Source organism: Callospermophilus lateralis, chromosome 6 (genome assembly GCF_048772815.1).
Source record: "Callospermophilus lateralis isolate mCalLat2 chromosome 6, mCalLat2.hap1, whole genome shotgun sequence".
Taxonomy (NCBI): domain Eukaryota; kingdom Metazoa; phylum Chordata; class Mammalia; order Rodentia; family Sciuridae; genus Callospermophilus; species Callospermophilus lateralis.
In genome coordinates this window covers 124,958,526-125,030,614 of record NC_135310.1, presented here as the reverse complement: position 1 = coordinate 125,030,614, position 72,089 = coordinate 124,958,526, and the positions used below count along the sequence as shown (strand labels likewise).

The 72,089-nt window shown below is 38.0% G+C and overlaps 2 pseudogenes; one reads left to right on the top strand and one right to left on the bottom strand.

The window, feature by feature from the left end:
- The first annotated feature begins 20,913 nt into the window (after nt 1–20,913).
- On the top strand, nt 20,914–47,543 carry LOC143402033 (ubiquitin carboxyl-terminal hydrolase 31-like; annotated as a pseudogene).
- Nucleotides 47,544–47,550: 7 nt separating this feature from the next.
- Nucleotides 47,551–48,926, bottom strand: LOC143402032 (C2 domain-containing protein 2 pseudogene; annotated as a pseudogene).
- Nucleotides 48,927–72,089: the final 23,163 nt, after the last annotated feature.

Sequence of the window (72,089 nt, the reverse complement as noted above, 5' to 3'; positions counted from 1 at the left end):
ATGTTGACCTGGTCAGCTGAGAAAAGAGAGTGACCTTGTGGATGATGATCCTGATGAATTCCAGCCCAGTGCTTCAGTCTGTCCTGACAGGAGCTCACCATAACCACGGAAGAAGGCCTGTGAAAGGATTTGCTGGAATGTCAGCACACAAGCAAATTTGACTGGATGGTCTTCTATGACATTGCGGAAGAGTGAGCCATTTTTTAGGGCCCAGAGCCTATTGGTGGGGGATCATTGTTTGCACATAAAGGTCTGGTACAGCCTGTCACCTACCTATGTGTTGGCTCTGAGGCATCTAACTCTCCAAATAGCGGCTCCTTCTAGCTTGAGGGCTAGGCATTCTCTCTGCAACAATCCCAGAAACTGCAGCCTCAGTACTCCTGATTCCAATTATGTCTTGAGGTTCAGGATCAGGATGGAGATAAGTAACCATCCAAGCCAGGGGGTCTCCTGCTTTGCTGGCTCTGCAGAGAGAAAAAAGTTGCATTAGATTCACTCAGGCCACCTGCCTGGGAACTGGCACCTCTTTACAAGGTGGGGTCAATCATAAATCATGAAAGTGACCACTATTTCAACCTGATGTTCCAGAAGAAGGTGCCAGTGCGGAGTGCATGGTCAGGGCCATCAAGCACCTCAGATGCCCCAAGGACATGTGTTGGTCTTTACTGCCTTTGCTCTATGTAATCCTTGTCATTCTAACAAGGGAAGGGAAGAACCAACCCTTGTTGGAAGAAGCCCACTCTTCTCAGTGTAGCTTCCACTTTCACATGACCCCTACTGTAACCTGGTCTCCAGGTGATCCTTCAAGGGCTCATGTCCCAACCTCATTACACCTGAATTGGGTCAGAACCCCTGGTGTTTCCTCAAAAAGTCACACCTCTGACCAGTTTCTGTAACTTATCTGATTTTGTGGTCTCCTGGCAGAAACAGGAGAGAGCCAGAACAAGGGTGAGCTACGGGACTTGCATGGGTCCCTCAGACCTGATGCCCTTCTGGTGCTATTTGATATACTGTTGCCTGAGAACTTCAGTTCTTCCTATGTAGCAGCTCCCTCCTGGGACTGGCCTGACCCACTCCAGGATGCAGCTCTAATTCCTGCCACCAGCTCCTGACTGGGAGCTTAGAATACTACATAGCTTAGAATCCCACACCAGCACCTTCCAAGTATGGCTAACCTGATTCTCACCTCAGCCTGTGCCTCCCTTACCAAAATCCCACCAAGATTCATGGAGTTTGAGGCTGCACATAAGATGGAGGATCCAAGAATAGAGCTGTCAGGAGTCTTCCAGTGCCAACCTCCTCTTGTAACTCCAAAGCTGGAACTTCCAAGGTGCCCAGTCCTGAGGCTGTCCAAAAGCCAGGTAAGGTTCCCACATTCCCATAGGATCCCATGATAGTGTGCAAGTGGTGACAGAGGCCAAGGCAAGTTGTTGTCCCAAATAAAACCTTTTCCTTCAGTATGGGGGATCTGGTCTTGCAAGAAGAACAGCCCCTAGCACCTGAGGTCCTGACCACCCCACTTTGAACTGCCTATTGACTGGGCCAAGTACAGAGATTCTTTCTCTCCTTGTCTGTCCAAATACACAACATACCATCTCTCTGGGAATTGGGTCCCAGGAGGGTAGAGTGCATGTAATATCAGTTACTCCAAATGCTCTCCCACTTGACTCTCCTAGATGTTGCATCTGGTGCACTGTTACCTCCCTTGGGTCCTCGGGTCATGTTGTCCTCATGCATGGCATACCATATTAGGTCCCCTGAACCCTGCCTACTACCAAGTCTTTGGGATGAACATGGGATTTCTCATTCACAGCCCATTCTGGCCCTCCCTGTCCTAGTGTGCACCTCCAGAAAGACCAATCCTAAGGCACGGCCTCTCCACTCATTAGCAGCCAAAACCAAGGCACCAGAGACCAAGATGTCTGAGACAAAGGCATGCAAGACCAAGGCACATGAGAAAAAGGTGGTTAAGACCAAAGAGCCTGAGACCAAGGAACCCAAGGAGATCCCAACTGAAGGCATCCAAGGTACATGGACATCATGGATGAGCTATTAGGGTCTACCAACTTTGCCATATGGGAGCCCTCCCACTTATTCACAGGAGAGCCTACTGCAAACTTGGTGGAGGAAAGACTGGAGCAACAACCAATATAGGATGATTTATACCCAGATCCAATTCTCCTGAGTTATGTGATGAGGACTTTGTCAACAAGGTGGGCTGGGCCTACAATCTTGGTGTATAAAAGGTTTCAGGACCCATGGAATTGAGCTTCATAGCTTAGAATATCATCAGTGTGTGTGAGTGTGTGTGTGTGTGTGTGTGTGTGTGTGTGTGTGTAGCTGGTAGTTGGCATATAATAGCCCCATGGTGCAGATGAGCATGGACTCATCATTGCTTCTTCTTTCTCCTAGAATTATTCCTGACTTGGGGCCATTTCCTCCCAAAGTCACTCTCTCTTTCTTCTAATCCCAGGCAGAGAATAAAATTCATACTCACTTCCTGAAAGAATTACTTTCCTCCAAAGAATATTTAAATATATTGGCCCTAACAAAAGAGCTTGAGCAGTAGGATCGGGTAGACAGAGAAAGAGGGTCTCCCAGTAGACCAGGTGTAGCAGGTACAGAAGAGAAGCAGGAACACCTGATAAACAAGTTCAGGGACAACAGGTGTTGGGGATAAATAAGAGGTAGACAAAGAGAAAGGGGCACCAGGTATAAGTAAGGAGGTAGGGACACCAGGTTTACTGGGGCTTGGGAACAGAAACCAAGTGGGTAAGGCAGATAGTGATACATGGCAGACTAGGAGACAAAGGGACACAAGTAGACAATAATGGGAGTGACCACAGGTGGAGAGGGAAGCAAGGGATAGCAGGTAGATGAGGAAGGCACAGGACCTTACTCATGTGGCCCACAGTATTTTGTTTATCCCTATCCTGTCTGTGGTGGCTCCATGAGTGAGTCTGTTCCAGGATATTGGATGTAGAAGGAGAAAAAAATAAGGAAGGAGACAGGAGAGTCATGGATGTGTTCATGGTATCAAGCAGAAAGGAAGCCCATGAGGGTGGCCAGCAGAGACTCAGTCTGTCTCTCTGAGAACAAAAAGAGTGACAGCTCCACTTCTCACCTCCCATTGATATATAATTGTCCTGGTCCCTGTGGCCCATTTCATGCATGAAGAAGAGTTGCCCAGTGCCCATATCCTCCTTCAGCATGTGAAGAAGCACCTTTGCTGGTGCCTCAAGGTCATGGTATGTTCCAACAGGCCACAAAAGCTTCCAAGGAAGCTGCCAACCAAGGTGCAGGGAAATGCAAATGTCTCACGGACCAAGGGGTCAGCATGGAGAACTGGTGCACAGAGGTGGCTTCCCAGATCATGAAGTGGCACTGGGGTGCAGAACCAGAGTTGCTGGGTTCAAAAAACATAGCTGTTCTCCAAGGCTGTAATGGGTCTTCCTCATTGTGGGTCATCCACTTCAACTAGCCTCTCCAGAACCACAGATTTTCCTTTTTAAACCTGGGAAACAGAGGCATAGTGGATCCCACTTCTTCTGGGGGGCCACATAAGACAGCCAATGGCTGCAGTGTGGATGATGACCTCCAAGACCTGGATTTTCTCCTAGCCTCCCAGCACCTCCTGCTGCTATAGAGACTGTCCCAAAACCAGGCCCCTCCAGTGGAAAACCTATGCTCTGGAGATAAAGCACTCCAGACCCCACCAACTCAGAGAGGACGCCTCAGCTCCTACCCCCCTCCAGGTGCCATGTCCAAAAAGAGCACTCTCTCTGAACGCTCATGCAATGTGGAAAAGATGCCCTACTCTGGGCCTCCCCTCCAGGCCACTGGAGGGCAAGACGTGGATCTGGAGCTGGTTCAAACCCCACAGCCTCAGAGGAGGAAGTGCAAGTCATCAGGCAACCAAAAGAAGAAGAAGAGGCCCTGAGGAAAGAGAGTAGTGTTGGCTGGTGGCCTCTGGGTGGATGCCCCTCAGGCAAGATCTCACCCTTGCTTTATTCTGCACAAGAAGGGCCAAAGGCTTTTCCTCTCACCAGACAGCTTCTGTGGGTTCTCAGGAAAGTGAAGGAATGGGAGGGTACAGGGAGTGCAGAAAGAGGGCAGTGGGAAGGTAGAGGGAGGGTACTGAAAGGGGAGGATGTTCAAGCCTGGGTGGGGAGCTGTGTCTTATTTTGACTAATGCCAGTGGAAATAAAGGCAGTTTGGTAGGAAAAAATCTCCTCTGGCTATTGCCTTCTGCCATGCTGTCTGTTCAATTCCATGCAGTGAGAACTGAGAGGGGAGAACTGGAGCTGCCATGACCCAGAACCCCCAAGTATCCACTTATTGGGTCTTGTTTTCAGATTTAAACTGGTCCTCTCCCTAATCCTGGGAGAAAACAGTCAAGATCCCAGAACCCTACTCATCACCTCATGGGAAAGGCCTCTCTTGCTTTAGGGGATCTCCTATGTGCACCCCTCCATGATCTGTGCCCCTTAAACATCTCTCTTACCAATCATCTGAGGGCCTGCTATTAAGAGAAATCACAAAGAGGCAAAGTGCATGTCCCTTGGTATTCACACTTTTGAGGTCTGAGGACTAACTTGTGGCTCTTATATCTTAGTGTTAATAGCCCTGAGATTGAATGTCAGGGCACCTCAGCTCCCAGTGATAGCAACTCGCATGTTGTCTTCTTGGGACCCATAGCCAGCCACTTCCAACAGTTCCCTGGGGATCTTCTGACAGCTGTACCTAGCTGCTCCTACAGTCCTCCACTGCTCTGGGGCACTCTCTGTGATCACAGCCTTCAGGCTCACCTGCCTGTTTTGCCAGTTTTCAGTGCAAACAAGTTGATCTCAATGCATCCTTATGTCACATAGTATACCAATCAGTTAACATTCATGATCACATCAAATTTCCACAAAAAACGAACTATGTTTATCCTACTTCTTAAGGAAATTGAGATTAAAAGATACCATAAATTATACTAGTATTCAATGGATAAAGGCAAGATTGAACTCAGGCTGTCCTGTCAAAAAGGACATATGTTTAGCACGTTTTAGAAAAAAGAGGAAGAAAAGAAGAAGGAAGAAAAGCACATACGATGATTGACACAAGCAAATATTTTAAGGTATGCACCATGGAGTAAAAACAGGAGAAGGGAGGATCTTTTATCAGCCAATGTTTGGGTAAATATGCTAATTCCTTCACCCTAGAAATTTGCTTGAGCTGCCATTGGGAAGTATGAATTTGCTGTGGAGATTGTCACTAGAGGCTCAAGGAGTATGAGCCTATGCCAAAAATGATTGATTAGAAACCAAAGTCTATCTACCCCAGGGATGGGTGGCTGGAGTGTGTCAGAAACTGAGAGGGCCAGAACACAGTTGCCTTTGTAAGGGTTAGCAGTTTTTAATTCCCGCCTCTTACCACCTTCACTTTCCTTTTGCAAACCCATGAATAAGGACATGTTGATTAATAGCTTTATTGAGATATAACTGATATAAAAATGTATATATTTAGTATATACATTATTATTTGTTCTGATTATTTACACATTTATACAATAGAATGCCTTTTGACATATCACACATAATTAGAGTCCAACTTCTCATTCTTCTTGTTTTACATGATGTAGAATCACATCAGTCATGTTGCCATATATGCACATAGTATAATAATGTCCAATTTATTCTACTATTTTTCCTACCCATGTTCTCCTCCCTTCCTGTCTCTCACCTATGCCTAATCCAAAGTGACTCTATTTTTCCCTAGCCACACCCCTTTTTATGAGTTAGCCTCTGTATATCAGAGAAAACATTTGTCCTTTGTTTTTTGGGGACTGGCTTATTTTACTTAGCATGATATTCAACATCTCCATCCATTTACAGGCAAAAAATCCCTTCATTTCATTCTTTCTTAAGGATGAGTAATATTACTTATGTATGTATGCCATATTTTGTTTATCCATTCATGTGTTGAAAACACCTAGACTGATTCTATTGTTTAGCTATTATGAGTTAATATATACATTTTGGTGAGTTTGAATGTACACATACCTATTTCTATCTCACTATCAAGGTAACAAGTGTATCCATAACCTCCAAAAGTTTCTTCCTGCCCCTATACAGTTGTTTTGGAATTTTTTTTCACTGTGGTAACCAGAACCAAACCATGAGATCTATCACCTTAACAAAATTTATAAGTTCAACATGCTGTATTGTTAAGAATAGATACAATGCTTTATAGAAATTTCTAGAATTTGGTCATCTTTACTGTTTGAAATTTTAGAGTCTTTGAACAAGTCCCCTTCTTCCCTTCCTGAAAACCTCTGGGAAACACCATTCTACTCATTGCTTGTATGAATTGAAATATTTTAAATATTGCATGTGAAATGTGATATATTCCTGCAAGCGGGTATTATTCAGTCTTAATAAAGCAGGAAAGTCTGCAATCAATAACAATATGGATAAACTTGGAAGATATTGTAGCGAAATAAGCAGGTAAAGTAGTACCACTCATTTTCTTGAACACCTGAAGAAAGTATAAACATGGGGAGAATACAACTGCACCTTGTGTGGACCAAAATAACTCTTGAGAATTCAGTTATCTATCCTGGTCAAGAAGAGCTAGATAAAATCGGCCTGAAGTTGCTAGAATGCAAGTTTGATGAGAAAGGAGAATTTCTTAGTCCTTTTCTCAATTTTATTTATAATATTAAATTGAGGCACATATGTAAAGTGTATATCTATAAATTAAGATGGAATAAAATATAAAATACTCCAGGACAGAGAAGAAAAAATAGACCAACAAGTGCTTATTATTCTGTATCTAGCCTTGATGCTAATATAACTTACAAAGAGGAGGTTTCTGTTGGTCTAGACTAATCCCAGCTAAGGGAAATCCAGCTCAGTGAGTCAGAGGAGAGTGCTTCAGGTCTGGCTTTTCCACTGTTTAGCTGAGTGACTGATCTTTCTTGGCCTCAGCTCATTCTTTGGAGTCAGATGTGCCTGATCCACTAATATTTGCTTTACAGAGTCCAAAACCTCTATACTAGTAATCATATTGCAGCTGCTCATCACGGTTTCGTAGAGCCAAAATATGCACAAGTCCGTTTAAGAATCTTCTGAGTACCGCATCATCTTTGTTTTGTGCCTGGCCTTGCCTGGACCTTAGTCATTGTGATTTCCTAGTTCTACTCTTCTCCTACCCAAATCCCACTATATCTGTTTGCATACCATGTCTTTTGATTCCAGAGAGACAAGGCTGGGGGTTGCACCTTAATGTTATACTTCTGTATTCTACATATTGGATATCTTTTATTCTTTTCAAACTTTCAGGATCTTTAAGGATCAAATTCTCTCTTTTACTTCCTTCTCATTTCTCTGTTTCTTCTCAATTATCTAATCTTATTCTAACTACCAGAAAATCACATTGCCACACTATGTTTTATTTTTGTTAGGTAGAAATTATCTCTTGCCAATTACACCCCTACCACATACATATACCCTACATTTTCTTTTTCAAGTATCTGTATTTGAACTGAGCTTACATAAGATATATTTTGTTTCCCAAGGGGCATATTTATTTATCAAGTGATTTATCAAAGATATGCTATTTATTACTAATTAATTGTATTATTACATCTCAGTGGCAGTACCAATGTTCTGTATACTTGACCCAAAGTTAATTTTTTTTCTTTCTTACTATATCCTGCCCCACAAATTATTAATAGGACATAATTCTTTATTGATGCCCAAAATGCAGCCAGGCTAATATGCAAGAACAAGAGACATTGTAGTCCCCTAAAAAAATCAAACATTTATTTAAAAAATCGTATGGATTATTAAAAGTAAAAGACATTGAAAAATTTTTAAAAGTGGATATTCCAAAAAGTATATATCATGTCTTTGATATATAATGTCTTCCTTTTTCCTATAGAAATATTGATACAATTGCAAAAGAAAGTGTGTCTATGAGCAAGGGAATTAAGCAAATATCCATCCTTTGGAAAATAACTAGGATCTATCTAAAGGGAGGGTATAGACATTGAATAGTATGAAGTAAATCTCCATGTACAATAGTGAAGAAAGGCTGTGTGACAATGTGGAAGTTTTTGAAGTAAGTTGCAAACATTGAGTGGAGACATAATCCCATTTTTATATAATTCATGCTTACATCCAGGAAAGTGGCTAAGATTTTAAATTATTCAAGAAGGATGAACATATTTTGTGAATTTAAAGGATTATTAAAATGCACTCTAGACTTAATGGCTTGAGAATTTATTCAACTGTCCATGTACTTGCACAGATTCTGAAGGCTTCTCTTAAAAAATTAATGGTGGTTATTCCAGGGAAGCGGATATTGAAGAAAACAGATAAAGAGTTGTGGTTTTTACTTATGTGTAGAGTTTTAAAGTGAAAACCACATCTTATTTATAACAGAATACCATACATCTCAAAAATAGAAGGGAGAAAAGGAGGAAAGGGGAAGTATTAGGGAGTAAAGTTTATTAAATTATGTACCTGTATGCCACAAGTCATCCCATGCATTCCTCTTGTGTATGAAACCCTGATGTATCTGTTAAAAATAAATAATTAAACAGAAGGAAGACCAAGAGTAGAGGAGGAGGATCAGGGGTGGGAGGAGGGTTTGACTGAAATGTACTGAGGATTGAAATGGAGCAAACGATGTTATATGTATTTATGAATATATTAAAATAAACTCCAATACTATTTATAACTATAATGCACTAATACAAACATTTTAAAAACATAACAATGTTGAACAGATTTATATTATCTCCTCCATTGATAACCCAGGTAATATATTCTGCTTTATCTCTTCCTACATCACAGACTCTTCCTTGGCCTATGCAAACATTTGTTATATGACAACTGCATAAAATATTGAATGGGTATTATTAGACTGAGATTTGAATTTTAACTGGACTTATGCATATGACAAATTATAGGAGGAGTAATGTATTTGAGTTCTTTGTATTTGACTTCCATATAGTAAACGGAAATGAGTAGAATATGTGAGATCATCAGATTTAAAGAGCCAATGATTTAGACCCAAGATTTGTTTGGCCTCAGAAAAGGTGATGTTATCCATATCAGTTAGAGTCTATCAACAGGATTTAAAACCCTGTGTTAAACCATCTCCATAAAGAGCACCTGTTTCTTCCAATTTGTCTCTTCCATATTGTCCCTAAATATATGTTCATCTGCACATTAGTCTCTCTGCTTTGATATTGTGTAAGATGGACAAAGGTGTTTCACAAATGTAAAAAAAAAAATCCAAAGTTATTTTAAGGCTTGTTATCTTGAACGTGATTTAAGCTGTAGATGCTTAATATTTTCAATGGCTTAATGCAATAAAATTCCCATTATTTTTGGCTATTTTATTTAGATCATCTGCTCCACAAAGAATGAAAAACTCAACAGTGGATGCAGAATTGTCTACTCCTCATGTGTCAATTATTTATTTATTCTTTCTATTCAAGCCACCTGGTCATTGCAAAACTGTGTATCTATTCATTTTCCAACACGAGAAAAATCCAATATTTGGTGTTTGGTTTTATGACAAACCACCACAGGGAACTGTGGGTTTTTGTCATTCATAGTTTTCTGTTTTCCCCTATGTTAAAATAGATTGCTAGTTGCATTTAAGAACCTTGGTTTTCTGTTCCTTCCATGGCAGGTTGAGTATCTCCTAAGGGGAATTTTTAGCAACAGTGTAGAAGTCATACATTTTTCACAATTAAGGTAGTTAAGTAGGCATAACCTAGTGTTGTTCTTAAGTTAATAGGGAGTCCTGATCAGAAATGAGAATTACAAAAGCCAGCCATTTTGGTTACTAACTACATCTATATTTGGAATGATTCTTCAGTTCTTAATTTTTTGCTAAATAATACACCATGGATAACCTTGTACTTTAACTTTTCTTATTCATTTCATGACCATGACTTTGTTCTCTCCAGAGTTCATTCTACTGATTTTTTTTAATCATTTCTAGCAGTAACAACAACAGTAATAAAAACTAGTATTTATCAAGTACTTACTGTGGTTCAACTTACCACCATTTGTGGAAAATACCTAATTGCATTTCTAGCCACTGAGATTGAAGTTGATTTCCATTTTGGTTTCTCAAGCTTCCAAATTATAGAATGTTTTAGTTTTAACTTAGTGGGATAGGAGATAATATTTTTTGTGTGCCTATTAAGTACCAGGCATTTGCTGGGAATTTTATGTGTTAACTTGTTCAGTTCTCATATATACAATTTTATTTTCATTTCAGGTCCGGGAAAACTTAGGTACAAATAATATAATAATTTTCCTGATATTACTGTTGGCAAGAAGCAAGGGGAGACTCAAACTCTAAATTCTAAAACCCATAATTATTGCAACATTTCACATAAATTTGCAACATTTTCCTCATTGACTAATTACCATAGTAATTGAGAAAATCCTCCATGTATTGCAATTCTTCATTTTAATATTTCTGTGATCATCTCTTCTCCACCACTTTTGTGACCCTTAGAGTTCAGTAACCACCTTAGATCATCCCAGTTATCACCCATTAAGTTCTTCATTTCTAACCCATCCTGAGTAAAACTACTAACTTTATTTTCCTGGGGATCTATTTTCCTACTGCCATTTCCTAGCTAAAGAATCTATTTTACAACCATGAAGGTCAAATTAAAGATTCGGACTTTTGTCTTCCACTTGCTCCAAACTGCTTGTCTAAAATGTTTATTTAATTAATTCACTTCCCTCATAACAATCATTTTACAGGTCCTTCACTCAATCTACTCTTTGCCGTTCCTTTCATACTTCCATAAATTCCTTTCCTAATTTCTTGGCCAATCCTACCCTATTCAAATTTCCTGACTGAAGTTCTTTTCTTTCAAAAAAGCCATCTTACCTGTCCACAACTCACTAACTTCTCTCCTTCTCTGAGCTCCTGTAGCATTGGCAGTGTACACTATGATTTATCTATTGCCATAAATTTTGTCTTTCATCATTTGCACCTCCAAGTATTAGACAGTACACTTTTGAGGATGGAGGCCCTCTTTGTTCTTTTTGGAGCTTGGCACATAGTGTACACTCATTGCACTGTGATTGACATAAGCAGAGTATTCAAAAGTGATAATCATTCTTTTATATTCCTATACCCTCTCTGAAAACTTTGACAATAGCTTGTTTATCTCACAGGGAGATGGGGCCACACAGCTTTGAAATCAAAAGAAAATAATAGAAAACAACAAATATCATTTAATTCTTAGGTTCCATACCTAAGAAATCTGTCATGCAAAATAAGAATCAGAATTACATGCTGTCAGCTTTTGGAATTTGCCTATAGTAACTTTGAAAATTTTATGCCTACTTTTGAGAGAAAAAGAAGATTTAAGCCTTAGTTTGTCAGTAGGTTTCTTATCTACAGTCACAATTTTCTCTTATTTCCAAAGGACATGCTTACAAAGTCCTATATAAAAAATTTAAAATTTCATCTATCTCTGAAATGTGATATCTAATGAAATAGGCTGGAAAGATTCTGAAAAGCCAAAAATGTTATGATTTACTTTGAGTTCTTCATGGGCTAGAACTAACACTTGAACTCTCACCAAGGTAGTGACCTCTGTGGAGATTTTTTTTTGCACTTTGAAGAAGATGGATGATGTGACAATATATAAAGTACGTGGCTGGGTACTCAGAACTCAGATATCCTGATGGATCTTGAGTAGCAAGTCAGGCAACTCAACTCACTGTAATATGATAACAAAGGACAGTGCCTCTAAAGGGATTTAATTTCTCAGAAAGGGCATGCACTGTATGTAGGAGGCATCGGTTTACCTTTCAATATTTTAAAACATATTGGAATCATTAGTGCAGGGCCATTAAAAGCTCTAAAAAACTCCAGTAGAAAAATCATTAACCAGTGGAGGATAATACTGAGATCACATGAAAAGGACACAAAGTGATCAGATAATTCCCAGAGATTTGCTGTGCAGTTCCACTGGGGCATCTAATAGAAGAGTGATTATCTACAATTAAAAATGAACAGCAATACTTCTGCTTTGTTTGTACATTAAAATTAAATCTACATTTTCAGTATGCCAAATACATAATCTAAATTACATGAGTATGTAGAAGCATAGCAATACAAAATATATCTCAAAACAAATAGAAAAAAAATCTTACTGTTTTGGATTTTTTATCTTATTTAGTCCACTGACCAATTCTGTGGTTTAAGTGTTTGTATCTTCATTTTGAAGATAAGTAAATTAATCCTTAGACTAAATAACTTGCTCCAGGTCAAAGTCACTAAGAGTCTGAGCTAGGACTCAGAGAGCTCATTTACTTTCCTCATTCCCTATCTAAGGTTTTGAGAACTCCATGGGTAAATAAATCCAGTTTACATTCTTTAAAGTTTGACACAGTCATAAAAACCTGTAAATCTTGTTTTAACTTTTTTAAATGGATTTTTTTTTCCTAAAAACTCAGAGCTGTTGTTCTGTAGGTTTTTGGATAATGCTGCATTTGTCAGGAATATCAATTCTAACTAAATAGCACACATACCCAAATTACAGAGCATACCTTGGTGTGATAGAGCCAAATTTATCTTAGCTTCTAAACTTAGGAGAACACAGAGCACCTGGACCAAACCTAATCCTGAAGGGAATATCAATCACCTACTGGCCTCACATAAGATTCTGATCAAATCAAGCAAGGGAAATTGTGGATACCTTGTTTTTCCAATGTTGTCCTAGACCTAGATTAGACTCAACCATTGACTTATTCAATACTTAAGTATTTGCAAACGCACACTAAGGCATGATGTATTCATAGCTGAACACTAGGGTTCTAAGTGTTTTCTCCTGGATAAGTCAAATGACACAACTGGAAGCTGCTTATGTCAACTGAAACCTGTGAGTTTTAGGAGGCCCAAAATGTTTCATGAAAAAAAAATTTCACACATTTAAATATGGTCACATTGAAAGAGCTATTTTTATATGGTCTTAAAAGTTAGCCATTATATTTTAAGTCTCTGACACCTTTGGCTCATCACTCTTTCTGATCCAAATTGAAGGAATGAGAAATATGAAGGTCAAACTTTAGGTAAAGTTTTAGTGGAAACAGTATTGTCACTTGAAAATAGTCATCTTATTTTTTAACACAGTTACATGGCAAATGTCCTCAAATTAAAATTTCTTTGATAAAAAAAGGAGAATGAAATTAGTCAAGATAATTTGACCTCTCTGGTGTAAATGAAGATTTCTTATTTACTTTATTTTCCAAGGATCAAACATGGTACATCAAACACTGTAACAACAATCAGGAATCCCACTATCAAACACAATAAAAATAAAACCCTCTCTTGAACCTAGCCATGAACACAAACTCGTCATTTGAAAAGAAAAGAGAACTCCATGGCTCCAACTGTAATCCTCTGGCTCTACTTGTCCAGTGGGCCCCCTCATTTTTTCTTCTGTTAGCACCATCCTGATCTCTGGGGCCACTATATCTATTTTTTTTTCAGTTGCCAGTAGACCTTTATTTTTATTTACATGCAGTGCTAAGAATCAAACCTAGAGCCTCACACATGCTAGGCAAGTGCTCTGCCACTGAGCCACATCCCCAGCCCCTGATGGTTAAATGGAGGCACTAAATTATCTCCTCTTATAGCAAAACTAAAATGAACCACTATATTTTTTTGTAGCAAAACTAAAAAGATGTTTGATATTTAAAGAGATGGTCATGGAAAATCTTATTATAAGAAAATAATAAATAAGAGACCCAGAGATAAATATATAGCTAAATACACAGTGCAACCTGATTGGGGAGCACATTCTGAGACACTTACTGTTATTCCTCTTAACTTGTGTTCATAATACAGATGCCAACTTTCTTCACCACACCAAGCTAAGAAACTCAATCCTAGATTCCCTAAGACCCAAGAAAAATTAATTAAAGTTCTCTTTTACTACCCAGGCTTTCTTGATCTGTTTTTGACTGCTGTTGAAAATATTGCTTCATTTCCGAATTAAAAAAAAAAAAACCCTCTAAGAACACACCACACACTGCAAGCACTCAATGTGGGGGGCCGGCAAACACACAGATATATTTTTGTTAAGCTACAAATACTTGCAGGCTGGAACATAACTGAAGACAGTGCATTTACTCCAAGATCAATTTCTCAGGAACACTGGCCCCCAGCCTGCCATTAGCAAGTGTGTTTTCCTGAGTAGGTCCAACTCCCTCCATCTATTCTCCAATGCTCCCAAAAAGCTCACTACTTCAGGTTGGCAGATTCTGATTTTGAGGGTTTTTCAACAAAATTTAAGTTTCTCGCAGGGTTATTTATACAGGTGATTTAGCAGAAAATGCCAAAAAAACAATTTCTAGAAAGATTTTTCTGTCTCCTGTAACTGATAATTTTCATACTTTGTTTTGGGTTATAGTTTTCATAGATATAGATCTAAATGAGATTAGACTGAATCTTGTATTGAGTATTGAGTTTTACAAAAGGCTATAAAATGAATAATGGCAGAGTATGTTAATGAACTCTTTTATTATATCCATTTTTTCATAATAAAAAATTATGTTTTAAATTAATTACTGCCCCTTGGCCTATGGATTTATATTTTATAAGAATTATCTTATAAGAATTACTATTTATGGGGCTGGGGCTTGGGCTCAGTGGCAAATTGCTTGCCTTGCACATGTGAGGAACTGACTTCAATCCTCAGCACTACATAAAAAAAATGATATCATGTCTATGTACCAAGAACATATTTTTAAAAATTACTATTTAAAAATGTATCCATATACTTGAGGATTTTTTTAAAATTGACAGTGTCTGTCTGTCTGTTTATCTAACTAATTTATTCATAGTAAGGGCCAGCAGTGTATGTTGTAACAAAGTTTCCCATCAAAATTTATTCCATACTCTTAGTCCTTTTTGTAACATTGATATGTTTGCTATATTTAATTACAAATAGATTTTAAGGCTTAATTATCTCTGAAAACTTCTGAGAAGGATTTGAGGAATCAAGGGGATGCAGTGTCTTGGGTGAAGAAGGGAAGTTTCTTCAAGAAGGAGACTCAGTGGAGAAGAGTAGAAAATTGTTAAGTAACTCTGCCAAGGGCAATGTCAACTCCAGTTACTGGCAACATGTTTTATAATACTCACTGACTGCTCAAGTTAAAGTTGCTCATGATGGTTAAATGGAGGCACTAAATTATCTCCTCTCCTTGTTCATTTGATAGAGATAACAAGAGAAAAGGCTGTTTGTGCACTCTGGTACATTCTCCTTTCATCTCTCTCATGCCTTTTATTTCCTCTTTCTGTCTTATGTTTGAAAACCAAAAGCCCATCAACATTTTGTTTGTGAGCTGTTGCAAAAATCTCCAAACCCCACCTTTCTGCATCTACCTCATTCACTTCTCTTTCTCCAGATAGAAAAGTTCCTTCCTGGCCTGTATCCTTGGGGATGTTCACCTGTCCTTTAAGCCCAGTATTACCCATCATTTCTTGTTCTGCCTGACTATAACAAGCAGCTTGACAGCACATGTGGATATTCTCAGGCTCCTGAAGGTCCACTGTCTGACCCTATAGAGTTCTAGAGGACTTGACAGGCCTTGCCTGGCAACTTCTCTTTTCTGAGTTCACTTCCCTGAGGTTAGACCCAGTAGGAAGGCTTTCCTATGTAGTCATCCTGGGTGAATAGGCTGAAACACATATTTCTTTAGCCATTGCCTTGGATACCCAAAGCATCATCTAGGAGGTTGGAGTTTGTAGTGGGTCTTGGAATAAAGAGTCCACGTGCAGAAAAAGGCAGTAAGACAAGACAGTTATGGAAAAGAGCACAGAATGGAGATTGCCTGTCCTTCTCTCCTTTTGGTAATTCCTAAGGAATAGGTCTATTTTAAGCAACTCAGTATCTGGCTGGGTTATATTTCAGGAAAAACTGACAGATAACCCTCAACTTGTTTTGAGAACTGCTGCATTCTGAATTACCAGCTTAATTGGAAGCTCTTCTTTGTTGATTTTCATCGGTTTTCTCGTCTCTCCTATTTGACAGTTCTTCAGGTCCATTTTTTTTCAGAGACTGCAGGCTCATGAAGTGAGAGAGCTCTGCCATGCACATTCACTCCCTTTCATTGTTGTTCCTATGTGTCTCCTCTCTATGGATTACTGGTCCCCAATTTTCAGTGGTGGTCTAGTGTAGCAAGACAATCCACTATTCACCATCCCCATGATACTAGGACACTGAAGCTCACACTTATGCTTTTGTTTCCCAGGTTAATTCTTTCTAGGGAGGATCATCATGTCATGGTCTTAAACTAAATACTTCTCTCAAAGGATGGCATTTTTTTTTGTTATTTTAAGGAAGGGCATTTTCTCTCTCTGAAAATGTCACAAAGGCCACCAGTTGAAATAACTATGGTTCCAATACCTATGGGTATACATTCAAGGGCCTGATTGTCATATAGAAACTTTGATTTTTTTCTGTGAATGCTGTGGCTCCCAAGAGCAATAATATGCATCCATTTATAAGCCTATCCCCTTGAATTATCTTTTCCACCACTCATCAAACATTACTTGTTCTATGTGGATCACAAAAGGATTGACACCTTCTGAAAATAAATAAAAATGGAAAAAATACAAATACTATGTATAAATAATCACAGAAAGATTGATATTTCATGCAAGAAATACCAAAGGAAACACTTGCAGAGGGGAGTTTTCCATCAAAATATATAGAAAATAGAATGATCAGTAAGACTTTGTTGTTATTGACCTGGGAACACTTGGCTGAAGAAAATGCTCCTCTGACAAATCTAGAAAATGAGCCAAACACCACAAAGAAGAAGTTTGATAAAATAAGCCATTTGAGTCCTGTTCACATGTCTGAGGCACTCAGAGGTGAGTAGAGGGCAGGAGTGTGCTGGCAGCCTGCCCTCCCCCATGTCTTCCTGCATACTTAGCTTTTCTGACTTTCTCTTTCTTTGGACAACAAAGGCATCTGCCCTACTTAATAAAGTAGCTGTTTTGCTACCATCTTCAGGAACAGCGAATAGTCAGCCCTGGGGAGAATGCAAAGAAGTGACCATCTTTTTACACTTTGAGCTCTTTCTGTCCATTCAGGGTACAAATGTTTGTCTCCTGGTAACCAAAGTACTTCTCTTCTTGCACTTTTCTTATAAAACCTATCTAACCTTTGGGCTTGGTTTGGCCTTGAACTTTGTGGAGACACTGAGATATGTACAGAATGTTTTCTTCTTGCATTTTATAATGGACTCAATATAATTGGCAGGATATATTTACCCAGAAAGAACATCCATTCTAGTAAATTGCCATATTTTTATCTCCTTTGCAGTCATTAGTGATTGAGTCCTATATGGATTTGCAGTTCTGTGGCAGAGGGAAGATTAGTGTTAAAGTCTTCGATGAATGGGTGTTACTGCTGCTTTTGCTTCTAAATAATAGGTGCAACTTAGAAATACAAAAAATGACTGGTTCTTAAGTGACACTGAATAAGGGAAAAAACATTGAAAAATATCAATCCTTGAAGATTTCCTAGAGGCAGTAGTTCTGTAAAAGACAATTTATGCTATCGCTTAAATAAAGAACCCACTACAACATTCAGGAGAACATTCTAACAGCACTAGGTGAAAATTGAATAGAAATAAACAAGCTTTTTCAATATTAGTCTTAAAAAATGATTCTTATATGTTTTTGATCATTAGTTATATTATAATAGAAATGAATGAGCTTTAAATAGGAATATGTAAATTACAAATTAAAATTCAAGAAATATCTGAAATTGGCAATGTCTCTTTTTTGATTAAAAACCTGCTTGATGTTTTTAAAAGAGGAAGGATAATGAAATGTTTGAGTTATTTGGGGTATAACCAGCATTGGATGTGGAATACACTTTTGCAAAGAGAGACAAAATAATATAATGTGATAATTCAGAACAAGTAAAAGTATAATTCCATCAAACTATCTTATCATTTGAACTAACAAATCCATTCAAAATCCTTAACATAGGAGAAAAATAGGCATTTTAGAATTATATAAAATCACTATTCCAGATAATAATACCCTGTATGAATCATAAAAATATTGATGCAGTCTACCAGAAATAGCTTAAATATGGAGAGGCATCAATGGATAACTGATACAGGATGAAATGTATATTTAAATGAAGCACCCAACTATATACCTGGACTAGATTCCCCCATAGTACATTTTCTTCATCTCATTTTTAAATTTTCTTTGAAATGTTCCAGTGACAATTCATTGCATTCAGGATAAAACTCAAAAGATTTATCTTGTCCTTCAAAGGTTTTCCCAGTTCATTCCTTGACATGAACTGAATCTTCCATTACCACCAGGTGACACCAGTGCTGAATTAGATAATCTGGCATCATAGGCTCTGACCTGGAGCACCCAAGCCTTGGATAATTTTGTTTGTCTGCTGGGCCAGTTTCATCCTTTTTCTTCTATGTCTGCCTCTCAAAATTGACTCTTCATTTGTGACCAAATTAAAAATCTATCTTCTTGAATTGGCTTTGCATAATTACAGAGGCAAAAGGAGCTTTCCCCTTTCTTCTCTCCCCCTAGAAGATTGCTATTAACTGTTCAACAAATATATCTAGTCAAGCCCCAAGTGCTTTGGATTTTACCTTTTAAGGCACAGAATTGTTGTTGGCTCCTAGTAAATGTTCACAAACTATTTGTTGAATGACTGTTTTAATATTTTTGAAATTGTGTTCTCTTCCCCCAAACTGACACTGCTGACAGGTCCCATCTCCTGACTTAAACACAAATCAGATCCCCAACAGGACATACATCCTAAACTCTTTCCTCCCCTACACTGTTGTCATAATGATCTCTCTGAAACAGAAATCTGGACATGCCATGCTATTTTAAAAATTACCATCATCCTTCCCTTACTCAAAGGCTGAATTCCATGGGCTTCATGTGACTTCTAAGATCCCATGGTTTTCTCTTTCTTCTCCAGCCAATTATCTGCAGCTTGCAATTATGAGCTTCCCATCAACATTCGGGAGTTGCCTCTTAACACAAGTGCCCCAAAGGCCTGCATCATTCAAAAGGTTCATTATTTAATAATATTTCTTTCATGTGAATAAATCTAAACTGTATAGATGTCATAGCATTCTGGAACAGTGGATTCACCTTGAGGAACACATTTCACTCTACATGCCTCTGCCCAGAAGCTTTGTTATTAGTTCATACCAGACATTTTCTTAAATCTACAGAACATGTGATAGTGGATTGGTGAACTTCTTCCTGTTATTTTATTGCATTCAAATCCTCTTTCAAAGTTTCAGATTTGGAAACATTACCACAGATATTAGCCTGAGCCCCAGTAGCAATATTTAATGTGGATTTAAGTTATTTTTTTATAATGTACAGGGAAATGATTTGTAGAGTTGTGGTTATGGTTCATATGCCCCACTAAAATTCATGTTGAAATTTAATCCCTATTGTGAGTTACTAAAAGGCTAGAAATTTAATCCTTGTATGGGATTTGGGAGGTAATTAAGGATAAATGAGGTAATAGGAGTAGAACTTAACAAATGGGACTCTGCTTTTAACAAAAAAGAGGCAGAGTAACCTTCACCGGTACATTGTGCCTCACCCTGTGATGCCCTACATCACTTTGAGAATCTACAAAGAGGCTCCAAAAAAAGTAGAACTTTTTCATTTGCAGCACTTCATCCTTGGATTACCAGAAACATGAGCTGAAAAAAAAATTTTACTCTTTATAAATTACTTTTTCTGTGGTATTCAGTAATAGCAACAGAAAATGGACTAAGATAATTATGCACACTAAAAATATAGAATGGAAGTCACCAAATGCATTCACAGAAGTTTGAAGGTAAACTTTTGCCGCTGTCTGGCTGGGCACAAGATCACGAGCCACTCAAACAGGAACAAACTTTATTTGAAAGAACCGCCAATAACACGTCCGCCCGGGAAGCTTCCCGATCCACCCACGCGGCGTTCTGCTGCTCCTTTCCGGAACTCCAGCGCGAGCGCCTCCCCGGAATTCCCTCCTACTGTACTTTCCCAACCAATGGGAACTCTCCAGGAGTCCCGCAGCAGGAGTCCGGTATCCATATGAATGTAATTTTTAACATAATCATATCATCTCAATGGCTAGCTGGCATCACCTTTCAATCAAAAATGCCATGCATCATATTAATTGGCTGTGGCTCCCAGCAAACTTTGACAAAGGAAGAGAGAAATTTGTCTGAATTAGCTAAAGGGGTCACATGAAATCGTAGAAACTGTTAACTCAACAAGGTTAAAGTTAATAATCTTTTACATTTAAGAAATTTTTTACTTTTCAAATTCTGTACATAAAGTAATAATTTATTAATACCTCTTAAACTTTGTTACTTTAAATTTACATATCTGGATTTATATAGAATGAAATGGCATTGTACCTATATTTTCCTAGTATGTCTTGCCATGATGTTGTTCCCTACTGCCTGGAGTTCATCTCAAACATCCCACTATGCCACATCTCATCCACATTTTTTCATTTGATTCCTCTGTCACTCCAGCAAGTTTTCTCCTCCATGCTGGGTCCTTTATTTGTTCTTGTATTCTGTCTCCCCATGCATAACTTTGCCATTAGCTTCACATCCTACAATGAAGATTATTCATTCATTCTTGCTATCTCCATAATGAGTATAGTGTGTGGCACATATGGATTCAAATAACACTTTTCCATAATGGAAGTCCTATGATACAGGTGTTTAGTCAGATTTTCATAACTGTGAAAAAATCCTGAAATAGGTTCGCGTGCTGGCTCGGAGGCACTCTTAGGTGTGTGGGGCATCGAGCCCTCTGGCCTGTAAGGCACAGAGCGGCGGGATGCGCTGCGGCAATGGCGGGGTCCCAGGCTGGGCGAGCAGGCGCGGTGATGAGCATCTGCAGCCACGGCCAGTCCAAGGTAGAGGCGGTGGGCTGGAAGGAGAATTGTTCTTTCAGCAAGCGGCTGTTCCAGAGCCGCCACGCAGGCCGCGGCGGCGCAGGGGTCCGGGCCAGTTGCCCTCTTCAGCGCCTTCCATGGGCAGCTTCATGAGCTGCGTCCCCAAGAATTTGTCCAGGCTCTTGCACCTTAGCTCTGAGGGAGCGGACCAAATCGTGGCGGCCTCCGCAGCTGTTTCGCGCCTGCACCTCCTGCCTTGCCCAGGCTGTCGCCCGCCTCGCCCGCCTTGCCCACCTTAGCCCACAAGTTGGTGCCTGAGTGGCGGGGCTCGGAAATCACGGCAACACGTGCTTCATGAATGCAGTGATGCAGTACCTCAGCAACCCCGAGCTCTTGGCCCAGTACCTGGAGCTGGGCCAGAACCTGGCAGGGCGGCTGGAGCCCTCGCCTGTCCCCAGCAGCCCTCGGGATGCAGCGCAAAGGGGCCAGGGCAAGAGGAACGACTGGCCCCAGATGATGCCTAGCATTGCCCACATTGCAAGAAGCTGCAGCAGCGGAGCATCACACTGAGCCTGTGGACTCTGCCTGTTGTGCTCATCATTACACCTCAAGAGGTTTCTACAGGAAGGATACAGGCGTGTGAAACTTCAGCACATAGTCAAGTTCCCCTTGACTGGCCTGGACATGACTCCTTATGTGGTCAATAAAAGCCAGAGCAGCTGGAGTTTGCCATCCCATTGGTCTCTGTGGAGGTGGCCCTATGGACTCAGGAGGGACCCTGAAGATTACATCTATGACCTGTAGGCTGTGTGCAATCACCATGGCACCATGCAAGGGGGGCACTTCACAGCATACTATAAAAACTCTGTGGATGGCCTCTTGTATTGCTTTAATGACAGTGATTTGCAGCAGCTGTCGGAGGATGAGGTATGCACCCAGACAGCCTATATCCTCTTCTACCAAAGGCAGACAGCCATCCCATCATAGTTGGCCAACAGCTCAGTAGCTGGCTCCACAAGTTCTTCCCTGTGCGAACACTGGGTGAGTGGGCTTCTGGGGAGAAGACAGTGTGACTTCAGCAGCCTCCTCCAAATGCACCTCCTTGGCCTCAATCTCTGAGTCTGTGGAGATGACAGGGAAAGGAGTGAAAATGATGGTGGCTTTTCATCTCAGCCATTTGTGAGGAGTGTCCAGTGCCAGAGCTTGTCCTCCAGATCATCTGTGACCAGCTCCTTGGCTGTTAATGAAAATTGCATGAGATCTTCATGGTCCCTGTCTGCAAAGCTGCAGATGTGCTCCAATTCTCCTTCCCCTTCTCAGGGGACTCTGACTCACAGATCTGCCTCCACCTTAGAGGAGATTGGGGAGGCAGGGGATGATAAGGTCTCTCTTCATCTCTTTCTTTGGCAGCTTTAGGAACCTTTCCAGCAGTCTTCAGGAAGCAAGTGATAATCGCAGAGAACACAAGGCTGTGAGCCAAGCCCCCCTAGCTGTCATGGAGGGGCTTGTGTTCAGAGAAGAGTCAGATACCTGCAAATTGAACTCCAGTGTTGTAGATATACAGAGCAAAAACTTAGCACAAGGGCATCACCTCCTGTCTTCAATGCATTTGATAACAATAACCAGATTGCTTAAGTGGATCAGAGTGATTCCATGGACAGCTCTCCTGTCAAAGAAGTGAAATCCCTAGTCCACCCAGGCTCGCTCACAAAGAAACCAGAGAGCACACCAAGAGATCCCCCAGCTCCAAAGGCACTTCTGAGACAGATAAAAGCATGTAGAAGGGGAGAACAGCCTTGGCAAGCCAAGAATCATCTCTTTCAAATACATCCCCTTCTTCTCCTGTTTCTGTAAAAGTTTCTCTAAAGCCTTTTTGCTCTCGAAACAAAGCAGATTCTTCCAGGGCCAGTGGAAGGCATTTATTCCCTGCTCCTGCCCAGCTCAAAAAGGAGTCGTTCCCCATGTCCCATGATTCCACATTATCTCCCTCACCACAGAAGCAGAAATCAGCTTCTGCCCTCGATTATATTGCTTTCTCTACATCTGCCAAGAAAAAAAAAAAGTCTCAGGCTCTGCTACTAGGGGCCCCTTCCCTCCAGGGAAGAACAGGACTTCAGACCGGACCTTGAGTAGGGAGGGCTCCAGAAAAAGCCTGGGATACGACAAAGCCAGTGTCACCTCCATCTCCAAACCCAGCTCCTCTCGGGTCAGCCAGACCAGAGCCAGGGAGGCAGAGGTGTCGGCAAGCATGGGTGGAGCTCCTCCATAGCCAGCCTGCGCTCCCCCAGCACGAGCATGTGGTCTGGTCTGAAGAGGGACAGCAAGTCTGAGGATAAAGGGCTGTCCTTCTTCAAGTCAGCCTTGAAGCAGAAAGAAACTAGGTGGTCGATGGACCTCGGCAAGACAACCTTGCTGTCTAAAAAAACAGGTCTGAGCTCTGTCAAGTCGGACAGTAAGAGTGTCATGGATGACAAGGCCAAGAAAGGCCACCAGCCTCCAGGCCCCCAGCAACCAAATGCAAAGGCAGTCGGAAAGGAGCAGCTTGTCTCCAAGGACCCTGTCTTCACTAAACATTCCCTGCTCTCTGCTCACAAGTCCAAGTCTTCCCAGATGATTCCAGTCCTCCCTCATCTCCCAGCGGCGAGCAGCCTGATGAGAAAGCCTCCAAAAAGTTACTTCTAGCATGCAGACCTCTGCACAGCCTTCTCAGAAACCTCAGGGACATTCCTGCAGCCTAAGTGTTCTGTCTGTAAAGATGTTTTTTTATTTAGCACCCCTCCTTTCCCACCAAAGCCCTCTATGCTTTTTTTTTTTTTTTTTATTTTTTGGGTCATGTGCCTGATTGTGTGTGCATGCATGTGTGTGTGCATGAGTGAGTGTGTGTTTGTATGCAAGGAGAAGTCAGTTGTAAATTGTTAAGTGTCATCTTATTCTGTCATTGAACCAAATAACAGCCATAGGCAAACCATTGATACCATGTTAACTGGAGTAATTATAGACAATACCCAGACATTCTTTTTAGCAGTTTTATATATTTCTTTCTTGAGAACTCTAATGACTTTCATTGGACACTAGGGTCTTGAAACCTGTGAACCAGTTAAGCTATCATTAGTGTGTGGAAGGGTGAATTATTTGACTTGGGTTTCATCTGAGCAGGATTTGTCCACACTGTGGATTGTTGAGTGGCACCAGGAGCTCTAAAAAACTATGACAATAACATATGAAACAAACCAAGGGGAAAACTATTGCTTTTGACACTTGCACTCCATTTACCAGTCTTTGTATAGGGAAATATTTTAACACTAATGTTTTTCAGGTATCTACATTCAGCTAGTTCAGGATGGATGTGCATCAGTAAATGGATTAAAGAGAAAAAACCCTGAAATAAATCAATTTAGAGGAGAAAAAATTCAATATGGTTCATGGTTTGAAAGTTGTCAGGCCATGGTCAGTTGGCGCTGTGGCTTTTGGGTCTATGATGAAGCACAGAACATCATGATATGGAAGACATGAGGAACCAAAGCTGTTCACCTCATGGTAGCTGGGGAAGCAGAGAGAGGAAAAGGAGCAGTCAGGCTCCTAATATTTCCTTTAAGGGCATGCTCCAAATAACCTGACTTTCTCCCACTAGGCCCCACCTCCTAAAGTTTTCACCATATCCCAATAGCACCACAGGCTGGAGACTTGTGGACATTCAAGATCCAAAATATAGCAACGGGTATTTTGTGCTTAAATATCTGCTAATGCTAGAGATGGAAATCATGGAGAAGAGGAACTGGTACCCTAGGTCTATAACACAAAGCTTTGTACATAACTATGCTAAATGTTATGTCTGGAATTAAGTTAATATCATTGCTTATAAGAATTGCTACAATTTACCTGTTAATATAGTCATGTTTTACATTACAACATTTTAGTCAACACATCATACAACTGTGGTCCCATAATATTTTTAATTTTTCTAATTTTGTACATAAAGTAAGGGTTTTTTAATACTGAAAAATTCCTGTGGCTTAATGATGTCATGGCTATTGTAACTTTTTTAGCACAATGTACTACCCAAATGTTTGTGGTAGTATTGCAGTAAATAACACTGCCAAATCTATATAAAATTATAGCACATATATAGTATGTACGATACATATTACTTGATAATTTTAAAATGACCATAAATGATTTATGCATTTACAATATTTTGTATGTTATATTAGAGAGTACTCCTTTTTTAGAAAAATGTTTACTGTACTACAGAATACCATGTTACATTAGCGGGAACTTCATACATCTTGTATTTACCACATCTCTTGATTTCATGAAGAGGCCACATTGAATGTTTGACTCATATCATTTAGGTTTGTATTATGTTCATTCTGTGATGTTCAAACACTATCTGAATTGTCTTCCAAGATTCGACTCTGCAATATCATTATATATCACTGATATCTAATTTCTAATGTCTCCTCTCTGCCTTTTTATTTTTAATTTTTTTACTTTTTAAATTTGTTTTTCTAAGTTGATAGATCTTTATTTTATTTATTTATACATGGTGTTGAGAATCAAATCCAGTGCCTCACACATGCCAGGCAAGGGTACTATCGCTGAGCCACAGTCCCAGTCCACCTCTGCCTTTTTTATAAATAACATTTTTCTTCCCCTCTCCCATGATTATTCATCATATTTTTTCTGTTTGCCATTCAAAGCTGTATCTTTGCTCAAGTATGTTCAAGAGTATGGAATTCTGTCAGAAGGACACATTCCAAGGCATTGCCATTCATTACAAGTTGAATGAAAGTCACCTTTGTGCTTGAACTTTGAGCACCTGCATCTAAATCACTGAATTAATTTTCCTTTACTGGAATTAGGTGTGAGCTCATTAACTTCCTCTTTTTTCTTTCCCGTTTTTATTTCTATAAGGAAATTCATATAACCCTTTTCAATTACATACTATAATTTCTCAGTTCCATCCTAGTCAGTTTCCTTATATTCTTTATAGCTGTCACCTCTGAACCTCTTTATGGATAATAAAACCCAAGAACTGTCTTTTAATTATAAGTGTTCATAAGAAGCATGAGGGAGAATTCAATAATATGTGCAAAGAAACAATATTCTGACTCAGCCATTTTGAAAAATTTTATCTTTACAAATGTGACAGAGGCTTCTGAGGCTAGTCACTGGAGTCAGTGAACCTCACTCATACACTTTCAATTAACCAGACTTCTGAGAAGACTTGACCTCTACTCTTTATTTCTTACCCACTGTACACAAAATGTACTCTTTTGTTTGTTATGTTTATTATTTAATTTCCATTTTTTCCATATTACTCTCAATTCTCTCTCAAGTTAGAGATATCTTCCTCCAAATGTCTAAATTTTGGTCTTTTGCTTGAGTATTATTTCTTTGATTTGATGGCAAATCACTGACATTTATAAAGTGACTTGGTTAAAAACTTTATGTATTTTCCATGTCATACCAGTCTATAAACAGATTGGTCATATTGTGGCTTACCTTTATAGCTTCTAAGAATGAATTTGAGATAAGGTCTGAGATAATGGCAGGATCAGAAAAGACAAACATTTTTATGTATATGTCACAAATTTTAAATTATCTTGGATATAAAGTGCCTAGTTACTCCTGGCCCATTTCTCTTCATTAAACTATATTCAGAACCATATATCAGTATATACAAATAAGAGCTCCTTGTTCCTGATAATTTTACAGGCTAATTGTAAATACTTGTTCTCATAGAGTACATCGTCCCAATTTATGCATTTGCAATTGAAAATCCTGTGTGTGTGGGTGTTTGTGTGTGTATACACATACAAAATGTACCCTTTTGTTTGTTATGTTTATTATTTAACCTCCAACTTTTTTCATATTACTCTCAATTCTGTCTAAATTTGAAAATATCTTTCTTCAAATTTCTTAATTTTGATCCTTTGTTTTATATATGCCCTTTTCCACGACTGTGATTGCATATAATTCTGTTTGTGAAGGAAACATTTTTATGATCCTCCCCTCTGAATTATAACAGATTGAGTGTCCTCTATCCAAAATGCTTGAGACCAAATATTTTAGATTTTTGAATTTTTCAAAATTTGATACATTTGTATAAATATAACTATATCTTGAGGATGACACTCAAATCTAAATACAAAACCATTTATATTTCATATACACTTTACGTCCTTATGCACATAGTCTGAAGGTTATTGTATATAATAATTTAAGTTCACCAATGTTTTAAATATGAGCCATTGCATAGACCAGATGTAGAATTTTCCTCTCAAAGCTCATGTCAGTGCTCAAACAGTTTTGGATTTTAAAACAATTCAAGATTTTCAGATTAGGGATACTCAGCATATAATAAGGAAAGTAAGTGATATCTCCTTAATTTTTGGGGAGTAGGACTAAAAAGTGCAATTGTGTTCTGATTTAAGATCTTTGGTCAAATATCATCCCACACAAATCTCAATTTTTCTTTTTATTCTTTTATAGAAGCTAATAGAATCTCTGCATGTTATGGGGCTGATGTCTGCATGTCCCTATTTATTCCATATTCCAATGGCTCTTGTGACCCATTTTGAGACAATCTCGCCCAAATTTTTCCCTTTTCCATGAGAGTGATTGCATATAATTCTGTTTGTGAAGGAAACATTTTTATGATCCTCCCCTCTGAACTATAAACCTTGTTTCTGAATTCATTTTATTAATACCTGACAAGCCTTAATGACTCCCTGGACATAGCTGAAAAGAAATTTGAGAGGCATATGTGTCAGGAAGTGGATAAGGCTATTGTACATTTATTTGAACATTTGATTTTTGCAGACATATAACTCTACATCTCTAAGTGCTTTTTTTAAAAAATAAGTAACATTTAGCCCTAAATTTGCATTACTCCAATTAATAACTATTCTTCTGAGAGACTACATTGAGTAATACATTTCACTTTCATAGATAAATGTGTATGTCTATGAATTTGTGTGCTTCTTTGCAGTTGCAAATGCATCCAATCTATTTAGTCTTGCTTGAATAACTGAATAGCACAGCTGCTAAATTTTTTTTTAAATGTGAAACTCTTAGGTTAAAGTTAGGTAATTCATTTCAAAATAGAATACATTTTATATAGAGATTTTGATTAAATTGAAGAATATCAAGTGATCCTCATTCAAGATCAAGGAAGCTACATGGTTATCATAATGAATAATTTGGGTTTCTAGAGGATTGTGTTTTGCATAGATTGTTCATCTGTATTCTGACTCCATCAACCCAAACTCCTTGGACATATCTACTTTCCAGGGAAATTGGAATGATTTATGAATAGTTCTCAATGTTGCTATCACCAAATCACCTAAGTGATTCTCACCCTAGTGCCAATGATATGGAGTGAATAATTACTTCCCACCCAAAAGTATGTTTAGGTTCTATCTAAAGTACCTGATTTTGAAACAGCATCTTTGCAGTCATAATTAGGTAAGCTAAGGTAATCTTGGAATAGAATTGGCCCTTGATCTAATATACCTGGAGTCCTTATAAGAAGAGTACAAGAGACAGACAGACACATGAACCAAGAGAAAAGCCATGTGAGGAGAAAGGAAGAGACTGAAGTAGTGTCAAAGATTTCTGAAAGTATCAGAAACTAGGAGGAGATAAGAAGAATTCCCCTTAGGCTTCATAGATACATGGCTTTGCCAAAACCTTGATTTCTGATTCATGGCCTCTGAAACTGTGAGACAACATTATTGTTTGTTATTTAAACCACCAGATTTTTAGAATTTTGCTATGGCAATGACAGGAAACAAATATAACTCCTGATTCAAGAAGTAAGGCAAAGAGAACTGTCTTTTAAAAGCTCTATGCCCTCTAGTGATTTTGCAATGAGCAAGCTTTGGGATCAAAAGACAGATGATCTCTGGGATTCTAAGATCTCAGGTATGATGATGGGAGAATACATATGTGTTTCTTGCACGAGGTTTATATCTATTTCATTTATGAAAACTAACTCATCAAGACAGTGCAAGAAGAGAAATCTCCAAATTATGATAATGAAGCCCTCAATGAGGTTATTCTGTAGTTGCTACCCTAAAAGTACAAGGCACTTGAAGGTCAATCCAATTTCAATTTTACAAACACATTAGCTTAAGGTTATTTGCTCTTGGACATATGATGCTTATTCAGATTTTAGTAAGTAAGTGTTAGGATGCTGTTCATGATACATTTGCCTCTGAATGGACAATGTATCTTCTATGTGTGAACATCTAGTTGTTTTGCAGTTGTTTCTGATGATTGATATTAAACTATCATTTCTTGGTCTGTGGCACCAAATGCAAACTTATTTTTCATATTGCTGACTTTAGACTTGCCTCTCTCCCACCTGGGTCTGCCCTAGAGACACAATAGTGTTTTACACAGCCTAGGGACAGTGTGAAAGATTCACACAATGCCCAGAGCTGACATAATGCCCTTAGTGATAGTGGCTGTCTCCTCAAACACTAGCAGGGCCTCCATGTATAGCAGCAGGAAACAATGACTCCCAACTCCACAGTACATCTTGTTCATCATCATTCATGTAAGCTGTTCTTCTACACTTATTCTTTATTATAGGTCTTCTCTGTGGACTCCCAAAGGGGATCCTGAAGGAAATTCGATTTGATGAGGAGTTTTATTTTTCCTCCAGGGAAAGAAAAGAAAAACTAGAATTTTCTCCCATATAGTATATTATTAAGCAAAACAGGGTTAAAAATTACTCAAAAGTGATCAGGCACTTAGGAAACAGAAAAGGAAACTGTCTATCACAGCCCGATGTAGGGAAGTGGCTTACAACATACTCATTGGGAGATATCTGATTTTTGTCTTCAAAATGAACACACACAGACACACACACACACACACACACACACACACACACAAATGCATGCACACACATTTGTGTTTGGGCTATTATAAACAATCTTTCATGATACTTTTTTCTAGCCTAACAGGGATTCTCAGATGGGAGTTCACTATCAAGTTTATTTAATAATAGTCTTTCACTTTCTTGTCTCACAAATGAAAAAGCTTGCTTATTTTTATTTTTTCTCATTTTTCCCATTTCAACTTTATTTAGAATTGAGGATAATGTGAATACCAAAGTACACAAGAGCAAAAGAGACAAGTGTGAAAACTTGTAGAATGTATGTTAGACTTTTCCTTCAATCTAGTCTAATTTCTGGGGCTGATCTAACTCTCTGATGTGAAATTCTGTCCTATGAGATTATACTGACTTATTTTTAGATTATTGCAGCAAGTTATCTTTTATCTTTTATTTTGGAATTGACAACATTTCTGTATGGGAGGTATCCACAATGATATTTAAATGACCAATTTATGAATACATGACTTGCAGTGTATTGTGAGGTATTCAAGATCAGAGACCATGTCTGAATCTCCATGTGTACATCATTTCAATAGCTTGGTACCTGGCACATAGTAGAAATTTAATATCTTCTTTTACTTGCATTGTTTCTGGCTTCTAACAATAGGGTGGAAAAGCATCAAACAAAATACTGTACCATATATTGCAAATAACTGAGAATAAGGTTTTGGATGGGGGTCAACTCATGCATTATGCTGGTTTGTAGGACAGGTAGATTTTAGAAACAATGCTATGGTACCAGAGTTGTGGCTCAGTAGTACAGCGCTTGCCTAGCATGCATGAGTCACTGGGTTCGATCCCAGGCACCACATAAAATAAAAAAATGAAATAAACATATTGTGTTCATCTACAACTTAGAGACTATATATATATAATCAATGTTTAAGTTCTGGAGAGCTGAGACAAAAAGAAAGAAAGCCCCTAAATGATTCTAAGAAGCACATACTTAATTGGGAAATTATAAAGCCAGAGGTAATATACTCACTGAAGCCTGAGTATATCAGTAGTCTGGAATCAAAGTTCAGTAGGTAAGGTCCAGATATACTCTGTTTGATTTCAAAGATTAGATTAGGTACAACCAATAATTTTTCTTTTTCTAAGACAAGAAAAATAAAAACCTAAGAATAATCTATGTTATCTAGGGTAATGTGAAAGAGGCAAATTTTTAAGTTAATAAAAGCAAAATAAAGCACAGTATGCTTGAAATTGTTGGACTTTTTGTTTTCTCTTTTTATTCCTTTTTTAAATTTTTTAAACACACATCAAAAATTTCTTTGAAATTGTTTTAAACAAACTTTTAATTTCAGGTTTATATATTTAATGAAATGACTAATCTTCAACCAGTTTACAGAGAAACAAAAGCTAAGTATCATACTTAATATTTGGGCTGGAAGATGATATGACAGCAAAATTCACTTGGTAAATTTCATATATGCCTGACTTTAAGAGAATCTGCATACATAAATTGAATTCAAACAGTGCTTACACAGTGTGAGGATATTTCTGCTTTAAGAAAAAGTAATAGACAAAATTTAAAACAACTGTTCCTTCATCAATAGTATGCCTGCTCACCTTCATGAAATCTCTTAAGACTCAAGGGGCACTTATTTCAATCCACAAAATGGTTACACATCAATGTGAAAATCACAAGTCTGGTCTCTTAAATATAAAAACTCAAATCTTTATCAAATGGTAAGCAGTTCTCAAGATGTGGGAATTAGCCACGTGACATATTTTAGAACATGCAAAGATTTGAAGGATTCAGCATTCATTTGTCTATGTACTTGAAATGCTCGTAGAATCATTATTTAATCACAGATTATCTGTTTACAAAAGCAAATGGCTATTGGAAACTACATTAAGATGAATAATGGTAACTTTTGCTAGTGTTTTATCGTGGTATAAATTTTATACAGAAAAATGTCAAATTTCAAATACCACAATGACTTTTGTCCATCTGTGTTCTTCCATGGAACTGTTCCCATGGAACTCTATTTAGAAACAGAACATTTTCACCCCCTTAGTAATAACTTTCATCTTATGCAGAACTGAAACTATTAAAGGAAGTAGGAGAACATGTCCAAAATTGGAAAGAAAGCCAATGGGAAAGCATAATTCAGCTTACAAATATTTGACTCAATTTCCATATGCTTCTAATTGCAGAATGATGCTTTCTCACATAGCTCAAAGGTACTTAACCACCCATACTCACTATTATTTCATAAACTTTGCCTCACAGATGTCTCCTTTTTTTCAAAGGAATGTTAATTGATGAAAGAACACTTGTGCATTTTTGCTCAGAATGCGTGTATTTCTTTATCTGTTTGCTTCACTTCACATTCTTTGGTGCAGATATTTGTAGTTGAGAGTATACTAGTGACATCGAGTGCTTAAAAGCTAAAAATATCCTCATTTCTGAGAACATTAATTTTCTCATGGTTGGCTACTATTAATCAAGTTCTTGTTTATGTGTGTAAAGTGACAATGATAATATAAGTTCTATTTCATGTTGTTAAAGACTAAATGAATAACCTTCCAAAATAACCTTTTAACATAATTAAAGCAATCAGATTTGACATTCACATTGTGCATTAAGAGAAAGAGCAGACAATGAGAGGATCACAGAATGAGAAGGAATATGATATTTTTAAAAAATATTTATTTTTAGGTGTAGTTGGACACAAGACCTTTATTTTATTTATTTATTTTATGTGGTGCTGAAGATCCAGCCCAGGGCCCCACATGTGCTAGATGAGCACTCTACCACTGAGCCACAACCCAGCCTGAGAAAGCATATGTTTGAATTGCATTTTTATTATTCATAAGCAATGTGAATGCCAAAAAGTTGTGGCATTCTGGTGTATTCTAGTCATTAGAAACTAGTAGGTGACATTGGAGACAGTGGTAGTACCTCTGACCATAATGCAAACAGTCACAATTTTCATTTTTATTAATGAGTAGGTTATAACACTTTTCATGTCTTTTGTCAGACTCTAAAATATAGTAGAACCCAAAAGGCAAAAAACAAGGATAATACTGTCAGGCTTGCCACTTCAATTAATTATACAAGTCATAACATCTTTTGCCTTACCCAATACAGGAAGGAAAAATCTCAGAGATCAGACCCAGGCTATATAGACCATAACCTTCATAGAATAATGGAAATATCTTGGTTTGTTGGCACCTCTCTACACCCAATCAAAATATCTTCCTTTCATTTCTATTATTCCTCTTAATCTTAAGAGATTCTACTTAATCTATCTAAACCTTGGTCTATATGTATAAACTACCACATCCAGGAAGTTAATCACTGGCTAATGGTGATTAGTCATTAATCACTGGCTAATGGTGATGCACCCAAAAGTGATTCTGGGAGAGGGAAGGATAACATTGAAACAAGGAGAAGAAATGCAAAGTTAAAATAAACAAAAGATTATATTGCGTGACTTTGTCAAAGATAGGTCATGAAATCATGTAGTCACATTCACTGTTAGAATTAGCATCATTAGCAGATATTATTAAACATTAAGGATGTCCAGGATACTGAGATGGTTATAAAACATTACAAATAAACTTGATTCTCTTTATTGGCAACTTCCACATTCCCAGTTTCAACCAACAATGTATTGAAAACATTTTTTTAAAACAACATCTTGGATCCTACATGGCAGCGGTCACAGAGAGATCAAGTCTCTGACCTCTTCAGCTGCGTGGGCATAGAGAGTCATAAACCGTCTAAATGCTGTTTCCTCAGGATCACTAGGCAATGCTGAGATGATGTGGATCTGGGGCAAACACTCTGGGCCTCTCAGAACACACACAGAGCCCGGATCTGCTGAATTCAAGCTCATGTTCGCCTGCTTCTCACAGACAAACCGCTGTGACTCAGCACTAAATGATCCCGCTGAAACAACTGGTTGGCCCTTCTGAACCTTGGAGGTTAATACCAACTGAGCCTTCATAGGCAGTTGCCACAGGATTGAGACGGGGCTTGAAAGAACCAGTAAGGACACACCCATTGCATTGGTCACCCAGCAAAGGGAACGAACTGTTTCCATTTGCATGGGATATGACCATGGAAGAAAACTGACGTCACCAGAATGCGGGAGAGGAGATAACTTCATTGAAACTGGCGGTGACAGCACCAAATAAATTTAAATTTATAGAAGTAAACAGTAACTCAGCAGTCAAACAGAACAAGAGGTAACATGAGCAGCATGAAAAAGCAAGAAAGAAAAGGAGTACAAACAATTCAGGACAGCCTAAATATTCAGGAGGACCTAGAGGCATCAGAAAAATGGCCAAATAAAGAACTCAAGGAATACCTTAGACAAATGGAATGTAATCTTAGAGAGGATATGAGACAGCAAATTCAAACAGTGAAAGAACATATTAAAAATGAATTACATAAACAGATAAAAGAAGCAAATAAGCATCTTTATCAGGAGATAGAGATTATTAAAAAAATCAAACAATAATTCTAGAAATGAAGGAAAATACAAACGAAATTGAAAACTCAAATGAGAGTATCACTATCAGAGTGGAGCAAGTAGAAGCCAGAATGTCAGATAATGAAGACAAAATATATCATCTTGAAAAGAGTATAGCCAACTCAGAAAGGCTGGTAAAAAATCACAAGAAAAACATCCAAGAGATATGGGATAACATAAAAAAAAACAAACTTAAGAGTCATTGGGATAGAGAAAGGTATAGAGGTTCAAACCAAGGGAATGAGCAACCTCCTGAATGAAATAATTAATTTGCAGGGAAATAGATGGTATTAGAGCAGATTATGCTTAGTGAAGCTAGCCAATCCCTAAATAACAAATACCAAATGTCTTCTTTGATATAATGAGAGTAACTAAGAACAGAGCAGGGAGGAAGAGCAGGAAGAAAAGATTAACATTAATCAGAGACATGAGGTGGGAGGGAAAGGGAGAGAAAAGGGAAATTGCATGGAAATGGAGGGAGACCCTCAATGTTATACAAAATTATATATAAGAAGTTGTGAGGGGAAGGTGAAAATAAACAAGGAGGGAAATGAATTCCAGTAGATGGGGTAGAGAGAGAAGATGGGAGGGGAGGGGAGGGGAGGGAGGATAGTAGAGGATAGGAAACGTAGCAGAATGCAACAGTTACTAATAGGGCATTATGTAAAAATGTGGATGTGTAACCAATGTGATTCTGCAATATGTATTGGGGATGAAAATGGGAGTTCATAATCCACTTGAATCTAATATATGTAATATGAGATGTCAAGAGCTTTGTAATATTTTGAACAACCAATAAAAAAAAGAAAACTTTCCAGAAATAAAAAAGGAAATGGATATACAAATTGTGCAGGCATACAGGACACAGACCATACAAAATCACAGTAGACCAGCGCCAAGACACATTGTTATGAAGATATTCAATATGCAGAACAAAGAGAAAATATTAAAAGCTACAAGAGAAAGGAGGCAGATTACATTCAGGGGTAAACCTATAGGGTTAACAACGGATTTTTCATCACAGACGCTGAAAGCGAGAAGATCCTGGAACAACGTATTTCAAACACAGAAATTCAATGGATGCCAACCAAGAATTTTGTATCCAGCAAAATTAAGCTTCAGGTACGACAACAAAATAAAAATCTTTCATGATAAACAAAAGTTAAAAGAATTTGCAGCCAGAAAACTAGCACTGCAAAGCATCTTGAGCAAAACACTACACGAGGAAGAAATGAAAAACAATAACCAAAACCAACAGTGGGAAGTACCTCAGTAAAGACACAGGGTGGGGGGGAAAGCTAATCATGGATAAACAAACTAAATTTTAAAAAAGATAAATAATCAAACATGGCTGGAAGTACAAACCATATATCAACAGTAACTCTAAATGTTAATGGCTTAAATTCTCCAATAAAGCCACATAGGCTGGTAACATGGATTAAAAAAAACAAGCCCATTGATATGCTGCCTCCAGGAGACACATCTGATTGGAAAAGACATACACAGCCTGAAGGTGAAAGGTTGGGAAAAAATATACCATGCACATGGTCTTCGTAAGCAAGAAGGGGTGGCCACCCTCATATCGAATAAAATCAACTTCAAGACTAAGTTAATCAAAAGGGATAAGAAAGGATATTGTATACTGTTAAAAGGAACCATTCACCAACAAGACATAACAATTATCAATATTTATGCACCAAGTAAGGGTGCTGTGACGTTCATAAAACAAACTCTCCTCAAGTTCAAGAATCAAATAGACCACAACACAATAATTATGGGTGACTTCAACACACCTCTCTCACCATTGGACAGATCCTCCAAACAAAAGTTGAATAAAGAAACTATAGAACTCAATATCACAATCAATAACCTAGACTTAACTGACATATATACAATATATCAACCATCATCAAGTGGATATACTTTTTTATCAGTAGTACATGGATCCTTCTCAAAAATAGACCATATATTATGCCATAGGGCAACCCTCAGTAAATATAAAGGGGTGGAGATAATACCATGCATTTTTATCTGATCATAATGGAATGAAACTGGAAATCAATGATAAAAGAAAGAAGAGAAAATTCTACATCACATGGAAAATGAACAATATGTTACTGAATGAACAATGGGTTACAGAAGACATAAAAGAGGAAATCAAAAAATTCTTAGAGATTAATGAAAATACAGACACAACATATCAGAATCTATGGGACACAATGAAAGCAGTTTTAAGAGGGAAATTCATCTCCTGGAGGTCATTTCTCAAAAAAAGAAAAAACCAACAAATAAATGAGCTCACACTTCATCTCAAAGACCTAGAAAAGAAAGAGCAAAACAACAGAAAATGTAGCAGAAGGCAAGAAATAATTAAAATCAGAGTGGAAATCAATGAAATTGAAACAAAAGAAACTATTGAAAAAATTGACAAAACTAAAAGTTGGTTCTTCAAAAAAATAAATAAGATCAACAGACCCTTAGCCATGCTAACGAAGAGAAGAAGAGAGGGAACTCAAATTACTAACATATTAGATGAAAAAGGCAATATCACAAGATGCTATAGAAATACAGAAGAAAATTAGAAATTATTTTGAAAACCTATATTCCAACAAAATAGAAGATAGTGAAGACATTGATAATTTCTTAAGTCGTATGATTTGCCCAGACTGAGTCAGGAGGATACACACAAATTGAACAGACCAATATCAATGGATGAAATAGAAGAAGCAATCAAAAGACTACCAACCAAGAAAAGCCCAGGACTGGATGGGTATACAGCGGAGTTTTACAAAACCTTTAAAGAAGAATTAATACCAATACGCCTCAAGTTATTTCAGGAAATAGAAAAAGAGGGAGCTCTTCCGAATTTATTTTATGAGGCCAACATCACCCTGATTCCTAAACCAGACAAAGACACTTCAAAGAAAGAAAACTGCAGACCAATATCTCTAATGAACCTAGATGCAAAAATCCTCAATAAAATTCTGGTGAATCAGATACAAAAACACATCAGAAAAATTGTGCACCATGATCAAGTAGGATTCATCCCTGGGATGCAAGGATGGTTCAATATACGGAAATCAATAAATGTTATTCACCACATCAATAGACTTAAAGATAAGAACCATATGATCATCTCGATAGATGCAGAAAAAGCATTCGACAAAGTACAGCATCCCTTTATATTCAAAACATTAGAAAAACTAGGGATAACAGGAACTTACCTCAACATTGTAAAAGCTATTTATGCTAAGCCTCAGGCTAGCATCATTCTGAATGGAGAAAAATTGAAGGCATTCACTCTAAAATCTGGAACAAGACAGGGATTCCCTATATCACCACTTCTATTCAATATAGTTCTTGAAACACTGGCCGGAGCAATTAGACAGACAAAAGAAATTAAAGGTATAAAAATAGGAAAAGAAGTACTTAAATTATCACTGTTTGTGGAAAACATGATTCTATACCTAGAAGACCCAAAAGGATCTACAAAGAAACTACTAGTACTAATAAATGAATTCAGCAAAGTGGCAGGATATAAAATCAACACGCATAATTCAAAGGCATTTCTGTATATCAGCGACAAAACTTCTGAAATGAAAATGAGGAAAAACACCCCATTCACATTATTCTCAAAAAAAAAAAATACTTGGGAATCAAACTAACAAAAGAGGTGAAAGATTTATCCAATGAAAACTACAGAACCCTAAAGAGAGAAATAGAAGAAGATCTTAGAAGATGGAAAAATATACCCTGTTCATGGATATGCAGAACTAACATCATCAAAATGGCGATATTACCGAAAGTTCTCTATTGGTTTAATGCAATGCCAATCAAAATCCCAATGCCATTTCTTGTAGAAATAAATAAAGCAATCATGAAATTCATATGGAAAAATAAAAGACCCAGAATAGCAAAAGTAACTCTAAGCAAGAAGTGTGAATCAGGCGGCATAATGATACCAGATTTCAAATTATACTACAGAACAATCATAACAAAAACAGCATGTTACTGGTATCAAAACAGGCGGGTGGACCAATGGTACAGAAAAGAGGACATAGAGATTAATTCACAAAGTTAAAACTATCTTATATTTGATAAAGGGGCTAAAAGCATGCAATGGAAAAAGGATAGCATCTTCAACAAATGGTGCTGGGAAAACAGGAAATCCATATGGAACAAAAAGAAACTGAATCCCCTTCTCTCACCATGCACAAAAGTTAATTCAAAATGGATCAAGGAGCTTGATATCAAATCAGAGACTATGCACTTAATAGAAGAAAAAGTTGGCTCCGATCTATATATTGTGGGGTCAGGCTCCAAATTCCTTAATAGGACACCCATAGCATAAGAGTTAATAACAAGGCAATAAGATAACAAATAACCCAATCGACAAATGGGCCAAGGACCTGAACAGACATTTCTCAGAGGAGGACATACAATCAATCAACAAGGACTTGAAAAAATGTTCACCATCTCTAGCAGTCAGAGAAATGCAAATCAAAACCACCCTCAGATACCATCTCACTCTAGTAAGATTGGCAGCCATTAGGAAGTCAAACAACAACAAGTGCTGGCGAGGATGTGGGGAAAAGGGTTCACTTGTACATTGCTGGTGGGACTGCAAATTAGTGCGGCCAATTTGGAGATTTCTTGGAAAGCTGGGAATGGAACCACCATTTGACCCAGCTATTCCCCTTCTTGGACTATTCCCTAAAGACCTAAAAAGAGCATACTACAGGGACACTGCTACATCCATGTTCATAATAGCATAATTCACAATAGCAAGACTGTGGAACCAACCTAGATGCCCTTCAATAGAAGAATGGATAAAAAAATGTGTCATAACAATGGAGTATTACTCTGCATTAAAAAATGACAAAATCATAGAATTTGCAGGGAAATGGATGGCATTAGAGCAGATTATGCTAAGTGAAGCTAGCCAATCCTTTAAAAACAAATGCGAAATGTCTTCTTTGATATAAGGAGAGTAACTAAGAACAGAGTAGGGACGAAGAGCATGAGAAGAAGATTAACATTAAACAGGGATGAGAGGTGGGAGGGAAAGGGAGAGAGAAGGGAAATTGCATGAAAATGGAAGGAGACCCTCAGGGATATACAAAATTACATACAAGAGGAAGTGAGGGGAAAGGGAAAAAAAATACAAGGGGGAGAAATGAATTAAAGTAGAGGGGGTAGAGAGAGAAGAGGAGAGGGGAGGGGGGAGGGGGGATAGTAGAGGATTAGAAAGGCAGCAGAATACAACAGACACTAGTATGGCAATATGTAAATCAATGGATGTGTAACTGATGTGATTCTACAATCTGTATACAAGGTAAAAATGGGAATTCATATCCCACTTGAATCAAAGTGTGAAATATGATATATCAAGAACTATGTAATGTTTTGAACAATCAACAATAAAAATTAAAAAAAAAGAATTAATAACAAGAATCAATGAGTGGGAATTACTTAAACTAAAAAGTTTTTTCTCAGCAAGAGAAACAATAAAAGAGGTAAATAGGAAGCCTTCATCATGGGAACAAATTTTTACTCCTCACACTTCAGATAGAGCCCTAATATCCAGAGTATACAAAGAACTCAAAAAATTAACCAATAAGATAACAAATAAGAGAATCAACAAATTGGCCAAGGACCTGAACAGACACTTCTCAGAGGAGGACATAAAATTAATCAACAAGTACATGAAAAAATGCTCACCATCTCTAGCAGTCAGAGAAATGCAAATCAAAACCACCCTAAGATACCATCTCACTCAAGTAAGATTGGCAGCCATTATGAAGTCAAACAACAGGAAGTGCTGGCGAGGATATGGGGAAAAGGGTACTCTTGTACATTGTTGGTGGAACTGCAAATTGCTGCGGCCAATTTGGAAAGCAGTATAGAGATTCCTGGGAAAACTGGGAATGGAGCCACCATTTGACCCAGCTATTGCCCTTCTTGTACTATTCCCTGAAGACCTTAAAAGAGCGTACTACAGGGATACTGCCACATCGATGTTCATAGCAGCACAATTCACAATAGCTAGACTGTGGAACCAACCCAGATGCCCTTCAATAGATGAATGGATTTTAAAAAAATGTGGCATTTATACACAATAGAGTATTACTCTGCACTAAAAAATGACAAAATCATGGAATTTGCAGGGAAATGGATGGCATTATAGCAGATTATGCTAATTGAAGCTAGCCAATCCCTAAAAAACAAATGCCAAATGTCTTCTTTGATATAATGAGAGCAACTAAGAATAGAGCAGGGAGGAAGAGCAGGAGGAAAAGATTAACATTAAACAGAGACATGAGTTGGGAGGGAAAGGGACAGAAAAGTCAAATTGCATGGAAATGGAAGGAGGCCCTCATTGTTATACAAAATTACATATAAGAGGTTGTGAGGGGAATGGGAAAAAAACAAGGAGAGAAATGAATTACAGTAGATGGGGTAGAGAGAGAAGATGGGAGGGGAGGGGAGGGGGGATAGTAGAGGATAGGAAAGATAGCAGAATACAACAGTCACTTATATGGCATTATGTAAAAATGTGAATGTGTAACCGATGTGATTCTGCAATCTGTATTTGGGGTAAAAATGGGAGTTCATAACTCACTTGAATCTAATGTATGAAATATGATATGTCAAGAGCTTTGTAATGTTTTGAACAACCAATAAAAAAAAAGAAAAAGAAAAAAATAAATAAATTTACATGGAAAAAAATAAAACAATATGCTTATTTTCCTTTAGTCATTAGTCTCAAATAATATAATTATTTATATAAGATTTACATTGTCTTAGATAATGCAAGTAATCTAGTGCTATATCAAAGTGTACAAGTGTATGTGTGTAACTTATTATAAATACTGGGACATTTTCTAGATGGTATTTGTGTACCTGTAAATTTTGTTGCCTACAGAGGATACTAGAACCAATCCCTCTTGAATACTGAGGGAGAGTTGTGTGTGTGTGTGTGTGTTTGTGAGTGTGTTTGTGAGAGAGAGAGAAAGAGAGAGAGAGAAAGGGAGAGAGAGAGAGAGTTATGACAGTATATCATAACTGAAAAGCACATATAGTATATATGCAATACAAATAGCATTTTTTTTTGTACTAGGGATTGAACCCAGAAGCACGTAACCACTGAGCTGCATGCCCAGCCCTATTTATTATTACTATTTTTATTTTGAAACAGAATCACTCTAAGTTGCTTAGAGTCTTGTTAAATTGCTGGGACTCGCTTTGATCTTGTGATCCTTCTGCGTTAGCTTCCCAAGCTGCTGGTATAACAGTTGTGTACCACCGTGCCCAGTTAAAATGACATTTGTAAAGTAAAACTCAAGGATTCCAATAAGGGTCAGTATCCAGGCTTATATTTGAATGTTACCTCTAATTGATCTGACTTCTTAATAAAAACTGTAGAAGTTATACACCCTAATCATAACCTGACATTTTTCTTTTCCTTGAATTATTTAACAAATATGTTTGTACAGCCCATGGTATGCTGTTTACTGTTCCACTCACTGTCAAGTATCAAGTCATTTAAGGCTTACAGTAGCACAGAAATGCACATGCCATCCATCATGCAGGTGATGGTCTTGGGCTAGAAGAGGGTAGGTAGCTTGTCTAAGATTGTGTAGCTTATCAGAGCTCAGTTGTGTCTCTTGGCAATCTCGTTTCAAATCTCTGTTCTTGACCTCTACACTATACTGGCTCTCTACCATACTGAGTTTTCTCATATCATTGACTCATGAATCCACACTCTTTGATCTATTCCACAAGCAGATTCCTTTCCAAAGACTGCCACACTCTCCTCATGCTTTGTCTTTGCATGCTCATGCAGCCTCCTCCTTCTTCTCAGGATTCAACTGATACAGGTGCTTTCTTGACCCTCTCTTCTTATCTCTTTAAAGTCTCTCCCTTTGAGAGATATTTTTGCCTCTCTATCACATTGATTTCATCTTATGATCTTTTTTTCTGCTTCCTCACCATTCAATATCTTCTGGATCCAAATTTTTTTTTTGCCAACTCATCCTGTACTTAGTTCTCCATTTTAAATATTCTACCTCAAACATGCCTTATAAACAAGTCTTCATATTTGTTGCCCTGGACTCTGGGTTCTGGCCTCTCTTTTGCTTGGTCTCCACTAACAACCACTGTCCACCCATGAAAATGTGAAGTACATCTCTAGGGAGAAGAAACAATCTCCAGGAAGTCATTTCTGTGCCCATGGTGGCCCCCTCCATCTCTTCCCTCCAGGTTTCTATAATTGCCTGCTCCCTGCACTCCCTTGTTACCCTGGTAGTGTCTTGCAGTGGTTGAGGACAAGCTCAGAAATTAGGCTACTGGACGCTTAGTGCAGCCTCAAGGCATATTTGATTTGTAAACTACAACAATTTATTACATCTCAACAGTAAAATAGGAATAATAATAGCTAACCCAAGAAATAAATACCATGATGATTGAGTTAATTAATTTTTTGATTGATTGTCAAGTTAAGATTAGAAATGCCTATCATACTCAGTGGTTAAGTGCCCCAGGGTTCAATCTCTGGTATAAAAAGTTTAATAAAAAAAAATGAAATGCCTGTCATGTAGAATTTAGCCCAGATTCACTATTATTATTATTCAGTTATATACAGAAATGTGTAACATCTCTGGTGATGGCATTTAACTCCTATCAAGTTTCCTATCTCATTCATTTCCTATAGTCCACTCTCACCTTGTTCTTATTTATGTTATCTGAACCAGACCTGAAATTGAATCCAATGGATTGGACTGTTTTTCTGGATTTTCTGAGGTTGTCACTGTCCTATGTTCAAATCACTTCTGTTTTTCATGTTTTCCATTTGTTACAGTTTGAATCTTAAGTGGTCCCAAATGACATATGTTAGAAGCTTAGACCCCGGTCCATAATGCTACTGAGAAGTGGTTGGAGCCTTTAAGAGGTGACAATCTTTAGGTCAAAGGGGGCATGACCTTGAAGGAGATTCTGGGATGCTTAGCACTTCCTTCCTCTTTCTTTTACTTTCCAGCCTTGAGGGAGGAGTTTTATTCTACCACATACTCCTAATACAGTGTGTCACCACAGCCCTAAAGCAACAGGGTCAACTAATCATGGACTGGAATCTTCAAAACTGTAAATCCAAATAAAATTTTTCTCTTTATAAGTTCATTATCTCAGGTGTTTACTACAGTGAGGGGAAGCTGACTAACATAGCATTGACTCAACAGATTCATTCTTGCTATTATGCTCCAATGTTATGACCTTTGTAATACCATCATATCATTTCCTTGAGTCTACTCAACTTGATTTTATGACTATTAAAAAGGAGAGGATGGAGTAGTGGTTCAGCAGTAGAGCACTTGCCTAGTGCATGCAAGGCCCTTGTTTCCATCCTCAGCACCACATAAAAATGAATAAATAAAACAAAGGTACTGTGTCCAACTACAACTAAAAAAACAAATATTTTTTAAAAAGGAGAACTATTTTTAAAAAAGGCTCTAAAATATTTATTCACTAAATTAATGACACAAATATAGAGATGTTCATGGTTTATTATTAGTCATTTTCCAAGAAAAGACATTTTATATCAGTGAAATTTGACAGGCATCTGTGAAAGCTGGATTTCAGTGGGTTCAAAGAGTTATTCAGAACATTTTATTTGGTTATAAAAATAACTGAGCATTTTTCCCTTTTACCAGCAATAACACTTAAAAGAAACCCTATTTCATTAATTGAGAGAGATCTGTTTGCTTATGGATCCTTGAAGACAGGAATTTGATATTTATTCTCAGGGAATTGGGAAATTGATTTGATCAATTTAGGAGTTTAACAATGAATTTGTAACTGTTACCAAGGAGTCCAAAAAGAACAAGTGCATCAATTGATCAATAGTGCATATAAGAAGAGAAGGGACTCACAATAAAAGAATGTAAAGACACTGCAGAAGAACATTTTATTCAGAGAATTAAATCATAAAATGTCATTGAAGGTAAAAAAAAAAATGAGTTAGGAAGTGTTTCTTTAACTTAGGATTCCAAAAGAGAGTTGTGGAGGGCTCTAAACATTTTCCTGTCACTGGAAAATAAATATCCCCATTCCACTCAAAACATCTGGGTCATTGACAACATTTAATTTCATCCTGTGGTCAGTCCTTGATGTCAATTTGAAGCAATTTTGGCTTCCCACAAAGTATGTGCTCTTAGCCTTCTCTTGGGAACAATCAGATTCATAGATATACAAATAAACCCCAGGGGGCCCTGGTGCAAAAGGTTTGATTAGGCAGAGGCTGAGTGGCTCTTTACATTGAAGCCCACCCAGGAAAACAATGAGAAGTTTGCCATTTTTCTGATTATTGTACAAAAAAAAAAAACCAGCAACAAGTGGGGTGAAGAATCCCATCAGTTATTATCTGGAATCAGTTCTGTTAGATTCCAAGAAATTTCCAGGTTTAAAGAGTTTGTTTCTGATGTTCCCAGATCCATTGGCTTCCTTCTCTTTGTCTAATTACTCTAGCTCCTGGGACACAGCCATTCTTGTGTCCTGTGACATGTATATCCATGTGTCTGGCAGTCCTACTTCTCCAAAAGTCATTGTTTCCCCACCCACAACGCGCCTCCCCTGTGTCACTTGCTCTGATGCATAGAGCAAGATGGAGTATTTTCTTCATGAAATCACTGTGCACTTAGCAGACCAGTCCACTGCCTTTGTGATCAGCTTTATGCTGCCTGTCAAAACAGAGCTGGACTGGAGGAGGCATCACACTCTGCCCCATCATGGTTCCAGTGGCTATGGCTACCCATGCTGTACTGTAGCCCACTTTGTCATGATGCCCCAAGGCTGTATTTCAGCTACTTCCTCACCAAGGGCTACAAATCCTTTCCTTGGCCTTATTAAGAATAGGGTGACTTGAAGCATCAATCAGAGGGACAAATGCTTGTCTGGAAAAACAACATTCCTTACCTGTGGAATGTTTCCCTCTTACAAACAAAACCAAACAATTTGAACTAAATATAGATACCAGGCCCCAAAACATGTCCCATATATTTTAATCCCATGTCCAGTACAGGGTTAACCATAGGCTTTCTGAGTTTTAATTTCCTTTTCTGATCAATACCAAACTCTAAAGTTATTGTGAGATTAATAAAGATCATACTTTACACATTCAATAGCTAACATTCAAATGCAATATTTAAAAACAAAATGTGGTTAAAAAGCCGTTTTAAAGTCACTTGATAATTTCTGTAACACCTAGGATTTTAAAAATTTGCATTTGAAAGTGAAATTCCCAATGCAGTTTTTGAATGTATTCCTCAAAAACAGGAAAGAAAAAAAATGCTTCAGTTTTGGCTCTCACAAAGGGCCTTATTCCTTGTTGGCTCTATTCCCCTGAAATACATGTTGAAGGGTTAATGGAGCTTTGGAAGTCACACACCCACTTGCCTATCTGCTAGAGGTAAGGGTCACACCAGGCTTTCCAAACTTACTAAAACAACATCAGTCTGATTAAATAGACAAAACGTGTCACTCCAGTGACAATCACTCTTTAACAAGAATGTCTGCTGGCAGTACACATAAGAGTCCATAAAAAGAATTTCCATTTTTGAAACATTTGTTATTAAATTCACATTCCTACAATGGACACCTGAGATTTTCTTCTAGTGCCCTACAAGTACTTTGTTTTGGCTATAGGCAATATTTACTAAAACCATGTGTGTATGTGGAGGCGGGGTACCATGTTCTATGCACTGCCACTTAATGCTCACAACTTCCTGAGTCAGGTTCCTGCTCTAGTCTAGTACATGCACCAGATGGAAAGGAAATCTGCACATCAACTGTTCCACTGGCATAAGAACCACATAAGGATTTATGTTATCTCCACTGGAAAGTAGCTCAAAGTAATATGGAAAAATAGGCTCAGAGTAATATGGAAAAATGTTCAGTATAATATGCACAGGACTTACTTAGTGCTTGCATAAGTTTTCAAGTTCTATGGCTATGGGCAAAGGCAAATGTCTTCCTATATTTGCCAAAACATTTCAACTGATGTCATAATTTCTTTACCAAAAATCCTGCCTGTGGGGCTGGGGTTTTGGCTCAGTGGTAAAGCACTTGCCTAGGACAGGTGAGGTCCTGGGTTTGATCCTCACCACCATACAAACAAATAAATAAAATAAATGTTAAATTTCCCCTGACCCCGAAAACAAACAAGCAAACAAAACCCTGTCTGTGTTCCATCTCCCTGCCCTCAGGGCCAGGTGTACTTTTTAATTCTAAGAAGCAAACTAGTAGGAGAGGTGAGCATCCATTCTATTCATAGTGACAGCCCAGAGGGACACACCTCCCCATGACATGGTCCAGACATGGGCCCCAAACGTGTCCTGCTAGGGAGCTGTGTAGGTAAAATCAAATCCCCAATTGTCCCTCCTAGGCTTTGCTGAGCGTGGTATTTCTCTTACAAGGAATTCTTCTCCTAACAGTTACCTCAATGCTTAGGTAGGGGCTGCAGGTCCTAATGGGATTCTGGTGGCAAATTGGGCTTTGTAAGTTCTCTTTGGGGGAAGCATCCAGCTGGAGACTCAGGTTGTTCTTTCCCTTATAAAGACTAGATTGTTGGGGAAAGTCACGCTGGAGGAGTGGGCATGTGGCAGTGGCCAGAATTTCTGCTTTGTCCTGGTAAGAGTGCTGTCCCGGATGCCTGTCCTCCAGCTGCAAAGAAGGAGGAAGTCAGCCTACATGGCATTCATGGCGCTCCTGCCTCAGTTTCTGGATGGTAGCTTCTTGTTCAGCAGCTAAGTGAGGATCGCCCCCTTCTTCTGGGTGCCCTCATGTTGCTACAGGGACATGAGGTCATTGTGTGACTGGCTCATGCTAGAATATTTCTGCTGGTGCTACTGGTGGAAAAACAGCCTTGCACCCCCCCCCCCATAAAGTTTCTCCTTTAGAATTCTTGGCAGTACCTAGCTCTGAGATGCTCAGAGAGCTCTCAGACAGCTCATTCCCACCAAGCTTAAGTGGGGCTGGGCCACCTCATGCTGCCGCCAGAAGATTCTTATCCAAATCTCAGGTGTCTACTACCTTCTCCTGGGGCTCCAGAGACGCTGAATCAACTCCCACTAGTGGGACAGAGGCCACAGCTGGGCAGCCAGATGGGGCATCCTGGTAGGCTCTTCCTAGTCCTGTATGAGGGCAGTGTTGTGGTCCTGAGAGAGTGAGGAGTTGGAGCTCTTTAAATGATGATAGTATTCTTGTGTGATGACTTGAGTATCAGCTTTGAAGATTCAGTGAGCTGCTGAATGGCAACTTCAGTGACCTGATCAAAGTGATTCAACCCCAGCAGTTCCATATCTGGAGAAGAGGTGCACCATGGCACTAGATGGCCTGGATGAAGATGTCCTTCTTAATGACCTTCACCTTGATGGATGCCTTCAGGGAGATGCAGACCTCAGCCAGGACACCTTCCCCACATCATAGTAAGGCTTGGTCTTTAGGGTAGTGATAGTAGTGACCATGGTCCCCCATGGCATCACTGTGTGGTCCTTTTCTATCTTGGCAGCAGCAACAGGGAAGGAATTTGTCAGGATTTCAACTCACTGGGTTCTATGTAAGAAAACTCTGCAGTGATAGAGCCCAGTTCTGAGCTACTGAGGGTGGGTCCACTGATCAGAAAGAAGATCTGTAGCCTGGAAGACTCCTTCTTGAACAAGTTCAGAAAACAGTGGTCAGGGCCAGAAGACCTTCTGAGGACTGCCAATCCTCTGTAATCTGCAGGTGTAAATCCTTGGACTCTGTGTTCCACTCAAAGGTGAACTCTTCCTCCCAAATGAGGTGAGTAGTGTTCTCGGCTAGGGTGCTGGTGAACTGCTGGAGAGTATCATTCTTCTGGGCAATGCATACAGGGTTAACACTTCCCAAAGTACCAGGATCATTTAGCAGTGAGGTGTGGATGTTCTTCACCAGTGGCTTTAGTTCATGAGCCCTTGGAGGTTTAGGAGGACAAGATTCCTGAGCAGTAGACGATGTGTGCTGTAGATTCTGAGCTTACTTTATGTCTGTGGGCTTGGTGCTCAGAACCATGACAGAAAGATAGAACCCACAAAGTGGTTCAAAATATCCTTAAGGGTTTCAGATACTGCATTTCTCTCATCCACCTGGTCCTCTCTGTTCCTCTCTGCTGGATCTTAATTGTCACTTTTGGCAAATGGATTCAGGACCACATAATATGGATGTCTTCTCTCTCTTCTTTCATGTGTAGCTCCAGCTGTAGATGAACCAGGGACAGTTGCATGTCATACACCTGGTGTCCTGAGCCCACAACCCAGGGCACTTCACCCCAAACTGAATGGTCTTGCCTACCATGTGACAGGCCACCACCTTCTCCTGGGCTCACTGGACCACACTGGAGACTTCTCCAACTGCCAGATTCTGGAGCTGCAACCATGGGGAGACCTGCAGGGGGCCTCCCTTCCCTTTTGGCCTCCTGGTTCAGGGCCATCACTTAGGCTACCTGCCACTGGTTCTTATAGCTGTTCAGCATCAGGATCCAAGAAAGCAATGTGTAGAATTCCCAGCACTCTTCAGGCTCTGCCAACTGCCAGGATGGGGGTCACAAGCTGGCCAGCACACACCACATCTGGTTCAGGCCAATCATGATCAAGGCCACAACAAAGATCAACATGAACATGCACCACTGTACCTCACCAAGCCAGCAGCCCAGCAGGGCCATTATGTTGGTGCATATCCTTCCTACCTTGCACCAATTTCCCAGAGAAGCCTGCTTGCCAGGACACAGAGCCTATGGGGCTGGAGGGAGGACCACAGGCCCAACCCTGATTAGGCCAAGCCTGGCTTGGTGTGGAGCCATGAGGCCTGAGGCCACATGAGACAAGCAGGGAGGGAATACCTGGCTGCAGCCAGGTGGCCAAGGCCAGGGATTGCACCCCAAGCCCAACACACCTGGGAAAAGGGTACACAGAAGCAGACCTAGCAGAAGGAGCACCTGACTAGCGTATCTTTCTTCATTCTTCTATAAATTGAATTTCTGAAATATCATTGTTATTGATAATTCATTACTGAGATTCAATGAAAAGCATCATCAAACTAACAACATCATTCTTTAGAGAACTACAAAAATATCCTCAAAGAACAAAAGACCCCTGAATTGCAAAAATAATCCTGAGAAAAAAGAGAAATGTTCGAGACTTCATAACACTGAGTTTGAAAACATACTGCAGAGCCATAGTAACAAAAATAGCATGGTCAGAGCATAAAAGCAGACATGTAGACCAATGAATTGAAATACACAACATAGAAATGAACCCACACAACTACAGCCATCTGATTCTTGACAAAGTAACAAAAGCATGTGCTAGAGAAAAGACAGCCCCTTAACAAACAATCCTGGGAAAACTAAATATTCATATGTAGAAAATTGAAACTAGATTCCTATCTCTCACCTATGTCAACTCAAAATGGATCAAAAACCTTAACAAAATACCTGAAACTTTGAAAGGTATTGATTTTGCCCAGTCAGATAGCAATCATCAAGATACAAAAAAATAATAAAAAAAAGAAATGAATGCTGTTGAGGATGTGGGGGAATTGAAACACTCACACACTGTTGCTGAGAATTTAAATCAGTACAGCCATTGGGAAATCAGGATAGAGGTGCCTCGGGATAAGAATATAATATGACTTATGATCCAGATATGGCATTCCTTGAAAGAATTAAAGTCAGCAAGCTATCCTATAGTTTATTGTTTCTTGTGAGTTGCAGCACAAGAGACAAGTTATAAAATCAGACCAGGTGTATATTTCAATATATACATGGGTAAAGAAAATGTGATACACACACACACACACAGAGAGAGAGAGAGAGAGAGAGAGAGAGAGAGAGAGAGAGAGGACATTATCCACCCATAGAAAACAATAAAATCATGTAATTCCTAGGAAAATAAATAGAATAGAGTTCATAATATTTAGTAAAATAAGCCAGACACAGAAAGACAAGTATTACACAATTTCCTTCATGTGTGAAATCAAGGGATGAAAAAAAACATGAAAGTAGCAGAGAGACTTATTAGAGAAGATGAAGAAGAATGGGGGGTAGAGGATCATAGGCATGGGTATCATTCTTGACATACTCAGAATTAGAAGTGCAGTCCCAGCTCCCACACTTTGAGAGCACCCCCTACTGAATTCTCTACCTGGGGTTACATCCAGACTACGAAGCTTTTTTTAACTCTTAAAACACTGGTGCCCCAGGGTATTAGTCAAATTTTCACAACTATAATAAATACCTGATATAACCAACCAATAAAGAGAAAAGGTATATTCTGGCTCACAGTTTTGGAATTCATAATTTATCAGACCTATTTTTTTTTGCCTCTGGTGTTGGACAAATTATTGCAAAAAGAGGGCATGGCCAAGCAAAACTACTAGTCTCAAAGCCAGGAAGAAAAGAGAGAGAGGCAGAAAATGGGGGTCTTAAATATCCTCTAAGAGTACATTACCGATAACTTAAAGATTTCCAACTGGCTCTAATATCTAACAGATTACATCAGCTCCCAAGAGCACCACACTGGGAACCAAGCCTTTATCTCATGGACTTTTCTAGGACATTCCAGATCCCAACTATAATATATCCAAAGTATAACTCTAACAGTATAGTGTGCAATTATCACACACTATAAAGTCCAACACCCACAAAAAAATAAGAAAAAACCCCCAGCAAAATAGCATCCTCCAAGGATCATCAATCTCTGGTGAACACCTCCTAGACTCTTTCCTTCCTTGATCCAGGAACTCACTTAATGCTAGAAACAAATATTATGACATCTTGGGTGAGACACAGGTTGAGTCCACACCTCCAGGACCTTGATATCATGAAGGTGAGAAACCACTCTTGACCCTTGCACAGTCAAAGTTTCCCTTGGTTTCCTGTGACTCCAGGGCCAACTCCATTGCCAAGGTTGTCAGTTTCCCAGAAGGACTTTATTGGAAAGGTCCAGGAGAGAAGGTGATTTTAAAATTGTCAGTTCCCACCCTGCAGACTCTCCTCCATGATCCCTCACCTGCAGAGATACACAAGGCCAGGACAAGAATTCCACTGCTTAGCAGCCATGAGCACTCAGTGGTCCCTCCAACTACACAGGGGGACCAGCTACCTTCTCAGCCTTACACTTACAGTCTCTTGGGCAGAACCCAGCACAGTAGGATTATTATGAGAATTTCAAGAGGCAGCCTCAAGCCCAGTCCAGGCTTGGCAAAAACCAGGTATAAGCCATGAGAAGACTGTGGAGGTGTAGTCTCAGGAGATCCCTGCTATGGTATGGCAATATTGGAAATCAAAGTATGCTCCCAGTCTTCAAGATCTGAAGAGAACAGGAAGACAGAGGTGAAGGAGGAATCTCCAATGGGAAGTGACAGTCCCACCCCTCCCTGCCAGAGAAATGTTAGATCCTCCAGAAAACTGTATTGAGAAAAGGAAGAATCACTTTCTGCAGTTGCTACACTCCAATAAAAAAGGCAGAGGGTAGGAAGATTCCTCGCCACTGCCCAGATCCAGTATCAGTCACAAACAGACTGTGAATGGATAATGGGACATTATCACGACATAACATCATGACAGTTGTTCAATGAATCCTGGTGGACAAGTTGGGGAATCAGCATGGAAGTGGTCCTCCAGAGTTAAACTGACATGAAGAGGAACCCCGGACCCTTGTAGTAAGCAATATTGTCATCAGAGGGCTCCTTTCTACACAAAGCAAAGGAGAATGATGACTGATATGGCCTGTAGTCACCATGCCAGCCCCAAGGGCCACAACCTTCCTATTAAGAACAGGTAAATCAGGGAGATTAGGATGGAAATCAGGCCTTGCTGCTCAGGGAGCAACCGGACACTCCCTGTCAGCATTGGCCAAGTCGGGCAGGCATCTCAGGCCACCTCCATCATTACCCAACATACTGTCTTAAAAAAGGTTTTATCTGGTCAAACATATCATATTTTTTAGTTTACATGTTAAGAAAGAAAAGTTTTCTTTCAGAAAAAATATCAGTCCATACAGACAATGACTATTTTGCCTCATGTACACTCTTTATGTTCTAATGGCTTCTTCCTATGGAGACATCTATTGCTTTCTAATTAACTTTTTTTTCTCAATAGAGATAGTGGTTTATGTCTATGCCATGTTGAGTCATAGGGGAAGGGTCAACACCCTTGTTTCCCCTTCTAGGTAGAACTATTTGTGCAGTAACACTCCAATGCTTTGACATGGTAAGTTCAGAGTGAAATGTTTGAGAAAAATATTACACGTTTTAACCAAGGAAGAAGGTAGAGTGGCATGGGGTAATCTTAAGTGGTACCATAGCCAGAAAGCTAATGTCCTTCCAGTGCAAACCACCAGCTTGAGGTATGGGACATCAGGGGCTGAGTTGTTCACCCCATTTCACCATAGGTCTCCCTCTGCACTGGCTCCCAGACCACAGGTCTTGAGAAGCCCCTTTAGTTCTGACACTAATGCAAAAGGAAGCAAATCCTTCAAGCAGATAAGATAGATTTTTGAAGGGTATATTAATAAGCCTATACATCACTGGCTCTTGAATTACAGAAAGGATGAGTTGACAATTGGTGAAAAAGCCAGGACTAGGGCACTCTGCTTATGACTTGTAGCCTAGTGATATTTATACATACATAACTATAGTAACGCTCCCTGGAAGAATTTGAAACTTAAAAAAACCAGGGGTCATGGAGCAAGTCTCCTGGCTCTAGTCCTTGACTGTCCCATAGACTTCCAGGGGAAAAGGCAATCAGACATGATCTGTACCTACAGGGGAAGTGACCTACTCAAAATTTTGGAATTTCCTATGTAGGGGAACAGATCAGCACTGGTCCCTTTGGGGCCTTGCTCTGCTTGCAGTCCAGATTTACTCTTCTCAGAGCCTGTCCACTTGGGAAAGCAGAAAATAATCAAAGCAGGGAGAGGATCCATTTCTCTAGTGTGTTCCATGCTGTGCCCCATACACAGTGAGAAGTGGGCATTGTTCCATGGGCCTCATTCATTCCCCTTGGTGGGGAGTCCTGCTCCAGGAGGCACCACTGAACCAGAAAACATAGCATGAGTTCTATTCACATGCCTATCAAGATCCTTCCTGTATCTGGAACACAGCAGCCCTCAGGGTGAGGGTATAGTCACCTCAGGCCTTTTCTGAGCCTTTCACTCTTCTTTTCAGAGTAAAAGTAGATATGTCCCTAAGCCAGGCACTGATGGGTCCTCATGGACCCAAGTGGAAAATTCTCAGTGGGAGTGAGCTAGACAGGCACAACAAGTCTCCTTAGGGGAAAAGTGCTACAGACAGCAATGCCAACAGACCAGTCAAAATCAGGAGGGGGCAAGTTTCTTTTCCTTCTCTTGCCACCAGCCTGGTCCAGGGAGGCATTCTACAATATTATCTCTAAAAACAATTCCCCTTCATAGACTACAATGGTGTTGACAATGTCAAGCACACTGACTTCTTAAGAACTCCCAGGGGAAGAAATTCCTCCAGCTTTCCCAGACATAGCTATACATTCTGTTCTTCTCACCACCTTAACAGTATGAGACATCCAGATCCAGACAGTCACAATGGCTTCCCCCTGTGTTCTCTAAATAGTCAGTCACATTCATAACCTTTCTTTTAACACAATAAATTGTAATTATTTCCAGGGCTAATGTAGATTTCTGCACTTTCCAAACAGGTGCAGGTCTCTGTGGTTACTCAGAGGTTAATCAGGGAGGTTACAAGTGAATTCCTACCATTATGTTGGCTTATAGTTTATTTGATGCTACAGTGCACCATATACAAAGTCTATTTTGGGATAAACTTTATTGCCCAAGTGTGGTGACAGTTATAGGACAAATTTATTTTAGAATTATCCCCATTTTGTCCACCATGAGTGTGGAAATTGAAACTATATTCACAATTGGCACAAACAATCTGCTTGATTTCAGGACAGAGTTTACAATTTCACAATGGCAAGTTAGTTAGATGAGCCATGCATATTGGTGCATGCCTATAATCCTAATGAGTAGGAAGTTTAGAAGGATCACCAATTACAGGGCAGCCTCAGCAACTTAGAGACTGAAATCAGTTTCACAACATCCTAATAAGAAATTTTTAACAAGGACTAGGGCTATGGCTCTGTGGTAAAGCATGCCTCTGTTCAATCAACAGTACTGTCACCCCCAAAATGTTAGATGGATTTAAGTTTTACATTTTTGTTATGCCTACCATAACAAGACCACTGGATTTGCCAAGATGTCAGGAGGAAAAAGACAGTAATACATTCTTTAACAGACTACTCCATGATCCAAATGAACAAAGGCTAATAATTCAAGGTTCAGCCAATAGAGGTGGTTCTTAAATAGGATAGAAGAAATATATGTAGGTAGAAAGGAGAAGAACAGAGAAGGGAAAGAAACTCTAACTTTAAATGATAAGCTTTACAAACACCATCATCTTTATTCCTAAAGTTTGGTTTCCTCTGGACATAAACTTTTTTAAAGTTCCTAACATCTTGGAGTATGCATGTCCAGATAACTATTGCCTATGTGCATTGCTAGGTTTTACAATATATATTCTTTATTAATAAAGCCAAGAGAAAATATTGTAGAGACCTATGATATGAATACATTCCAAACATTATCTATGACTAAATATTGTCAATCTAAAGATCCTGACAAATAGACCATGATGAAGCACCTTGTAATGCATGATAAGAATCTTGGGCTTACCAGGCTGGGCCACCCCCACCTACTTCTCACATTCACTATGTACAGAGTCCCCTTTAAAAGAAGAATTTGAGAACCCAAAAGTATGTCTCCTTCCTGAGATGGCCCACATTCTCTGTCCCTGAAAGTGTGTATATTCCTTGCTTTCCCAAATAAATCTCTGCTTTTGACTTGTTGACACATCCTGAAATTTTTTTTTCAGCGGTATAAACAAAGAACCTGCTAGGGCTGAGTTGAGGTTCTCTTTCTTCTTTCTGAGGGACCTCTTCAGACTTCTACCTGGCAACAATTCAACAGCATTTTAGTACCATTGGCCACAGTCTTGTTTGCCATTTGATGGTGATCAAGGACTATCATGTGCTGCAAAGTGGTGTTAATTAGACAGGTGTTCAACTATTTGCATTCAGTATGTCAGAAAAGTCCTAGTGATAGGGAGACCCATTTTGGCAGGCCAGGCTTGCTAACAAATATTGAGAAGGTGGCTAGCCAGCTGTTAGCAATTCCCACAAACATGCCATGTGTAGGAAAGATAGAAGAGAATTGATGGAGTCATAAGCATAAAATGAGAAAGTACGAAGGAGCACAGAAAAAAATTTCTACTAAAAGAACAAGTTTCCAGTCTCAATTTCTGCCATTCTCCAATAACAAGTCTAGTTTAATCTCCTGACTTCACATAGAAGTAAAGTAATCTCAAACCGTCATAGACTGTCTCATGTCTCAGGGGATGTTGTTTTATTCTCTACTTACTATGATTTGGGTGAGTGATCCTCAAAGCCCAGGTGTTATTAAAGCCTTGGTCCCCAAGGTGGCACTCTTGGGAAGTGGTGAAACCTAAGAGAGGCAAGGCCTTCCAAGGAGGTCTTTAGGTCATTGCTAGGGTGTGGCCTTGAAAAGGATTGTGGGGCCTCAGCCTTTTTCTCTCTTTCTTTCTTCCCTCATGAGGTAAACACATGCTCCCATGATGTGTTGCCCTCACTAGAGGCCCAACACTATGGGGTCACTCTATCTTGTGCTGGAACCTCTAGAACCATGAGCCAATAAACTTTTCTAATTTGTCTTCCCTTATGTCTGATGTTGTAGAACATCTTCTCATGTATGTTTGATATTCTTACATCATTTTTATGAAGTGTCTGCTCTGTTTGGGGAGAATCATATGTTGAGTTTTCCAATAATGGACACAGATATCTCTCCACTTATTTACATTTTCTTGATTCTTGCATTCAAGTTAACATGGTCCTTTTTACATGTTGGTAGGATTTGTGTGTGTTTATGTGTGTGTTTAATTCCTAGAGATTTTCTGTGAGAACAGTCAAATACACACACACAGACACACACACACAAATGTAAATATATATGTATTCTTGAGTAGAATTTTCTTTATTTCTAATCTGTGTATATTTACTTATTTTACTACTTAGTGGCACTGGTTAGGACTTCCATTATGCCAGAATTGTTGAATACAAGTAATGAGGTTGGATAGCTTTGTCTTTTTCTCAATCTCAGGAGGAAATAATTCATTTTTTTCCTATTAATTACAATGCTTGTTTTGTTTTGTGTAGATATTCTTTCTTGAGCTAAGGAAGTTCTATTGCTGGTTTGCTAAGAATTTTATTATTAATGCCAGCATGATATAAATTATTATGCTGAATTAGTTATGATAATTCAAATAATCATATCTAAAAAAATGATTCAGAAAAAAAAACTTGACATGTGATTTTCATTATCTAGACTGTTAATCACAGCATCCAGAAACACCAGGACCTTCTCCCAGAGTAAGCCCTTAAACAGGGCCCTGTAGAAGATCTGAGTCCCACAGGCCCCACTAGGACCTGCCTGTCTCAGAGGACAGCATGGCCATGGTGGTCTTGGTGGAAACTCTATTGTGGCCCCTCCTCTGATTCAGATGCCATGGAGGGTTCTGGGCAGAAGACTGACATGATGAGACTGTGTTCATGCTGGTGTTAAGAACAAGCCTGAGTGAGAAGAGACAGAGGCAGACAGAACATTTCAAGAATGGAACAACAATCAAGGTCAGGGATCAATGGAGGTGGTGAGATGTGGTCAAATTCTGGATCCATTCTTGACAGATGAACTAAAAATACTGTATAAAATCAGTGAATTAATTTAGTGATTAATAAATTATTCATATTCATTTCTGTAAAACTATTAGGTTGAACCATGTTAAATTATTGGATTTTTTTTAAACCTGCACAAGGGTATTTTTCTATGCTTCACATCTTGTATACCCTGGAGTAAGTGACTGCTTTGTAATTGTTAGGAATTAAGAGTTACTAGTTTCTACATGGATATGGGACATCAGAAAGATAAACTAGACAAGAAGGTAGTTCTCCATAAATCAAAAATGCTTATGTCTTTAAGAATACAATAAAAACTACAAACACCTTAAGAGGTATAGGAAAATCTTATTAATCCTTCCAATTCTATTTAGCTATCAAATATTCTTTTAAGGTAGGAAAGTTAAAATTATTAAAACTTTTGTCCTCTTTTAAATTGTTAATAAAGTAATGAGCAGTGCATATAGTGTTATTAAAACTAGGAGATGAATATCTGAAATTAAAAAAAATGGCTTTATTGAATTAATGCATTGGACTAAATAAGTAAACCCCGGTGATTCCTGCTAAACAGAAGCACACAAACAGAATATAAGAAGCATATCAATGTCTGCTTTGTTATATATCAGCTGGTCAGCAAGCTAAAAGGTACCACCAGACTATGGGAGTCAAGTCTGGAAACTTATTTTATTACAACTCTAGGAATAACCTGGCAAATTAATTACCTATTTGTAAGTCTTACACATTAGTTTCTGTGATTGCCATATTGATAAAACATTTTAGAGGAAAAATATGTATATTAGTCATTCATTGAGGATACTTGAATACTGAGGAACCACTGAAAACAGCACTTCCTAACAATGTAAGAAAAATTGCAACTTAATTGGTCTTTGACATTAACAATGCATATAACAGAGTTCTGAAAATACATATGCAAATCATAATGCTTGTTTTATATATTAACACAGATTTTTTAACAGGTTTATTGTTTGTAAAGTACTTTTGTAACTCTGAGGGAGTTTTTAACAATTTTTTAAAAAAAATTTTCTCAGTATAAGTCATTCTCAACTGCTCATATTTTATGCAGGATACTAATTGTCATACTTTATGCAGTAAGAGAATTTCCAAACCCATTTTCTTTATGGTTTTAGTTTCTAGTGCTCTAGAAATAATTCTTACCCTTCATTGTTTTGAAGGACATTTTATGGTGGTAAAATAGAACTTTGTCTACTTTGTGCTACTGAGAAAGTTACAGGTGGAAAAATACTAGGTCAAATTTCATAATTCACAATTGTTCCTGTGAAAGAGAAGCTCGAACCACATAATTATCATCCAGAATTATATACTCTGGCAGCATGGCCTCTCTATTGACTTTCACTGTTCCATCTGCACATCCCCTGGGCAGACCCACGCTGCACTAATTACTGCATTATTGAAATAAAGCTTCGTGTTTGGTGTGTCAGGTCTTCCCACCTAGTTTCTATCTTCACTATGGTCCTACCTTCTTGTTCCCCACTGTTTATATAAAGTTTAGAGCCATGTTGAAATAAAATCATAAACAAATATTTGGCATTTGTTTGGAATTAAATCGAACAAAACACGTAAAGAGAGGTACCTAGTTTTCTCATGCATGGCAGTAGAATCTCATTCACATTCATTTAAGTCTTCTTAAATTCTCATGATCATGTTTTATGCTATCTTTTCCATAAAAGACTTGCATGCTTCTGTTATCATTATTCCATGTAGTCAAACCTTTTGCTGATTTGGTTTTTATAACATTTTTTATGGTATTATGTTTTTCATATGAATCCAGTTATTCTAAGACTCAGCAGCTTTACTAGACTCCCATTAATTTTAAAAATTTTCCGGGAATTTTTACAATCATTATTTATTTCTTATGAATAATATCTTTATTGCCTTGTTTCTAATTATTTATACTTTTGAATATGTACTTTTAATCTTTTTACTATTCATTTCTAACCAAGTTATAATGTGATCAGAGAAACTGTCCACATGATATTGATATCAACTCATAAATGTTTGAGAGTTTTGCTTTATGGAATACTGAGTAATCGGTTTGTAAAAATATGCCATAAGTGTTAGATAAAATAATACATTATTTAGTTTTATGTGTATAACAAATAAACCATTAATTTTGTTTTTAAAATTGTCTATCTTCTTATTATTTTCCACCTGTTTTACCAATTACTAACAGATGTGTGTTTCAACATTTTCCTCTGGGTAATTTGAGAATTTCTTCTTCCAGCATTGGCAAGTATTTTCTTTATAATTAGATGTGTACAGTTTAGAACTCTTAGTTGCTTCTAGTAAAATTAAAAAGTATGATCATCTTTATCCAGAATTAGTTTTTTTAAAATTTGCTTGTTTTGTGCATACATTCCTGGTAGAAGATGAGAACAGAACTCCATTTCACTTTCAGTATTCCTATGTGAATAGACAAGATATGATTGCTTTTCATTCAATTTGACATATCTAGTTTTAAATGGTCATTTCATCACACTCCTTTTGCATTATTGTGATCTTAACTCTGAATTTACTGTGCTACTTATTCTTTTTAAATCTCATTCCCTATCTTCTTTTGGATTAACTGAGTTTGAAAAATTGTGTTTTTCTTCTTTGCCTCCTTTATGTCCCCTTTTAGCATGCTGAGTAAACGTCCCACCACTGAGCTACAACACTAGTCTCCCCAGTTTTTCCTTTCTTTACTGATTCGGATTTATTTGCACTATTTTTATTCTTTCAGAGGTTACACTTAAAAATCTAATGCATATACTTGAAGCAATTTAATGCTAATACCACAAGTTAAAATTTCAATGTAAATACATTTCATCATAGTGAAACTGAAGAATGTAGATATTGATTTAACTTTTATTTATCATGCTTGGTATTTCAGTATTTTCTTTAGTTTGGGAATTTCTTAGTTACTTGGAATATTGCCTCTTCCTAATTACGTCCCAACATCTTATTTTTCTTTTTTAGTTGTAGTTGGACACAATATTCCTATTTGTTTTTTTGGTTTTTTTTTTTTTGTTTGTTTGTTTTATGTGGTTCTGAGCATCAAATCCAGGGCCTGGCACCTACTAAGTGAGCGCGCTACCACTGAGCCACAATGCCAGTCCTGTCCCAACATCTTTAAGAACTTCAGCTACATATATGTGTCTCTTCTCTACAGAACTCTTCTCCTCTGAATCCCTTTCAAGGTTCCCAATTTGTTTATTTCTGTGCTAAATACATATAATTTATTTACATGTATTTTTCATTTCCCAATCTTTTTAGAAGGATCATACATGATTTATAAAGCTTTTAAATTTTATTTTAAATCTCTACATCATGGATTCATTCAAAAAATAAATTCATTTTCCAATCTTCATATCTCATTTGAGTTCAATATTTGATCCCATGTCTTAAAATTTTCAATAAACACAATAATTTCATTTTCAACATCTGTTATTTTGTAAATTGTAAATATCTTCATTGAAAGTATTTGTTTCCTTGTGTTCTAGTTCCATTGCTTATTTTTACAACATCTCACACATTTATTTTATATTTCTAATTATACCTGTTCCCTAGAATATTTAAATATTCAATTCTCCCTTTTGTGGTTTCTCTGCCCTCCCACTTTCTTTTGTGTTTAGTAATACTGGAGTGTGAGCTTACACTTGGAGGCATTTTATCCGTGAGAACCCTGTGATGCTGCACTAAGGAGGAGGGTAGACTCTCAATAAGAATATCTTGTAATTCTATGACAAGCTGTTGGTACTACCAACCTGTGGCCATGGCAATTTAATTCTGAGGCCATTTATATATTGCTAATTTGAATTAAAAAACTGTGTGAGGACACATGTATAGACATGAAGTTTCAGACTTAATTTTTTTTATATCTCGTGGGCTAAGTGGAAGATTTTTTTTGTTCACCTTTTTATTAGGTTTGTAGTCTTTTGAGACCTCCAACTGTAGGGAGCATTTTGAGTTCCATATGTCCCTTTTATGTACCCAAGGACTTTCCTAGTTTCCCTCATGTGGCCATTTAAGAATTTAGGGGGTCAAAAAACAAGTCAAGATCAGCCACGGACACGCAGTTAAACTTTAAGAAGGCTAACATTTTACTCCCACTGAATGTGAAACATTAATCTGGTATTTTATTTTGCTTTATTAGAAAAAAAATAGACATAATTATTCACAGGGAAGCTCAAATAACCATCTTGATATTTTAGGCCTCAGATCATACACATCATACATATCAAAGCTCATTGTTTAATTTTTTGGGGATTTCTTTATTCTCCTTATTGTGCATTCTTGTCTAATACTGCTTATGGTACATAGTTCAAGCAATAAAACATTGCAGTTTGCACAGGGAAAATGTGGAACTCACCATTCATTCTGTTAAGCATCACAGTTGCAGTGATGTTGAGAATCAATGCAGTTCCCCATCTAATTCACAAGCACACATTTGAGCACAGGCAGATAATCTCTCCAGTGTGTTTCATTGGTTCTTCCAACCTACCAACTCACTGGGTTCCATCTGAAAGACAAGTATTGCTCTTCACTACCTGACTCCCCATATCATTCCTTTACTTCCCTCTAGGTCAAATATGTACTATTTTAAGAATGACCACATTTTAAAATCTGCAACAGGATAATTTTTAAAGTGCTGGGAGCCAACAGCCAAGTAGGTATGACAATTTCCTTGCCAGCGTACCCCCATGTTTCTTTAGTGGAAGGACTCATGGAAACAGGACATTGAAAGATTGAAGATGTGAAAATATATTTTAATATGGAAGGTTAAAGGAAAAAGAAATGTTTCCAGATGAGATAATCTCTGTGGTAAAGTAAAAAGTTGTAAAATGCCATTTTAAAAGATTTTGAGGAAACTAGACTTACTTTAAAAGCTTGAGAAAGGAAGAAAGGAAAAAAAAGATATTTGTACATGGCAGATTGAGACAAAGCTTCTTAATGGAGTAAAAAAGGCCTTTGGTTGAAGGGCAGCCATGTAAACTAACATTAAGCGATTTAAACAGAATCTAAGCCTCATTTAAAAGAGTAAAGCTGTAGGTGGTGAAAAAGTACATTTAAAAGTACAGTATAGATGATGATTGGAAGGCTTTAAAAGGTTAAATTGAAGGTGGTTAAGATGCCTTCATGACAGAGGAAAGATTGCGTCTTTTGAAGCCTAGTTAATCTTAAAAACATTACTTAAAAAAAAACTACAAAAATGGGAAGATAATAAGATAAAAGATATTTAGATAAAGAAGATTTAAAATTTGAAGTGAAAAACTTTAAAGACAGAAGTATAGAAAGTTAAAAAGAAAGAGAAGATGTAGAAAGATAAAAAATATGTATGAAGATAAAAAAGATGTAGGAAGACAAGAATTTTAAACCCACAAAATAGGAAACAAAAGAAAACTAGGAGGAAAAAAAAAGCAACTAAGGGTAAATGTATAAAACTTAGGGGAAAAAAATAAAAACTAGAAGATAGAAATAAAATAGAAAATGGTTGAAAATGTAAAGTAAAGGTATTTCAGATAGAAAATGCAAAAAGCTAAGACAACTATTAGATACAGATGTACTTATTAAAGCAAAAAGAGGGAATTGGAAAGGGGTATATATCCCCCAAAGATAAACTTAAAATAATGCTTTTTACTCTAAACTTTTTAAATTTGGATTCATCAGGACTTAATGCTGTGGAAAGGCATATGTATCCAAAAAATGCACATAAGCCTAAAGTATTTTGGAAAGATATTCTAACAGGACAATGGAAAGGTTCTGACCCAGTGATTGTCTGGAGTCGGGGCTCTGTTTGTGTGTTTCCACAGGGAGAACAGCAACCGATTTGGATTCCAGAAAGACTAACTAAAATGATTTCTACAGATCGAAAAGAAGATGATTTGACTCAAATCCATAACAGCTGATATCCAGAACTCCAGCTTGGCCATTCTTACATCTGCCACAGTGATTAACCAGGATGCTTTTTTCAATATCAATTTTATTATTGCATTTTTCCACATCATAAGGTTCTATTTTTATTTTTTGAGCTCATACAAACCTAGGTTATTGTTTTTTCTGATCAGTTTTATTTTTTGACTGTGGAGTTTTTAAACATTGCAATGGAGATTTCACCTAGGTAAAGCTACAAGGCCTTTATTATTATCTTATGTGTTGTACGTTTGTTTGCACATTTGTGTTTTGTGTTGTATGTCTGTGTGTGTGTATGTCCATATTTCATATATGAGGAGTGCTCATGAGAAAATGGATCCGAATTATTTTTTTTATTCACGTGATTTAAATGGCTTAATTTAAATTAGGTAAACAGCTGTTAAGGATTGTTTTTAAAGGTGGTTAACAGATCTGTTTGTTTACTAATTTAAATCAGGTAAACAGCCGTTAAGGATTATTTTTTTAAGGAGGTTAACAGATCTGTTTGTTTACTTTCACCTTTCCTTTTCATTATATTTAATAATTCTTTTCAGGATAATGTCTCCTTAGCATCATTGCCAGAATTCCTATCTTCATCCCAATGAATATAACTCAACAAGTATGCTCAATCAAGGAGTCAACTTACTTTGGGAGGAAACGGACTTTGGGAGGAGACGGACATATTGATAGATTCCTCCACTTTGAACCGCTTGCAGAACTTGCCTGGACTATGTAACTACGTTTAGTGCAGCAAATTGTGGTAATGCTGGCATATCTTTGCTGATGGTGTCACCAGTGATGCAATTTTTCCAAAGGAACTGTCAATTGGCTTGGTGTCCTGGCATTTCTGTATCCTCCTCCCTTCTGCTAGTGATGGTCTAAATTTGGGGGCCAATGGCTATATGCTGGACCGGTAGTCAGTGACAGGTATGATCCAATTGCAGTGGTATCAACCTAAGACAGGAGGCTGACGCCTAAAGGTCAGTTTTCCAATGATGGGTAAGAACCATATGTTGAATTGGACAACCTACCAGGCACGGTCCTTCAGCCACATTAACCTCACTCTCCCACTGGCACCAAGGCCAAATGTGGGGCCAATAGAGGTGAGGCAAAGAACCTCACCCCCCCACTGGTGCATAGACCTATCCACAAGTATGGCTGTATGCTGGACCGGTAGTCAGTGACAGGTATGATCCAGTTGCAGTGGTATCAACCTAAGACAGGAGGCTGACGCCTTAAGGTCAGTTTTCCAATGACGGGTAAGAACCATATGTTGAATTGGACAGCCTACCAGGCACGGTCCTTAAGCCACATTACTTGTTGTTTAATTAATCAGAAGGGGGGAGATGCTGGGAGCCATCAGCAAAGTAGGTATGACAATTTCCTTGCCAGCGTACCCCCATGTTTCTTTAGTGGAAGGACTCATGGAAATAGGACATTTTGCAGCTACATTGCATGTAAGGTGACCTTGCTCAAGGACCAGGGCGGATCCGTGTTTAGGGTGTTCCTGGTTTAGCATAATAGGAGATTAGGGTGTTCCCCGTTTAGAATAGGGTGTATCCTGTTGCCTGAGTTTTTCTTGAGTTCTTAGGGTTAGACAGTATTTTTGGGAGATAGAAGCCCAGTGGAGTGTGGATTTGGGCAGAGAACGTGGATTCCCCCAGAATGTGTTTGTAGACGGCCGGTGTGAGTTCGGGAATAAAGAATTGCTGTTTGAATCTACAAGCTGTGTGGTGGTTCGTGATTTGTGCTCAGCCAGAGACTGCGGCATTAAAGGACTTCTGAATGTTTAAAAAAAATTTAATATTGAGACTTTAGTTATCTTTTTTTTTTACATTTATTAGAATATAAGCAAAGAGTCTTTACTCATTCAGACATGATATTTACAAATTTTACTTGAAGATTTCAATTATACTATTTATTGGGAAAGAGTATTCAAAATAAATTGTCACCAAAATGATAATCAGGCTAATTGACACACTGAACCTAAAATCTGTTTGATATCATAAAATGCAATGAAAAAATTGTTATTATGCAATATATGATTTCTTTTATTTTTTAATAGTTGAAATAACACCAATACTTCCTATTATGTGTTAAAAATTCCTTAGGGTCACATATTTGTGATTTATCTTCTACTAAATGGCTTGGCTCTTTACTTGAAAACTATGAAGATTCACCTCCTTCATGCTCCAGGTGAATGTAGGCTTTGAACTACTCAACCAACCACATCTCAGTCCTCTAGTACCACCTTCTCAGGGCTACCATAACTCAGTCACAGAACTGGAGGCCACCATAACTCTAAGGACCTCATTTCGATGCTAAAGACACTGGTAGTCCCTAGTTCAAGTGACAGTGAGTGTGAGGAGAAAGTGGCTGGTGCACAGGTGGGGAGGGGCACTTCCCCCTCCACAGAGACAAGGTAAAATGGAGGTGACATCAAATCAGTTGCAAAGATGCTTGTTCTTTTCAACATGTTCTTTCAAACCCATCAGCTGTCACCATTAGGGCACTACTGAGAATCTGGAATGGGATTCCTACTCTAATACACAGCAGCACTGCTCATGATGGCTCCCAGTTAGAGGAGCTCTCTGCTTCAGCTAAAAACATTGAATCTTGCAAACATACCAACTGCATTTTTCACCAACCAGCCCTGGCCCAGTGGCTGAAATATGTGCAAAGAATCAGTACCAACCACATTTTTCCTTTTAAAAAATGTACCGCAAACTTATCCCTTGGAAACAGATATTTTAACACATATTTGATATACATGTTCCAAAATTCTATTTTCAAAACATAATTATTCAATATTTATTCTTTTATAGATTGAACAGCAAAGAAATCCTTATATACAAATGAACAATTTTGTTTTTATATTGGAGTTCATAATTTTATTTATAAATTAAGAATTAATAAGTGTTTTTAAAGGTACAGAATGCCTTTAACTCCATTCAAGATTTATTTCATCAAGAGGATTTCTACAGAGAATGATTTAAAAAGAGATCAAAAGAAATCAGAGGCTGAAATGAAGAGAAATAGGAAAGGTATCACTAGACAAGGAATACTACTCTACTTCCTCAAGTATGTTGGCCCTGGTTTGATTCTCTTTGCAATGTAGTGACTAAATACTATTCCACTGTGTCAACACTGTCACATTTCCTCTTCATCCATCTATTTTTGTGCCACTGAAACTCTAATACAGCACCCTAGAAGATGGTGGAAGACAAAAAGTATCTTTATAACACTGACATTCCCTATTGTGTGTTAAAAATTGCTTAGAGACACATATTTCTTTTTTATTCTTTTTCCTTTATGGCTTGGCTTGGCTCTTTATTTGTAACTGTAAAGATTCACCTTCTTGGTGCCCAGCTTTTCCTCTCAAGGCTAGTTGCAAAACCAAAAAAAATTATTTTTCGCTAAATTATGGCTCTAGTCTTGCTGTTTCTGAGTCTCCTCTTGTGATTATTCAAGGTATTGTTTTTCCAAAAACTTCCTGAGAATTTGATTCATAAAAATTGCTGGAAATAAAATGGAACTGTATTTTGAATGTCATCTGTCCATCTATCTTGACATTATTTGCTCCCAATATCACAGTCATCCTGTGATGTTCTCACTCTTCAGCATTCTAAGGAAGGCTCCAGTTGGAGACTTCAGTTGGCATTACTCCTTCTGAACAAGAGTAGCATCCAATGTTCTGCGTTCCTATTTACATTGATTGATGATACAAAGCCAATTAATGCAGGGATTTGAAGGAATTTTAAGCTATAATGGCTGCCTATCTTATCTCCAGTTTAGAGTTTCTGGAGACACATGGGTCTGTAACTGAATTTGTTTGAATTAATTGTCTACTAAAAATTCTCCAGAGACAGCATGTAAAACATTCACATATTTTGAGTGTGTATAATCTACTGCCTTAATTTCTTTAGAAAGTGTTTAACAAATTTAAAATTACTTTCTCTGTCCATCTTTTCTTCTAAGCCCAACAAAATACTTGGTTGTGTCACTCTTGTTGTTTTAAATATGTACATAGAAATGATAATAATCAAACAAACACTTGCAAATCACTAGGAACACACTGGTCCTTCATGAAGTAATTCTTTACCTATCTGGGCACTGCTACACTTATGGAATAGACTACATGAATTTGACTCCCTGACTCACTGGGAGATTTTTTTTTCTTTTTGACTGTTATTTGTTAACTAACAGTCAGAAAAAAAAAAACCTACTCAATTTGCCTCATTTTCTCTGTTTAAGTGACTCAACTTTGATTGTTCTATATTGATTTATTTTCCAGGAGCCAACTTTCTCATTCTTCTGGGAATATACAATCTTAATTCAGTGATTTATGTGGTTGCAATTGACTAACAATAAATACTAAGCCTCCTAGAACTAATAATAAGTACAAAGACTCCCAGCAGTAACTATAAATTCAAAACACTGCAGAGCTGTGAATAAGTAGCATTTACTTTACATGCTTTATAGATGCTATAATACTATATCTTAGAGAGATGAGTATCTTACTTCTAAAAATTCAGAAAGATCCTAGGATACCCCAAACTCAAGCTGTTGAGTAACAGACTTGAAATAAAACCTCAGAGAACACAGAACAGTCTCCAGAAAAACAACGAGGTTTCATCAAGGCAGCAGGGTTTGACATATTCACAAATTGGATGCTTCAAAGAAAGAAGATATAAAACTCACAATAGAATTTTACAGGATAGACTAAAAATAAATAATCAGGCATCCACAGAATTACCTGGAGTCTTGAAAGAAATATACAACACTAACTGTTCTCTAATTACTAAGTATCCAAAACACTAATTGCATTCAGTCTGAGAGAAAATTTCATGGAATAATCACCTTCAAATAACTAAGCCATTATGTGAGCAATGTTTTCTGAGATAAAACACAAGTGAGGCAACACTGCCCCTCATAGTGCATGAACACTGCATACCAAGTGCCTTATCAGAAAATCTTTATTACTCAGTTCCCCAAATGAGGCTGGGAAGAGACTTCAGACCACTCACAGCTTTCAGAAAAGAGGAGCAACTATTGCCCTGGCTCTTTGTGCCCAGGCAAAAGCATTTTTGCTCTTTCCAGGCTGTGACCTTAGTGCTGTGGATACAGGAGTCTCATGAATCTACAGCTGCTTTCTGCAAGCTCCTGGGGAGTAAAGTCTGCAATAGCTGATGACTTACCAAGGTGAGCTGAAAGTCTTCATTTCCTGCAGTGGAAAGCAAGCTCCTGTTGGCTGTGGTCTGCCAGGTTAATTACAGCCTGGAGTTGGTCCCTGCAGGCCACGTAATTGAAAATCACAGGCTGTGGGCTTTCTCCCATGAAAAGTTTTGAATCAGATGGGAGCCATTATGCTGCACTCAAATCCATGCAGGGTCTTATGGGCAGAAAGGGGTGGAGAGGGAGGAAGCAAACCATGACTAGGCTGAAATGAGTATAAACATCAGAGGCATCTATTATCTTAATTAAGGTTTTTTAATCATCAAATCTCTTTGAGATTAAGATCATCATAACTGGAATTCTTAAGATATCAATATTAAAATTTGAAATTTACATTACCATATATTTGCAGTAAAATCTGTTTGACAATTTAGTGAAATCTGTTTGACAATTTAGTCAACATTACAAAAGGGTCCATTTCTGAATTTCTGTGATCTAACACCACAAATTATGAATATTTATCTTTTTAATAATCATAGTCCTTTATGAAGTGAGTATCTTTTTTTCTGAAATAATCAGTTATATGTATAACAGATATATCTGAGGAACAAAAAGGCTATATGATCATGAAACACAATATAAAATATTTATTTTGAAGTGTTGAATTAAACTCAGGGTCTTGTGGATACTAGGGAAATGTTCTACTTCTGAGCTACAGCTCCAGCCCTAAAATAAATATTTTTGACTAAAAATTACCAAAAAGCTATCAGTAACTCATGCTGCGGCCAACACTAAAATACACAAGATATTTGAGCATCTAATATATCTATTCCTGGTAATAACCATAGGGACACAAACATAAGCTGCAGAATTCTGACAGATTTCTGTTATATTATCTCTCTATATTTCCTGTTTCTTAATGAAAAAAAAATAGAAAAAATTAAAATGCCTTCCAAAATGTTTACAGAAGAAAAAACTTTTGACTTCTTTCACTTTCTCCCCAATTCATCTTATATCATAAACCTATAAAAGCTTACACAGTATAAAGGGCCTAAATTTCAGTGGTATAAAAAAGACTTGAAGTTGCCTTAACTCTTGTCGATAATACCAAGTCATATGACCATCTCTGTATAAATGTGAACTTGTTAAAAATGATGAGTTTTTCTCTATATAAAAACATTCCAAGTCACTGAAGACACAAAATAGCTGTGCAAGTTTGTGCTGCTATATGAACAAATGCAATGCTATCACTTCTACCATAAAAAAGATTAAAATACCAAAACAATATTGAAGGAACCCTCTGAGAAGTCCCCACAGGACCCTGCTCCTGCTGTGGGGACCCAATGCCTGTCTCATTTTCCATACCATGTAGCAAGAGACAAATCTTACAGCCACACTGCTGTTTACACAGGCCAAAAATGCAGCAGATACAATCAGAAATCCAAGAATGCCAATGGGCAGGGCATAGAACTCTGGCTCAAAGCCTGTGAAGAGCAAGATTACAAAAATATCCCAAAATTAGCAAGAACTGGAACAAATTGAACTAGTAGGATTAATGTCCATTTTATATTCAATTGCATTAGAATAAAAGACTTAAGATGTTATCTCACTCTCTCTGTTGGCTAACAGAGGCTGTGCGCATTCCCATAGCTCCTTGAATTCCATATTTTGTTTTTTTTCCCCTTTAGTCATATTTTTACTGAGCAATTTGTATTAAGTAAGCTAGGCATTTAGTTTCTGTGATTACCTACTCCACCTGCAGAAGGATTTACCAGTGTTAAAGAAAATAGGTAGAAGACTGTGTGAGGCTTAGGAGCTCATCAATTACAATGTCATACTGTCATTTAGTTTCATGATTTTTGACATATCAAAAAATTATGTGCCTAAACAGATCATGTAGACTAGTGGCCAGTGTGATAGATTTATGATCTTGCATGGTTAAAATATAAGAAATCTCTTCCTTCAAGTACAGAAGAGGAGAAGACTGATAATCTCTCAAACTATTCTTCTGAAAAAAGATCATAATTTAAATTATTGCCCTTTCTGGTGATATTATTTAAAAGACCCCAAGTAAGACACACCATTTCCACAACACATTACTTTCACAAACTCAAAAAAAATATTACCTGTCAGAGAAATTTGAGATCACATAATTTGTCCTTTGTTTTCAAGGATGAGCAAACAGACCAAATAATTAAAGAGAACAACAATTTGGAACAACAAATAACTGCTCTGTAGTCTGAATAGCAAATTAAAACTGAAGAAATTAGTTGTAACTGTGAACAAATTTTTAAAGGATTTTTGAACTATCCTTAAATCCCACCACATGAAAACATGTTCCTCCAACTCACTGAAGCCCCTTTCATCTGCACTCATACAGGGTGACCATTGGTGGCTCCTAATCCACTGTCTAATGTTCAGGCAAATAAACTTGCAGCTAATTTAACTTGATGATTTGGTTTGATTAAGCCATATACAAACAAATACACTAATCCTGTATCATACAACATTTACTGATTTCTGTTTATTCTGCTAAAGTATGTCTGCTTTCCAATTTTTGAAACTTTCTACACTGAGTAATACACCTTTGAGCTATGTAAGGAACATTTACAGGAAAAAAGTGGTTTGATGACAAAGAAACATGTTTATTTAATGTATTCAGATAAACATATATTCAAAGCATATCTTCTATGCTCACATCCACCTCCCCAAAAAGAAAGAAGAAATATTTCATTAAAAATATCATGTCAATCATGGAAATTGATTCTGTCATTTTGGGAATTGATTCAAAAAAATGTACATAAAAAAGAAGTCTAATACATTTCTACACATTACCTCTTTGGAGATGAAGCCACCTGCCTACATTTCGTCTGATGGGGAAAGTGTCTACAAGTTCAGAGAAGAGTAGGACAGTAGTGTGTCCAGATGATTTTTCCAAGTTCACATGTAATTTGTCTTATTCTATCTTAAGATGAAGAACTGGTCAAGAAACTTGCGCTCAATATCATTAATAGGGACTCAATAATAAAATCACTAGAAGCTATCCTGCATCTACAAGGAAAAGTTGGTCCCAGTATTGTGCCCCTGAGAAGTACAGCCCCATGCCAGCTTTCTCAGAAGTTCTTCCACTATATTCCTCTTCAGAGAGAAACAGGGTTTAGAGATGGATGTTATCCTTTATTCAGCTCAACCCTTACTCTACAGATGAGAAAATGGAGGCCTAGAAAAATTTACTTGCCCAGCCTAACAAAATAATTTAACTTCAATACACATTTCTGGGCAACCTAGGGCTAGTCACTGAGCTTTCTGAATTAGTAAAGATGTTCAAAGATGACAGTGGTCTGAGGACTTCCTAGGTACCTTCTACAACTAAGCCCTATCCTATATTTCATATGACAAAACTCCAGGAGGAATTAGAGAATAGAACTAGATCATGGACATTCATGTGCACATAAAGACACTGGTCAACCCACTCCTGTTTATGCCCTAAATCTCTGAACTACTGGGCCCCACCACATTGTCCATTTGTCAAAGCCAAGAATGATTTGGTATCTGTGCCTTACTGAGTTGAAAGTTGTCAGCTCTTAGTGATAGCTTTCAGGCTCTAAGTGATAGCCTTAAGATCCCCGCTCTGACCCCAGAACCCTGGGAAAGCACAGGGGTGGCACCTGCCATGTCCCCACAATGTGTTGGTCCTTCTAAATCAGTATTTATATAAGGGCCCTTTAAGGACTGCCCTTCTTGTCATAGTTCTGAAGTCTT